This window comes from Aquarana catesbeiana, linkage group LG11, assembly GCF_042186555.1.
Source record: "Aquarana catesbeiana isolate 2022-GZ linkage group LG11, ASM4218655v1, whole genome shotgun sequence".
NCBI lineage: Eukaryota > Metazoa > Chordata > Amphibia > Anura > Ranidae > Aquarana > Aquarana catesbeiana.
Window position 1 is genome coordinate 9,349,852 of NC_133334.1, and position 72,089 is coordinate 9,421,940.

The following is a 72,089-nucleotide window of genomic DNA, read 5'->3' on the forward strand; positions in this document are numbered from 1 at the left end:
CCATTCCTCGTGTTGTTGAAACCCCTGCTAGAAAAACCTTTTGTTAAGGAACATTTTTCTTTAACATGAATTGATAGCACTTGCACACACTAGTATTTACACTAGGCAATTAACACTTTAAAATCTGATTTTTATTATTTTTAGTGGGAATATAATATAGGGATACGCAGAGTGTTACAGTTACAACCACCTAAGTGGAATGTAAATGCAAGTGTTAAATAAGAAAATGTAGAGGGGGCGTGGCCTGACCTGGCATGAAGATGGCTGCCTAATCCAGTAGCTCCTGCTATCCGACGACTTATAATCCGCCTCACGGTGATCCAAACAACCCTTGCTCGACCAAAACATGGGGACAGCCTCCCGGAACGCTTCCACATCCCGATCACGCTCTCCCAGAGAACAATCGGGATCCTCAGGCCCCAACACTATCCCTGAAATGTTCCGGTCTGGACGGGGCAATATGGCGGCTCCCCACCACAGTACCTCAGAGGCCACAATCTCCTCACAGACGGATCACATACCCCGCAGCCAACCGTATAGCCAGACGACAGATAACACATCTGACGAACGGTCCCTACCTCAACTGAACATACAGGACCTACGGATGATTGCCGCAGACATTAAAGATACTCTCTCGGCAGCAATCTCGGAACTACGCATAGACATACGAGCCCTGTCAGACAGAGTACAGGCGGCGGAACAAATGGCGGATCGCCAGGACCTGCAGCTCCGCAAGACAACCAGGCATGTTGATACACATACACTGCAAATGAGAGAAATGCAGAGGCACCTTGAGGACCTCGACAACCGCGGCAGACGCCACAATTTGCGGGTCAGAGGAGTGCCCGAATCGATTGAAGGAGAACAGATCACCCACTCTACCATCAGCCTGTTCAACGGCCTTCTACGCAGGCCACTACAGACACCTATTGAACTAGAGAGGATCCATAGAGCACTGAGGCCTAAGGGGAAAGACACCGACCCCCCACGGGACATCATCTGCTGTCTGACGGACTTCAAACTTAAAGAAGAGATACTTAAACAAGCCAGAGGCGTTCCGCAGATTATACATGAAGGAAAAAATGTCCAAATCTATCAAGATCTATCAAGCATCACCCTCCAACACCGCCGTGATTTGAATCCGCTTCTGGACACTCTACGAGCAAACAGCATCATATACAAATGGAAGTTCCCTTTCTGCCTGGCTGCCACCTCACACGGCCGAACAGCATACCTTTAAAGTGCCTGAAGATCTCTCCTCCTTCTGCGATACTCTACACATCCCGAGAGTGGAGGTGCCCAACTGGTATGCAGATTTTCGGCGTTCCGCACTCCACAGAGATCCCCCGCCTGCAGAACCTATGGAGGCCTCCGATCCAGTCCAACGGAGAAGAAGATCCCCCTCTGCCACCCCGCCGCACGGCACACACCGCTCTGACCGACGCAACCAAAGCCCCCACTCTCCCGCCTACAGGAGAGCCAGGAGGGGACGTTGATACCCTTGTCGGTCGGTCGTAGACACCTGGGCCCCTGTACATGCTCCTCTGATTAGTGGCTCACGGCATTTACTGACACAGACACAGCTCTTCTCAACACCAGTTTTATTGCGGTTATACTTAGATTAGACGGTTTACACTTTCCCTTTTTATATTTTATTATCACCGCCTATCAGCTGTATTGCCTTCACAAGGGATCTATTTCCGGTAAATATACGTGGACTTCCAACCTCCTTGTTCCTGAAATGTTGCCTCACAGCCTCCCTATTCTAACCACAGAAGTCTGAGACGAACCATGCATACTACAATTACCAGAATGCATAGCGCTGGATACCCGGAAACCATGCACGACCTCCCTAGCAACACACCAGCTTCCGACAACACACACTCACGTCATCACCGATGCGACAGACACAGAAGATGGATGACTGCTCGTCCTCTCCATGGAACAAGAACTACTACTCACCAGATGACGTCGGAACCTTACCCTGGCTCGACCCGAGACAAGCATATGATCACCTCTCAACCCCGGACTCCTGTCATCTCGAACGGACGAGCCGCACTCTACATCCTCACGGCTCGACAACATCCTGCGGATTGATAGTGGCGGTATGCGCATGCATACTACACGCCCTCTGATACAGGACCCAGACGACTTCCCTCTTCTCAGGCACACAGTCACACCACATCGCGCCTGGATCTCTACCACCAACACTCACTCCAGCTGGGTAGTGGACTCCCTCCTCATACCACCATCTGCTTACGCAACCAGCTTCACCCGACATCCAAGTCTCCATACACCTCGGGGTCGCTTAGGGATCTTGCTTTCCCGAACCATGCAGGTACTTTACTCTACGACCCATTGCCCCCCCTATATGACGCCACCAACAACCCTGCACAATATTATTACACTGATCCTTACACCTCCGATACGACATCCTCTTGGTGTCTTATATTTTTCTGCAATGTTACTGTTTTAGAAACTCGTTGCTTTGTATTTTGCTTTTGAATAAGTTAATACCTCAGTATTTGTTACACGGTTTAGAAAGTTTTAATATCCAGCCTTCATCACTACTAGATATGTGAAGACGAATACAATGAGCCGGATCTGATAGACCCCTTCCTCAATGTGCACCCTAGCAGGTTCTCTTTTCTAGTTACACCCTCTGACTCACCACTCGCATTCTCCTGGAATTGTAGTAGACGGCCCTGTATTACATGACTTTCTTTATAGGATGCCGAATTTGAACACAGAATTGCAGTCTCCTATGATTCTAGTCGTAGTTATCGTTTTGGTTGCAGTTATATAATTATATCGATGTTACTCCCATTTTAACGGTCATGGCCCTTATAATTACTGGGCGGGTTACAATGCATATATATAGACACCTGTCTGTTGTAAACCCCTGCCCTGTTCACACCACACCAGCCTATGAGATCTACAATCTCTACACCGAGCAACTAACCTATTTCACACACCACTAAGCTTAGCTGTCTAAAGTCCTAGGATAGCAGGCTACAACCGACTTCGTACCTACCTACTCCGATACCTTGCTCGTGCCAGGCCTTTACCAACCCCCACACAGTCGCAGTGAGGTTCAACAATCCGGACTCATCGGATTGGGAATCCTCGGTGCTCTGTACCAGACCAAATATAGTCAAATAAAGAGACGGTGAATTGTCTTGACAATTTTACCGCCCTACCGGTCTTTCCCCTGTGTTGTGCTCCACACGACTCAAGCTTCTGCTGATACTTTGAATACCGCGCCTCCCCAACACTCTGCCCGTACGACTACTCCCCCCCCCCCTCTCTACCCCGACGGAGGTCATGGACCCCATTGATCCCACCATAGTGAGGTCCCCTCCTTACACTCCACTCACATTGCGCTCTATGAATATACGAGGCCTAAATACACCTGAAAAAAGGTCTCTCCTTCTCACCCACTTACAAAAATCCAACACCCAAATCGCGCTCATACAAGAAACACACTTTAGATCTGATGCCATCCCTAAGCTGCAGAACAAACACTTTCCCACTGTTTACCACGCGACCAATGATGAAGCCAAATCCAAAGGAGTCTGCATTCTTATTTCCAGAAATTGCCCTTTTCTAGTTACTGATGTACACCGAGACCCTGCGGGGAGATTCCTCTTCCTCAAGGGCTCTATACATAACAAGACTTTCACCATTGCCAACCTGTACGCTCCAAACTCAAGACAAGTACCGTTCTTCCGCAATGCACTACAGCTCCTCACGACTTTTAGCACCGGTTGCCTTATAATAGGAGGCGACTTTAATGTCCCGCTCAATCCCTCCTTGGACACATCCAACGGTACATCTTCCTCTACCTATCGGGCTTTACGCGCAATAAAAACTCAATTCAGGGAATTGCTACTACACGATGCCTGGCGCACACTGCATCCCACATGTAAAGACTTCACCTTTTTCTCCCCACCGCACTCCAAATATTCCAGAATAGATTACTTCTTTATCTCCCAAAACGAACTCTCAATACTTCATAAGTCCTCAATCGACCCGATGATACTTGCAGATCATAACCCGATTTCCATGACCCTACATATTCCGCATAAAACGAACTGTGTCCACATATGGCGCTTGGACAACTCCCTACTCACAGACACCGAAATCTCACAAAAGGTTTCCGAACACCTTCGTAACTATTTCACGGACAACTGTCAGGGCGACTTTGCTCCAGACATAGTGTGGGCCGCACACAAATGTGTTATTAGAGGCACGTTCTTATCACAGGCCTCACGTAGAAACAAACTCCGAAAAGCAAAAATCGAGGAACTGACCACACGCATTTCTGTCTTAGAACGGAAACACAAGGCTTCTTTAGCCCTAGATACGTTGACTGAACTGACTCAACTACGCACCGAACTCTTAGAAGAATTACATAAAAACGTTAAACGGAAATACATGCTCTCAAAAAAATATTTTATGAATTTGGCAACAAATCCGGGAAGATGTTGGCTAGAGCAATACAGGCAAAAAAGGCGGCCCACACTATACACTCCGTTGTAGACCCCTCGGGTAAAACCCTGGTAAAGTCTGCAGACATAGCGGAGCAATTCGTGAAATACTTCACAGATCTTTACAATATACGTGCACCACAATCCTCTCCCACCCTGACCGACAGGAAAGAGGCAATACACAACTTCCTTTCTAAATACGCACCCGCACCCATTCGGATCGAAGACTCCATGTCGTTAGACGTTCCCTTAACGACAGAAGAGATCACCTTAGCACTTAAACAGATGAAATCAGGCAAAAGCCCCGGACCGGATGGGTTGACGGTCGGTTACTATAAATCCTTTCCCGACCTGCTCTTACCCCACCTTGTTCAAGCTTTTAATAATCTATGCCCTGCCACCACAGCTTCCAAAGATATATTGGAAGCTCATATCACCCTTATCCCCAAACAAGGGAAAGATGACAAATTGGTTTCTAATTACCGTCCTATCTCTCTACTTAATGTAGATGTTAAACTGTACGCCAAAGCAATAGCCAATCGCCTCCTACCCTTGATCCCATCTTTAATCTCCACAGACCAAGTTGGTTTTGTCCCCGGTAGGGAAGCCAAAGACAATACGACCAAAGCCCTAAACATACACCATTGGTTAACCTCCACTAACTCCAAAGGCTTCTTCCTATCCTTGGACGCGGAGAAGGCGTTTGACAGGTTGGCATGGGACTTCATGGAAACCACCCTACAAACTATAGGCCTCCCGCCGAGACTTGTCAACATGATTCTACTTCTCTACTCTTCCCCCACAGCCAAAGTCCGAGTGAACGGTGGACTGTCGAACGCCTTCTCCGTGTCCAATGGTACCAGACAGGGTTGCCCCTTATCCCCCTTGATATTCATACTGACAATGGAACCCATGCTACGCAGACTTAGGGAAAACTCAGACATCAAAGGCATTCACATTAACCACACACAATACAAAGTAGCCGCCTACGCGGATGATGTCCTACTATTCCTCACAGAACCGATCATTACCATCCCGAACCTACTACAAGACTTTGCTCTTTTTAAGTTCCTATCGAACTTACAAATAAATTTCTCCAAATCCAGGGCACTTAATGTCTCACTCCCCCAAGAAACAGTCGCACAATGCAAACATAATTTTCCTTTCGGATGGGAAACCCAAGCCATAAAGTACCTTGGCATCAACATACCCACCAAACTCTCCGAACTATTCAAACTAAACTTTTTACCAATCCTACGAACCATCGAAGATGATCTTCAAAAATGGCAGACTGGACCATTTTCATGGTTTGGAAGAATAGCTATTTTGAAAATGAATGTTCTACCTAGGCTACTTTATCTTCTCCAAACCATCCCTATAATGCTCCCACACTCCTTCTTTGCCAAATACAAAATAATTTGCAGGAAGTTCATCTGGCTATCCAAACAGCCTAGATTGAACTGGCACAGACTGGCAACTCACAAACTACAAGGAGGTCTGCAGGTTCCAGACCTACAAACTTATTATCGGGTCTGCCAGTTAGTCAGAATTGTGGACTGGCACATACATGGCAAGGAAAAAGAATGGGTAAATATAGAAAATGCCTTTACCGAAACCCCGTTACATCTCCTCCCCTGGATCAACCCAAAAATAATTCAGAACACAGCCACTTTGAATCCTCTGATTAATGCCACCCTAGTAAACTTTGCAAAATCGTGCAAAATCCTTAAGATCCAACCCATATCGGGACCACTAACACCTATTGAAGACAACCCGGAGTTTGCGCCGGGTATCTCCCTACTCCTTCCGGCCAGAGATCTCTACAGACCAAGGCTCCTAGCCCGGCAACTTTTCCATCAAGGAACTGTACTTACGCACGCAGCTCTGACAAGCAAATTTCCAGATTATCATATCCCCTTCTATAAGTATCTGCAGATCCGCCATTATTTACAGAATTTACCACACAAAGACAACATACACAGGGAAATCACACCCCTTGAACTTTTATGCTCCCGCGCTGAACCTCAAAGACACCTAATTTCAACCATCCACGCACTTTTCTCCTCACATCTTCACATTGATACAGATACATTGATAAAACAATGGGAAACCGATCTGCACACTACCCTGACCGCCGACGATTGGAAAAATGCACTCTCCCACATACACAAAGGTTCCTGCAACGTAGCAACACAGGAGTGCAGATTCAAAATCTACTCACGATGGTACAAGACTCCCGACAAACTTAACAAATTCTTACCCACTGTATCCCCTAATTGCTGGAGATGTAACGCTGCCAAAGGTTCCCTTATACACGTCTGGTGGGAATGCCCTCTCATTCAACCATACTGGACTGCTGTCCACAGTTTAATTACTCAGATCACCACCTACACACCAGACTATAATCCGGCACAATACTTACTCCACCACACGTCGATTTCCCAACGTATATACAAGAAGTCTCTTACCCTCCATCTCATTAACGCAGCTAACCTATGCATCCCAGTGCACTGGAGAAGCACGTCCCCTCCCTCGATCGCTGAGTGGATCCAGAGAGTAGACAGGATAGCTGACATAGAAAACCTCATACATCAAACCTCCGATTCTCCATCCAAATATAAAGATACCTGGACATGCTGGACCCATTTTAAACAAACGCACATGACACACACGCAGACCACTCTCCAATCCCATACCGCTGGAGCCGACACTGACCGGTTTGCTCATCCCCATGCGATCCACTAAATACACATGTTATCCTATCCCTCCGTCTTCCTGTTCCCCCATCCCCTCCTTCCTGTCGTATATAAAGCCCTGCCAATTGACTCCCGCCTTACATGAGGCACATTACCGACATACCCTACTTATGTGCAAATTGATATACCCACTCTGGGCACAGTTAGCACCCTATTGGGGTGCCCAGGGTTCTGGGTAATTCTACTACCGTCGGTCACGACCATACACATTACGAATACCCTTTATCACACTTCAACCCCACTCAGGATCCGCTCACTGTATTTGATCAGACAATTCCGTGTAAAACAGAGGAAATGTTCTTGTTGTTTTCCTTCTACCTTGAAACATGGAATGAACTCATTAACACATTAATATTATAGGACTCTGTAATTCTGGCTGAACTCATCTTTTACTCGATTCTGTTTAGTTTATTCTTCATATGCATCTTTATATTAACTGTAAACTACTCCTCGCTGTCGTGGTTTACCACTGTATTGTGATTTGTAATGTGTGAAAACCCAATAAAATATTAATAACAAAAAAATAAGAAAATGTAGTTGTGGCGCTGTTCTAGGGTACAATAATTGCATGCCCCTGTGTGACACTCTGTGTACAATAATTGCATGTCCCCTGTGTGACACTCTGTGTATCCCTATATTATACTCCCACTAAAAATAATAAAAATCTGAGTTTAAAGTGTCAAATGCTTAATGTAAATACTAGTGTGTGCAAGTGCTATCAATGCACGTATGCAAGAGTAAATGAGTGTGTTGTAATACAAAAAAACTAAAGTGACAGATGCTCTTCAAAACCGTGCCCTAGTGAGACTCATATATATCAAAACATTATTTTCATGCAAAAAAAAAAAAATAAAAAAAGTTGTAAAATATATAAGAATGAAAAAAGTGACAGGTGCTCTTCAAATCTGTGCTCCTTTATAGATCCCCTTATAGGTATTGCAATCACCCGAACCACTCACCCCACACAGTATCTGCCACTGTGCAGCAATCATCAGATCTTTATCTGCTGTGTCAGCTAGGGATGAGCCGAACACCCCCCGGTTCGGTTCGCACCAGAACCCGCGAACGGACCGAAAGTTCGCACGAACGTTAGAACCCCATTGACGTCTATGGGACTCGAACGTTCGAAATCAAAAGTGCTCATTTTAAAGGCTAATTTGCATGGTATTGTCCTAAAAAGGGTTTGGGGACCCGGGTCCTACCCCAGGGGACATGTATCAATGCAAAAAAAACTTTTAAAAACGGCCGTTTTTTCGGGAGCAGTGATTTTAATGATGCTTAAAGTAAAAAAAAAAAAGTGAAATATTCCTTTAAATATCGTACCTGGGGGGTGTCTATAGTATGCCTGTAAAGTGACGCGTGTTTCCCATGTTTAGAACAGTCCCTGCACCAAATGTCATTTTTAAAGGAAAAAATCTCATTTAAAACTGCTTGCGGGTTTAATGTCATGCCGGGTCATGGCAATATGGATGAAAATCAGTGAGACAAACGGCATGGGTACCCCCCAGTCCATTACCGGGCCCTTTGGGTCTTGTATGGATATTAAGGGGAACCCCGCACCCAAATTAAAATAAGGAAAGGTGTGGGGCCACCAGGCCCTATATACTCTGAACAGCAGTATACAGGCGGTGCAAACAAGACAGGGACTGTAGGTTTGTTGTTAAGTAGAATCTGTTTGTAATTTTGAACATTTTTAACGTGTTTAGCTCCAGCCAAAAAATCTTTTCTAAGCTTTTTGGAAAACATAGGGAAGGGTTATCACCCCTGTGACATTTGTTTTGCTGTCTTTCCTCCTCTTCAGAAGATTTCACCTCACTTTTTTTGTCCCAATGAAAAATGTTTTTTGAAAATTTGGGTTTTTTTGTGGAACAAGGATTGGAAAGCATCAGTGGAAAGGAGAAATTGTTTTCCCATATTAACTCTTACAGGAGAGAATTTCCCTTCCTAGGGGTAGATTTCATCTCACTTCCTGTTGTCTCCTTCCGTTTGCAAGTAGGAGTCGTTTGTAAGTTAGATGTTTGAAAGTAGGGTCCTGCCCTATATACTCAGCAGAAATTTGGGCCTTAGGTGTTGCTGTGGCCACAACACTGTAAGCCCTCACAGGGCCCTGCTGTGAAATATTAGATCAAGAATTGTAATTACATGCCCCTGTTAAACAGGAGCTGAAAAATTAGGCCTTAGGCACTGGTGCTGGTGCCACAACACTGCAACCCCTCACAGACACTCTAGTTGGAACGCAGGAACGAGCCCTGCTGCAAAGTATTGCATCAAAAATTGTAATTACACGCCCCTGTTAGACAGGGGCAGAAAAATTGGGCCTTAGGCACTGGTGCTGGTGCCACAACACTGCAACCCCTCACAGACACTCTAGTTGGAACGCAGGAACGAGCCCTGCTGCAAAGTATTGCATCAAAAATTGTAATTACACGCCCCTGTTAGACAGGGGCAGAAAAATTGGGCCTTAGGCACTGGTGCTGGTGCCACAACACTGCAACCCCTCACAGACACTCTAGTTGGAATGCAGGAACGAGCCCTGCTGCAAAGTATTACATCAAAAATTGTAATTACACGCCCCTGTTAAACAGGGGCTGAAAAATTGTGCCTTAGGCACTGGTGGTGGCGCCCAGAACCAAAAATGTTCTTACAAGCTATCAGCGTGATGATTGAGGAGGAAGAGGATAATTACTCAGGGATAGTCACTCAGCATCAGCATAGGCAGTCTTTGAAGGGATCTGAGATTTCAAAAAAAATTATTCGGTTACATCAGCATCAGGTGCTTGGTAGCTGGTGGTGATCCAAGACTCATTCATTTTTATGAAGGTCAGCCGATCGACCGAGTCGGTGGACAGACGCACCCTGTGATCGGTTACCACGCCTCCAGCAGCACTGAATGTGCGTTCCGAAAGAACGCTGGATGCAGGACAGGCCAGTAGCTCAATTGCATACTGTGCAAGCTCTGGCCAGTGATCCATCCTCAAGACCCAGTAACCCAGAGGATTTTCGGTGGGAAAGGTGTCCAAGTCTGATCTTGCCCCTAGGTATTCCTGCACCATGTAAAACAGACGCTGGCGATGGTTGCTGGAACCGATCATACCTTGGGGCTGCGGACCAAAAAATTGTCTGAACGCATCGGTCAGACGGCCACCTTCTCCACCGCTCCTTCTTTGACTGACCGAAGCCTCAGCAACACGTTGTCCAGAAACAGGAGTTTGTAACCTCCCAGTCTCTGGGAACGCGTTGCACAGACCTTTCTGCAAGGCCTCCCGAAGATGTTTCATCCTCTGCTCCCTCTGCGATGGCAAGATAAGGTCCGCAACCTTACCCTTGTAACGTGGATCAAGGAGGGTTGCCAGCCAGTATTGGTCCTTCTCCTTGATACCACGAATACGAGGATCCTTACGCAGGCTTTGCAGGATCAGGGAGGCCATGCAGCGTAGGTTTGCTGAGGCATTCGGTCCGGAGTCCTCTGGGTCACTAAGAACGACATGGTCCGCAGCCACCTCCTCCCAGCCACGTACAAGTCCATGTGTTTCTTGGGACTGATCCCTTAAAGACTGCTGCTGATGCTGAGTGCCAGGCTCCACCTCCATACTGACACAATCTTCCTCCTCCTCCTCCTCTTCCTCCTTGTCCTCTTCCTGTGTGATCGGCGGGCACGCAGGAACACTGTCTGGATAAAGGGGGCCTTGAGAGCTAAGGAAGTCCTCCTCTTCCTGCCTCTGTTCTGCCTCAAGTGCCCTGTCCATTATTCCACGCAGCGTGTGCTCCAACAGGTGGACAAGGGGGACAGTGTCACTGATGCATGCACTGTCACTGCTCACCATCCTCGTGGCCTCCTCGAATGGTGACAGGACAGTGCATGCATCCCTGATCATGGCCCACTGGCGTGGGGAAAAAAAACCAAGCTCCCCTGACCCTGTCCTGGTGCCATAGTCGCACAGGTACTCGTTGATGGCCCTCTGCTGCGTGTGCAGCCGCTGCAGCATGGCCAACGTTGAGTTCCACCTGGTGGGCATGTCACAGATTAGGCGGTTCTTGGGCAGGTTAAACTCCTTTTGGAGGTCCGTCAGCCGAGCACTGGCATTATATGACCGGCGGAAATGCACACAGACTTTCCTGGCCTGCCTCAGGACATCCTGTAAGCCCGGGTACCTGCCCAAGAACCGCTGCACCACCAAGTTAAGGACGTGAGCCAAACAGGGCACATGGGTCATTTGTCCCTGTCGGGGGGGCAGAGAGGAGGTTGGTGCCATTGTCGCAAACCACCATTCCTGCCTTAAGTTGGCATGGCGTCAACCACCTCTGAACCTGCCCCTGCAGAGCTGACAGAACCTCTGCCCCAGTGTGGCTCCTGTCCCCCAAGCACACCAGCTCAAGCACCGCATGGCATCTTTTGTCCTGCGTACTTGCGTAGCCTCTTGAACGCCTACGGAGCACCGCTGGTTCCGAGGAAGAGGCCATGGAGGAAGAAGAAGAGGAGGGGGTGGAGGAGAGAGGTGTGTCACAATCAGCATTTTGGAGGCGTGGTGGCGGAACAACCTCCAACACTACTGCACCTTGTCCTGCATCCTTCCCAGCTGCCAGCAGAGTCACCCAATGCGCCGTGAAACTTAGGTAACGTCCCTGTCCATGCCTGCTGGACCATGAGTCAGCGGTAATATGCACCTTACTGCTGACCGCCCTGTCCAGCGAGGCATGGACATTGCCTTCCACATGCCGGTAGAGAGCCGGAATCGCCTTCCGTGAGAAAAAGTGGCGTTTGGGTACCTGCCACTGAGGAACCGCACATTCCACAAACTCACGGAAGGGGGCAGAGTCTACCAACTGAAAAGGCAGCAGTTGAAGTGCTAGCAATTTTGCCAAGCTAGCATTCAACCGCTGGGCATGTGGATGGCTGGGAGCAAACTTCTTTCGGCGGTGCAGCAGCTGGGGCAGGGAAATTTGCCTGGTACAATCTGACGTCGGTGTACCAAAAGCAGATTGCCCACAAGTACTTGACTGTGACACACCTAATTCTACACCTTCATTCCTCTCACTGCAGGTCTCAGAGAGGACTGAAGGTCTAGTGGGGTTGGAAATCTCAGCTGATGAGGAGCAAGGAGAGATCCTCTTTGTTCTTTGGTGTGGGTCTTTTAGATACGCTTGCCAACGAACTGCATGGCAGGTCAACATATGTCTGGTCAAGCATGTGGTACCCAAGCGGGAGATGTTTTGGCCACGCGAGATACGCTTGAGACATATGTTGCAAATAGCAGCGGTGCGATCTGATGCACTCGTCTCAAAAAAGGCCCACACCAAAGAACTTTTTGAATAACGCGCAGAGACTGCAGCGCCCTGCACATGTGGAGCTTTGGGGTGTGATGCAGTCAATGTGCTGCCCTTAGGCTGGCCCCTGGAGGGCATCCTGCCTCGTTGGTGATGTGCCGCCGCCTCCTCCTCCTCCTCCTCCTCCTCCTCCTCCTCTCTCCTATCAGGCACCCACGTTGAGTCAGTGACCTCATCATCCCCTCCCTCCTCATCACTGGAGCAAACCTGGCAGTATGCTGCAGCAGGGGGAGCATGATTGCCAGATTGCTGTCCTTCTTGGGCACCCCCTCTGTCCGTGCTCATGTTACTGCCTTCATCGAGCTCAGTATCGTCATCAGAGCCTTCCAAACGCTGGGCATCCTCCTGGAGCATGTACCCAACACTGGTCAAACAGTTCGAGGGAATCCTCATGAGGACATGGTGGAGCTAGGGAAGGAGTCACTGATGACATTGAGCTGAGGGAAGAGGCCGCTGCTTTGCCAGACAAAGCACCCTGGGCATGGGTGAGAGAGGATGAGGAGGATGAGGACGGCTTGGTCATCCACTCGACCAAGTCTTCCGCATGTTGCGGCTCAACACGGCCAGCTGCCGAAAAAAAGGCCAAGCGTGTCCCATGGCCACGTGCTGATGAGGATGCACCGTCTCCACGACCAGCACTAGACACAGAGCCTGCTTGCCCTCTCTTATTGGCTTGTGACTGTCTGCCTCTCCTTCTTGGCCTTCCAGACATACTAATGGCCTGTAGCTGCACTAAGCTGGGATATAACACCTGTAATTTTCTTCAAGTAGCTTTATATACTGTAACCAGACAAGCCTGCCTGTCAGTAGGAAGATAACAGGAACGGATCTAGCTGAACACTGTGAGCAGGACGCACTGTACTAAATGTAAATAGTCTAGCTGCCTGACCGTGGTACTAATAGGATCAAATAGAACACCTGTAATTTTCTTCAGGTAGCTTTATATACTGTAACCAGACAAGCCTGCCTGTCAGTAGGAAGATAACAGGAACGGATCTAGCTGAACACTGTGAGCAGGACGCACTGCACTAAATGTAAATAGTCTAGAAGATAACAGGAACGGATCTAGCTGAACACTGTGAGCAGGACGCACTGCACTAAATGTAAATAGTCTAGAAGATAACAGGAACGGATCTAGCTGAACACTGTGAGCAGGACACACTGCACTAAATGTAAATAGTCTAGAAGATAACAGGAACGGATCTAGCTGAACACTGTGAGCAGGACGCACTGCACTAAATGTAAATAGTCTAGAAGATAACAGGAACGGATCTAGCTGAACACTGTGAGCAGGACGCACTGCACTAAATGTAAATAGCAGGAACGGATCTAGCTGAACACTGTGAGCAGGACGCACTGCACTAAATGTAAATAGTCTAGAAGATAACAGGAACGGATCTAGCTGAACACTGTGAGCAGGACGCACTGCACTAAATGTAAATAGCAGGAACGGCTCTAGCTGAACACTGTGAGCAGGACGCACTGCACTAAATGTAAATTGCAGGAACGGATCTAGCTAAACACTGTGAGCAGGACGCACTGCACTAAATGTAAATAACAGGAACGGATCTAGCTGAACACTGTGAGCAGGACGCACTGCACTAAATGTAAATAGTCTAGAAGATAACAGGAACGGATCTAGCTGAACACTGTGAGCAGGACGCACTGCACTAAATGTAAATAGCAGGAACGGATCTAGCTGAACACTGTGAGCAGGACGCACTGCACTAAATGTAAATAGCAGGAACGGATCTAGCTGAACACTGTGAGCAGGACGCACTGCACTAAATGTAAATAGCAGGAACGGATCTAGCTGAACACTGTGAGCAGGACGCACTGCACTAAATGTAAATAACAGGAACGGATCTAGCTGAACACTGTGAGCAGGACGCACTGCACTAAATGTAAATAGCAGGAACGGATCTAGCTGAACACTGTGAGCAGGACGCACTGCACTAAATGTAAATAGCAGGAACGGATCTAGCTGAACACTGTGAGCAGGACGCACTGCACTAAATGTAAATTGCAGGAACGAATCTAGCTGAACACTGTGAGCAGGACGCACTGCACTAAATGTAAATAGTCTAGAAGATAACAGGAACGGATCTAGCTGAACACTGTGAGCAGGACGCACTGCACTAAATGTAAATAGCAGGAACGGATCTAGCTGAACACTGTGAGCAGGACGCACTGCATTAAATGTAAATAGTCTAGATAGAAGATAACAGGAACGGATCTAGCTAAACTGAATACAGTGTATATATATATATGCAACACCTGGGATGCATATATATACACAATACACTGTAAGTGCAGCTAACTGACTGACTGTCCTGCCTAATCTATCTAACTCAAATCAAATGACACTGTCTCTCTCTCTCTCTATCTCTCAGCACACCGGAACACACACTACACAGGGCCGCCGTGCAGGCGGCCTTATATAGTGTGGGGTGTGTACTAAATCCCCTGAGCCATAATTGGCCAAAGCCACCCTGGCTTTGGCCAATTACAGCTCTCTCTACTGACGGCGCTGTGATTGGCCAAGCATACGGGTCATAGTGCATGCTTGGCCAATCATCAGCCAGCAATGCACTGCGATGCCGCAGTGAATTATGGGCCGTGACGCGCCACACGAATTTAGCGCGAACGGCCCATATCGTTCGCAATTCGGCGAACGGGCGAACAGCCGATGTTCGAGTCGAACATGGGTTCGACTCGAACACGAAGCTCATCCCTAGTGTCAGCTATATCTTTCTGTGCTTGTGGTATTAGGTGTATCTTTCTTCTTTAGATCCCCCTCTGCATCTCCCACATATAGGAAAGAGACATCTCCATAGTGTGATTCCGTTTTAAATCACATTTATTTTTACATAAAAGTGAAAATGTACTCACATTGATTCAAATGCATAAAAGCCTTTTAACACAGGAAGCCGGGACGATTCACGATCAATGACCCGAAACCGGAAATGATGCAAAGATGCTAGATGCTCCGCCCTATGCGTTTCATCATCAAGACGTCATCTTGCTACACCATCTGGTTTAAATAGCATGTGGTGATCCCTGATTATTAGTCATGTGGCCGCGGCCATTTTTGGTTAGTCCATCGATAAATTAATACAGGCGCCATCTATTATGTTATTATCCTTCCTGTTATATTAACTTTTTTTTGCATGAAAATAATGTTTTGATATATATGAGTATCACTAAGGCACGGTTTTGAAGAGCACCTGTCACTTTAGTGTTTTTTTTTTTTATTACAACACACTCATTCACTCTTGCATACGTGTATTGATAGCACTTGCACACACTAGTATTTGCACTAGGCATTTGACACTTTAAACTCTGATATTTATTATTTTTAATGGGCGTATAATATAGAGATACACAAAATGTCACACAGGGGCATACATTATTGTACCCTAGAACAGCGCCACACCTACCTTTTTTTTCTTATTTAACACTTACATCCCACATAGGTGGTTGTACTGGTAGGGGCAGCATTTCTTTTCCCAACCCATTCATTGCTATAAGCGCAGGGCTTATTAAATTTGTTCTTCTCCTCGGTTTTCACAAAGGAATCAGGGGGCTTCAGTAACCAAAACTGCAGTGTTTATCCTCATGACACATCACAGGAAGCACCCTCATGGCTAACAGAGGACAGAATTAGAGAAGTCACCAGAACCAGATGGCTTGCATCCGAGGGTCCTTAGGGAACTCAGTCAAGTAATTGCCAGACCATTGTTCCTAATTTTTACTGACAGTCTACTAATGGGAATGGTACCACCTGATTGAAGAAAAGTCAATGTAGCACCAATATTTAAAAAAGGGCCAAAATAAATCCCTGGGAAATACAGACCAGTTAGCCTAACATCAATAGTATGCAAGCTCCTGGAGGGGATGATAAGGGACCATATATATGTAGATTATAAGATTTTAGTAAAGAAAATGGTATCATTAGCAGTAATCAGCATGGATTCATGAAGAATCGTTCTTGCCAAAACAATCTATTAATGTTCTATGAGGAGTAAGGATGAGATGAACACCCCCTGGTTCAGTTCACACCAGAACTTGCAAACAGGCAAAACATTCGGATGAACATACGAAACACCGTTAAAGTCTATGGGACACGAAAAATAAAAAGTGCTAATTTTAATGGCTTATATGCAAGTTATTGCCATTAAAAGTGGGGACCCGGGTCCTGCCCCAGGGAATATGTATCAAAGCAAAAAAAAATTAAAAAACTGCAGTTTTTTTGGGAGCAGTGATTTTAATAATGCTTAAAGGGAAACAATAACAATGAAATATTACTTTAAATATTGTGCCTGGGGGGGTGTCTATAGTATCCCTGTAAAGTGTCACATTTTTCCTGTGTTTAGAACAGTGCTGCAGCAAAATGACATTTCTAAAGGAAAAAAGTCATTTAAAACTGCTCACTGCTGTAATGAATTGTTGGGTCTCTGCAATATAGATAAAACTGAAAAAAATGGCATGGGTCCCCCCCTAGCCCATTACCAGGCCCTTTGGGTCTGGTATGAATATTGAGGGGAACCCCAAACCAAAATTTTTTAAAAAATTGCGTGGAGGTCCCCCTAAAATCCATACCAGGCCCTTAATATTAAGGGAAACCCTGCGACAGTTTAAAAAAAAATGGCATAGGGGTCCCCCTATAATCCATACCAGACCTAGGGTCTGGTATGGATTTTAAGGGGAACCCTGCGCCAAAATAAAAAAAGGCATAGAGGTCCCCCAAAATCCATACCAGACCCTTATCCGAGCATGCAACCTGGCAGGAAAAGAGGGGGGGTGAGAGAGCGCCCCACCTTCCTGAACCATACCAGGCCACATGCCCTCAACATGGGGGAGTGCTTTGGAGTAGCTCCCCAAAGCACCTTGTCACCATGTTGATGGGGACAAGGGCCTCATCCCCACAACCACTTCCCTGTGGTTGTGGGAGTCTGCGGGTGGGGGGGCTTATCGGAATCTGTAAGCCCCCTTTAACAAGGGACCCTCAGATCCCAGTCCCCCTATGTGACTTGGTAATGGGTACATTGTCAAAGTGTCAAAAATAGTAAAAATTACAAGAGACACCCTGGGACAAGTCCTTTATTAAAAATAAAAAAATAAAATGTCCCGCAATGTAAATCCATCTCACACCGCCTGACGAACCGAAAAAAGAAAAAAAAAATAGTGTCCTCTATCCTCCATAAGAAGTGTCCTTTGCCCCTTTCACTTCTTCCCTCCCCCACAGTAATGTACTCTGCCCCTCACATACAGTAGTGTCCTCAGTCCCCCCCACACAGTAGTGTCCTCTGCCCCCCTATTGAAGTGTCCTCTTCCTCCTTTACAACACCACCCCCAAGGCAGTGTCCTCTGGCCCCCATAGCAGTTTCCTCTGCCCTCCCCCCCAGCCACAGTAGTGTCCATTCCCCCTCACATCACCCCCCTGACACAAACACACAGCAGTGTGTGGGTAGCACTCTCCTACCTTATAAAGGATGTACAGCAGGGGGGGGAGAGTGGGAGGCAGCACAGTACTGGACAGAGGGAGAGAGCGAGCTGCTGGAATTACCACTGCCTATTATCAAGCTGGTGGCCAGTTGCTAGGACCATCCGGTGTCCTAGCAACCAATCACCTGCTATATGTAACCTCCGGCAGCTCCTGCCATTTTCTTTTGTAAATGTGAATGCTAAAAAAATCACTGCTCCTGGCTGTATTGATTAAAGAAATAAAATTACATTGGTATATGATCCCCAAGGCAGTGCTTTCTCCGTGTTTTTTTTTTTTTTTTGACACCCCTTGCAAATTAGCCCAAAATAATTTGACAGATTTGGCTTCCATTGATTTCAGTGTAGTTCAGGGTTTGTATCTCAACTTCTTCAGTTTGATGAGCCCTCTGCTGAACTGAAGTCAGGGCTGTTCGGCTGATAGTTCTTGCCTTTGCTTTGATTTAAATCGCTGCTTCCCACCAAAAAAGGTTTTGCTTTGGTCCATGTCCTCTCAGGGCAATGCCCAGCCCGCCATATAATTTGTTTAACCATCCATTGCCTATTAACCGAACATTGGCCATTACTGTTTTCTAACATTTGTTTCCCATTGAGTTCAGAGGGGTTCAGAACTGTCACCCGAACTTTAGTAATGTTCCCCAAACTGAATGGGGGTACCTTAATTTCATTACTAGTAGTGAGAAGGGGTTTCATTAATTCGAATGTCCCCCAGGGCAATGCCCAGACCCCCCATGCCAATTGTTTGACCATCCATTGCCTATTAGCCGAAAATTGGGCATTTACTGTTTTTATTAACATTTTGTTTCCCATTGAGTTCGGATAACACTGGTTTAGGAACAACTAATTTTAATGTCTGCTGATAAGTTAAAAAAAAGACTCACCTACAAATGTTTGTCTTTTATTTTCTTCTCTTTCTTCTATTCAAAGATAAAGTCTGATATTAACAGAAAATAAAATAGTTATATGTAACCGTATTGCAGCTGCACAGCACTCTATATAAGAGGATGCAGTTTTATTCCATAGACATGATCTGTCACCTTGTGTATTCCCAGACAATGTTATACCGGGTTATAGTGACCTCCCTTCATTTCCTTGCCATTGTACTGTGTAGATTTATACTGACGTTTCATACACAGATTGGAGAATTGTGTGTGCTCCTTCTGTATGTGACACCTTGTACCACTGACACTGAAAACCCAAGACCGGCATCAACCTACATAACAGAGGCAGCCGCCGTATATGAAGACTATGAGTATTATCAGGATGGAGACGTTATAATCGGAGGGGTCTTCACTGTCAATAGTCTTTTAAGAGGAGTATACTATGACTCTCCAACTATACCCAGAATTTTTTTTATAATGTGGTGTTTGAAGTGAGTATCCTGCCTCATATGTAAAAGAGAACCTATCTCAAAAAAAGTGTGACAATGCAGGAGAAGAATTAGGAAACAGGGACAGATCTTTCCACCCCATAAATCCCTGAGCAAGGACCTCCATGGCAGGATCAGCAGGCTTTATTTTAATTAAAGCTGCAGATCTACAAAGACTGAAAATGACTTTTGACATTAACATGTTAAAGCTTCTATGAGATTTTAGTGATTGGGATCACGTCTATTTTTAATATAATTTTTAACATCAGGTTAATATCAGGTTACGTCTGATTGCTTTCCTGTGTGTGAAGTCTCTATGAAGTCTAACACTGCATTGCTCTAGTTTCAGCTCTTTCATTGTATCCTCAGCATTGATCCCGGCTTTGTCTGCTTTGTCTCTGATCTCACAGCGTGCGGGATTCCCAGTTACGGCAAACACCGCACCGGCAGCAGACAAGTGTCACCGCAAACATACGCAGACTCCTTTCCTAAGTAGGGGTTTTGGGTTGCAGAAGGTCGGAATTTCATTAGATCTTAAGTCTTTCTGTCAAACAGTGCACCCAATGCCGAGGATACAATGTAAGAACTGAAACTAGAGCAATGCACTGTTATGCCCTGTACACACAGTCGGATTTTCCGATGGAAAAAGTGCGATCGGATTGTGTTGTCGGAAATTCCGATCGTGTGTGGGCTCCATCTGACTTTTTTCGTCGGGATTTCTGACACACAAAGTTTGAGAGCAGGATATAAAATTTTCCGACAACAAAATCCGATCGTTTAAATTCCGATCGTGTGTACACAACTCCGATGCACAAAGTGCCACGCATGCTCAGAATAAATTAAGAGACGAAAGCTATCGGCTACTGCCCCGTTTATAGTCCCGACGTAAGTGTTTTACGTCACCGCGTTCAGAGCGATCAGATTTTCCGACAACTTTGTGCGACCGTGTGTATGCAAGACAAGTTTGAGCCAACATCCGTCGGAAAAAATCCAATGGATTTTGTTGCCGGAATGTCCGATCAATGTTCGATCATGTGTACAGGGCATTAGACTTCACATACAGGAAAGCAATCAGACCTAACCTGATATTAGAATAGACGTGATCCCAATCACTAAAATCTCATAGAAGCTTTAACATGTTAATGTCAAAAGTCATTTTCAATCTCTATAAATCTGTAGCTTTCATTAACCACTTAAGGACCGCCCCATGTACATTTACTGCGGCAGGGCAGACCAAAGCGCAAAATAACGTACCTGTACATGATTCCTGTATATAAAGTGACTGGTGCTGCGCTGCTACAAATAGAATAAATACATAAACATTAAAATCTTGCTGCAACAAACAGTGATGATTAGGGATGAGCCGAACACCCCCCTGTTCACTTTGCACCAGAACATGCGAACAGGCAAAAAATTTGTTCGAACACGTGAACACCGTTAAAGTCTATGGGACACGAACATGAATAATCAAAAGTGCTAATTTTAAAGGCTTATATGCAAGTTATTGTCATAAAAAGTGTTTGGGGACCTGGGTCCTGCCCCAGGGGACATGGATCAATGCAAAAAAAAGTTTTAAAAACGGCCATTTTTTCAGGAGCAGTGATTTTAATAATGCTCAAAGTGAAACAATAAAAGTGTAATATTCCTTTAAATTTCGTACCTGGGGGGTGTCTATAGTATGCCTGTAAAGGGGCACATGTTTCCCTTGTTTAGAACAGTCTGACAGCAAAAAACTACTCGCGGCTATTAATGAATTGCCGGTCCGACAATCCAAATAAAAGTTCATTGATAAAAAACGGCATGGGAATTCCCCAAAGGGAACCTCGAACCAAAATTTAAAAAAAAAATGACGTGGGGGTCCCCCTAAATTCCATACCAGGCCCTTCAGGTCTGGTATGGATATTAAGGGGAACCCCTGCCAAAAATTTTTTTAAAAATGGCGTGGAGTCCCCCTCAAAATCTATACCAGACCCTTCAGGACTGAAGGGCATGTGGCCTGGTACGGTTCAGGAGGGGGGGCACTCTCTCGTCCCCCCTCTTTTCCTGTGGCCTGCCAGGTTGCGTGCTCAGATAAGGGTCTGGTATGGATTTTTGGGGAGACCCCACGCCATTTTTTTTATTAAAGTTTGGCCGGGGTTCCCCTTAATATCCATACCAGACCTGAAGGGCCTGGTATGGAATTTAGGGGGACCCCCACGTCATTTTTTTAAATTTTATTTTGGTTCAGGGTTCCCCTGTGGGGAATTCCCATGCCGTTTTTATCAATGAACTTTTATGTGTATTGTTGGACCAGCAATTCATTAATAGCTGCAGCCTGCGAGTAGTTTTAAATGACTTTTTTTTTCCTTTGAAATGTCATTTTGCTGTCAGACTGTTCTAAACACAGGAAACATGCGCCCCTTTACAGGCATACTATAGACACCCCCCAGGTACGAAATTTAAAGGAATATTACACTTTTATTGTTTCACTTTAAGCATTATTAAAATCAGTGCTCCCGAAAAAACGGCCGTTTTAAAAAAAAAATTTGCATTGATCCATGTCCCCTGGGGCTCCAAACACTTTTTAAAGGGTGTTCCGCGGCTTTCGAATTTGCCGCGAACACTCCAAATTGTTCGGCGAACTGGCGAACAGCCGATGTTCGAGTCGAACATGAGTTCGACTCGAACTCGAAGCTCATCCTTAGTGATGATCAGTGAAATAAAAAAAAATTAAAATCTTCAGTAATAGTAGTGATATCTTATAAAGGTGAAAAGGCTTTTGCACAAAATACAAATAATGAGGTGACATATAGGTGGGTGTCTTTTCTTTCTTGTGCAGTGACACCTAGGTGCAAGATGGCCTCTTACTTTACAGCTGTAAAGTAACAGCGTGTAGAAAACAATAGATGTCCTGGACGATCTTGTTACAAGCTTTTATGGATAGATACCAATGGTTTCCTCTAGGTGGCCTTTAATTGAAAATTCCTGCAGAGATAGAGTGTAAAGATGTACTTCTTAAATTGAGTGTGTGTTTTGGGTACCCCTCCCGGGTTCACCCATGAAGATATGTGGAAGAAAAAGGGGGTTCCAAATAGTGTGATAAGGTAAAAACAAAATGTACTTTATTCAGCTTCGAGCTGGGGTACTCACATGACCAAAGCAAGTTAAAAGCATGTAAACTACGAGCCGCGAGCTTGTGCACAAAAAACGTCACTTCCGGTAAGCCTGTCTGTCCCAAAGCGTAGCGTCACGCCCACGTGACTTCATCAGGGTAACAACGTGATCCCTGTTGTGATTGTACAAAATATTTTACAGCGCACACATACAAGAATGACATTTCCTGCAGGGCTAGTTAAAAACACCTGAACATATTTAAAAAATACGGGGGTTTGGTCACACTATATGGTCATATAGTGCTAAGCCCACTTACTGCGACAAAGTACCCCAAATTAGTGGGTCCTACACTAGTAATAGAATGGAAGATCCTTTGCCTCAACCATGGGAGCTGAACTCCTCTATGTGGGAGAACTGAAGGGGATACATCCTAAACACTGGTGGCCACTAATAAGAGGTAATGAGGAGGGGGAGGGGTGCTCCAGCCCAAAAAACCTGGTCAGGGCCTATTACAATATACAAGAACATATTTGGGGGGCACACCATACAATGCGTTTAAATTCAAGATGGTGCTGCTATAAGACCTACAAACAGTACAAAATATTTTACAGCGCACACATACAAGAATGACATTTCCTGCAGGGCTAGGCTTTGTCGCAGTAAGTGAGCTTAGCACTATATGACCATATAGTGTGACCAAACCCCCGTATTTTTTGAATATGTTCAGGTGTTTTTAACTAGCCCTGCAGGAAATGTAATTCTTGTATGTGTGCGCTGTAAAATATTTTGTACTGTTTGTAGGTCTTATAGAAGCACCATCTTGAATTTAAACGCATTGTATGGTGTGCCCCCCAAATATGTTCTTGTATATTGTAATAGGCCCTGACCAGGTTTTTTGGGCTGGAGCACCCCTCCCCCTCCTCATTACCTCTTATTAGTGGCCACCAGTGTTTAGGATGTATCCCCTTCAGTTCTCCCACATAGAGGAGTTCAGCTCCCATGGTTGAGGCAAAGGATCTTCCATTCTATTACTAGTGTAGGACCCACTAATTCGGGGTACTTTGTCGCAGTAAGTGGGCTTAGCACTATATGACCATATAGTGTGACCAAACCCCTATTGTGATTGGACACAGCGGGAGCCAATCAGCGGGTCCGGTGGCCACAATGCCCGCTGTCCACCCGCGATCATTCGTAGGAGAGGCAGAACAGTGGTCTGCCTATGTAAACAAGGCAGACCATCGTTCTCTCAGACAGGAAGAGAGAGATCTTGCGTCTCTGCTGATCAGGAACACAGATTTCTTTCTTCCTCCAGTCAGTCCATCCCCCACACAGTTATAAAGCACCCCCTAGGAGCACACTTAACCCGTTGATCACCTCTGATGTTAACCCCTTCCCTGCCAGTGTCATTTATACAGTAACAATGCAGTCTTTATTTTAGCACTGATCACTATATTAGTGTCAATGGTCCACAAAAAGTGTAAATTAGTGTTAGAGCTGCATGATTACTCATTAAAAAATCGTGATCTCGATTCAACCCCGCTCACGATCTCTATGGAGAAATTCCCAATTCTTTCATGTAACAAGTGTAGAGAGTTCTCTGCTCACTCAGCTGTCAAAAGATAAAACCCGGGCAGCCTGCCAAGTATTTCACAACATTGTCCACGTTAGTAGATTAACTATAAACATTGTAGCTTTTCGTTGTTGGATCAAAGGGATGAACTTCTGTGTGTAGATGAGCTCATTTTAGCCAGAATCGTGCAGCTCTACTTCTAGTGTCAGATTTGTCCGCCGCAATGTCGCAGTTCCACTAAAAATGGCTAGTCACCACCATTACTAGTAAAAACAAAAAAAATCTAAAGTCCATAAATCTATCTCAAAGTTTGTAGACGCTATAACTTTTGCACAAACCAATCAATATTTTTGCAATCTTTTTTGCCAAAAATATGTAGCAGAATACGTATTGGCCTAAATTGATGAAGAAATTTGATTTTTTTTTTATTTATTGAAAATGTTTTATAGCAGAAAGTAAAAAATATATATATTTTTTTCAAAATTGTCTTTTTTTTTGATTATAGCTCAAAAAATAAAAACTGCAGAGGTGACCAAACACCACCAAAAGAAAGCTCTATTTGTGGGGAAAAAAGGACATCAATTTTATTTGGGTACAGCACGACCACGCAATAGCCAGTTAAAGCAAAGCAGTGCCGTATCACAAAAAATGGCCTGGACAGGAAGGGGGGTAAACCTTCCTGAGCTGAAGTGGTTAAAATAAAGCCTGGAGGTCCTTGCTCAGGGTGTTATGGGGTGGTAAGCTTTGTCCCCGTCCCTAATTCTTCTCCTGCATTGTCTTCCCTGTTACAGATTTCAGTAAAGAAGTGGCTTTGATAAGCTATGAATTGTCTTTACCATTACATGAATGAATGTGACTATGACTAGCTATACCGTGACCTGAATAAATGAGAACCTTCACAGACCTATTACCCATAGGATTTAAACTCGTGGTGCAAGCGTATATGGTAAATATCTCCTAAACTGTGCAGGTTTAGGAGATTTTTACAGTACCTACGGGTAAGCCTTCTTATAGGCTTACCTGTAGGTACAAGTGGTTTAACAGGGTTTACAACCACTTTAACCACAATAACAAATTATACAAAGATAAAGGTGGGCAGCTCAAAACTAAATGGCAGCCTACTACTCTATCTGTGTAGGTAATGATGTTGGGTATACAGGAGTGGGTGCATGGAAACAAGGAGAAAAAATCACAGTGCAAATACACCATAGTGTAGTAAGTAATAAAAGCATATACATTTATGAAACAATAAAACTGCACTCACAAAGATGACAAAGTACAGGTGGGTATTGTGAGCAATGGTGGAACATCAAAGTCTCACAAGGAAAGTCTCTCCAACTTTGGCCACAGGCATGGGACAGCCTGGATGGTGGGCACCGATCCCATTGTGGAATCCCCTGGGCACGGGACCTGAAAGAGCCACCACGGACACAAGGAACTCCCTCATCTGACGTCACATTCTGGGCATGCGCAATAGAAATGCGTTTTGAGGCATGCTCACCTCTTCCTCAGCCTACTACTTTCACTTTTAATGTGCAAAGCAAGGATGAAATGTACTAGAAGTCAAGAAGCACAGGTTGGAGTTTTACTACAAGGATTAATATACTGTAGAGGATACCGCAGAGTAAAATTGGGCAGTAGAAGAACAGTTTGAGTTAGGGATAGTAGGCCTAACTGGCATATGTCTAACTTTTATTTTGTCTATTGGAACAGGGGGTGCAATGAATGTGAGTGATATAGTGTGAGATGGTAAAAGTGTACACTACTTTTACACAGTTGTTCTTTCAAATGATGTAGCGGTGTGCTGCAAACAAAAGACATCTTCAAGAAAAGATGGTAAGCAACATGTGAATGCTTTGCTTTGACTACCCAAACTTAAATATAGGCCCCATCAATATAAAACTAAACTAAACTGTACTCTAAAATGAAGGTCCTTTCTCAACATAAAATAAAAACCAATATACCCCCAAAATAACTGAAAACCCCAAATCATACTTTTTTTTGTTTTGCAGTCCTCAGCCACACTTTTATAAGGATCTGTTGACTTTTTTTTTTGCCATTGAAGAAATTAACAATAACCCTACAATGTTACCAAATATTACTCTTGGATATCACGTATATGACTCCTGTCGGGAGAGCAGAAAGGCGATAAAAAACACATTGCAGATTTTATCTGGACCAGGAAAGATGGTCCCAAATTACTCTTGCAGAGAACGTAAAAAAATACTGGGCTTTATTGGAGACCAGAGCTCTGCAACCACCACATCTATAGCACAGATATTGGCTTTATATCATTATGTACAGGTCAGTAAAGCATTTTTTCTTTTAGAATTTAGGTTGACTCCATTAAAACAGTTTATTGTGAGAAGGTCTAAATTTCATTTTCAAATGTTCAGATCTGATCATATAGCAATGGCCTTACCAGCCAGGACCATTGTAAATGGTCTTCAATATCATCTACATATAATATTTTAACAATTCTACACTGGCAATTTGATAACGATTAACACTTATAGCTATATGACCGGAGTAATTATTACCTGTTCCAGATGCCATGGCACCATAGGGTTTGGATTATGTAATTAGAACACAAACACGTCCCATCATGTTCTGGGACAATCAGCATCTGCATTGACACCCTCCATGGTGTTTGATTCTGGGTGATTAAGTGACCCATGTGGAAATAAATGATGGGGCTTCATTCTGTCATTCATTATAACAGAGGAAGCTACTTGGATAAATGTCAAAACATCTTTAGTGTTATAGAACAAGTCCAGCTCAATGTGATCAATTAATACTATGTAAGTGTAGCAAGGTACCAGGCCTCCTTCAGTCTAATGAGAACCTCCAGGGCCAGGGATAGCTGGCATCCTTCTGTATATGGTGGGTTGCATGGCATAGTGGGTGTAATGCAAGGTAGATTGATTGGGCATCAGACACTTCTTGAATTCAAAAGAGATTTTATTTCTCTTAACAGAACTTTGGGAGAGAATAATTGGCAGACTCTGAGACTTTAACAGGAGAACAGCCATTCAGGGAAAGGTATCCAGCAAGACACCACATCTGCATGTATAGGAATGCTGTCTCCCATGGCAACAGTCTTTAACAGTTCCTAACACAAAGTGTAACAGTTTCTTCACTTCCACTACAATCACTTCTTGTAGTTCTTCAGCCCACTGAACTCCCAGTCTCTCGCTAGACCAGGTGATTCACTGTCACTAAATCCCTTGAGCTCCTCCAATCTTCAGGGTACATAGCAAAGGAAGTTTGGGACTTTAAATGAAGCAGTGGGAAGGGTAAGGGTAAAAAAGTATTTAATTCGTAACATAGTAGTCAATGAAAAAGGTTTCATATAATATGCACACATATAGATAGCACAAAAAATAGGCATGGTAGATACAGAGTACAATCAAGAAACACATATCATAATGGGTACATGATAGTGGGGTAGTTGCATATAAAGCAATAGTATAGCCTACAAGTGCCAAAGGTGGCATGCCGGATAACTATGTCTGTGATCACATGATATGCAGGTATATCAGAAGATAACTGATATGAATGTGGCATCGGATGTAACTCATAGCTCGACGCGTTTTGTGAATACCTTCACTCGTCAGGAGCAGATGCGACAATTGCCTGTAGAATATATATATATATATAGATATGGTAAACCACACTCAATGTAGAGGAGAATAAAATAAGTAGGCTTTTACTCAAAGTGATTGGCCAAGCACACTTACCAAGTCGGGCAGCTGATAAAGCGTGCAATAAACGTCACAAGGTGAGCCAGAGAATACAGACCTCTCCACGGGGGCTGAGGTGGCATGTATACAGGATTGCAGCATAGGATGGTGTGGGAGAATACATGAGTGTAAGGATGATATCCATGCATACACAATGGTGGTAGGTGGCTCATCAAACAGGAGTATCTGGGAATGAATATTAAATATAGTATGTAATACGAACAGCAGTAGATTATTTTGAAGTAATTAATAGACAATAAGCCCAGTATGGATACATGAAGTGATGGTGTGGGGAAAGGTTAACTGGATGACAAATGTGCATGTTGCTAAAAAAGGATATTAATAGTGTTGGTGAAAAAAAGGCTGTAAGTGATAAAAGAGAGATGTGGGAAGTAGCAGGAGACATAACAACCAAAATGAAGAGATATAATTAAATAAAAGAATGATACCAATAAACCAAGGGGCCCTTACCCAATTGCTGCATCCATGTCATACCAGCGGATCAAAAAATGGTACGCGGAAAAACCCCAAAAGGATACCAGCCGTGTAGACAGCCTGCTCCAAGTGGGGAATATAGAGTACACGTCACCAGCGCCACGTGCGTGCACATCAGGGGGGACGGCATCCGCACCTGAGCTCATTAATTGCTCAGCGATTGGCGCCAGACCTCCCTGACAGGGAGCATGTAGATGGATACTCAGTACATCAGTGCGGTGGCATCGTGACTGATGTCACATGCACAACGCAAGGAGAGTGGCGCCGATGTGCTGAGGGGCGTCCCCCCCAAACTTCCCGAACACTCAAAGGTGTAAGGGGAGGAAGGGGGGACCCACAGAGCGCATCGCAGCCCCCATGGAGAGGGGAAACTCCCCAGCACCACCATGAAGCCCAATAAACCACAGAGGCATATCACACTGGCGAACGATAAGTGTGCAATAAACAAAGTTGTTGGTAATCATGTGAGAACACAAGACCAGTGCCCGGAATGCCATCTAATAATGATATTTGTAAAAATAGTGAATGCATATATGATTAAACACAGTATTTAGATTATCCTAGATGTACAGATCCCGGTGCGGTATACAGACATCTTAAGAGCAATCCTCACACGTGGATGGCAGGGGAACACTGTCAATCCAATTTCCGACTGCTTCCATCCCTGTATATAATTTATAATGTGGGGGATTTGGGACTTTAAATGAGGCATGGTTAAGTGCCTCCATCCCTATTTCAGATACATAGCAAAGGAAATTTGGGACTTTAAATGAAGCAGTGGGAATGTGGAGGTAAGGGTTAAAAACTATTTAATTCGTAACATACTAGTCATTGAAAAAGGTTTCATATAATATGCACACATATAGATAGCACAAAAAATAGGCATGGTAGATACAGAGTACAATCAAGAAACACATATCATAATGGGTACATGATAGTGGGGTAGTTGCATATAAAGCAATGGTATAGCCTACAAGTGCCAAAGGTGGCATGCCCGATAACTATGTCTGTGATCACATGATATGCAGGTATATTAGGAGATAACTGATATGAATGTGGCATCGGATGTAACTCATAGCTTGACGCGTTTCGTGAATACCTTCACTCGTCAGGAGAAGATGCGACAATTGCCTGTAGAATATATATATATAGATAGATAGATAGATAGATAGATAGATAGATAGATAGATAGATAGATAGATAGATAGATAGATAGATAGATAGATAGATAGATAGATAGATAGATAGATAGATATGGTAAACCACACTCAATGATGTAGAGGAGAATAAAAGGTGAGCCGTCCAATCTTCAGGGTGGTATCTTCCTCAAGCATCACCCCCGCCTCGCTGCTGGGTCCCTAGCTTGGCACTCAAGATATTTCTCAAGCTTCACCCCACTGGCCTGCTCGCACCTCTAGCTTGACACACAAAGCTTGCTTCAGCTACTCACTGTGGTCCCTGGTAACAAGGTGGTTGGTCCCTTAGTGGCAACTGCTTTCCCTTCTACCTCCGACCATGACAGGTTCTCCGGCCAGCACAACCGTCACTTCTGATTGGACTGCAAGCCACAATCCCAACCCTGCACTGTTCTCTTGCTTCTGGATAGGCCCTCAGACAGCCTAGCAGCTAGATGTGCCCGGGATAGGCCCAAACTCTGATCTAGCAGCCCGGGAAATACAACACACGTCCACCCAGACAGCCGTAAACAGGAATGAATTCTAGACAGCCGCACTCATAAATTAGCCTTGTTTATTAAAGCGGGGGTCCACCTAAACCGCCCCAAAAAAAAATATTAAAAGCCAGCAGCTACAAATACTGCAGCTGCTAACTTTTAATACATGGCCACTTACCTGTCCCAGGGTCCAGCGATGTCAGCAGGGGACGCCGAGAACCCGCTCGGTTCTCGGCAGCTGCCGCCGCCATCCTAGGTGAGGGAATCAGGAAGTGAAGCATTGCGGCTTCACTTCCTGGTTCCCTACTGCGCATGCGCGAGTCGCGCTGCGCTTCCTAACTGGTCCCCGCTGTCTCTGGGACCCATGTGTGTCCCAGCAGACAGCGCGGTGGGGACGGGAAGAGGCATAGACTCCCATGGGAGTCTATGCCGGAAGTGGGTGCAAATACCTGTCTTAGACAGGTATCTGCACCCCCCTCCCCCTGAAAGGTGCCAAATGTGACACCGGAGGGGGGGAGGGTTCCGAAAAGCGGAAGTTCCATTTTTGTGTGGAACTCCGCTTTAAGAAGATGCACATCAATTACAGGATAACAGCAGACAGGAACAGAGCTGACGTTTCGCACTAACGTTAGTGCTTACTCATAGCTGACAAACACATCACAGGAAATCGAATATATGCTGTTGCTGGGAGTTAAACACACGTGGCTAAATGATTAGATTGGAACTCAAGCTCTTTAGTGAGCACAGGTGTAAAAGAGAAAAAAAAAATCATTAATTAGCTATCATGGGCAGCAACACTGAGTGAAAATTAACAATCCAATTTCACATGATCGATTGTGATTGTAAAGTGGAGGACATGGATGTGTGAAAAAAAATATACATAAAAGAAAACACCAATGAGGTGTTGTAAAAATGTGTAAATATATGAAACATGTATGGATAAAATAGATATATGTGTGTATATATATATATATATATATATATATATATATATATATATATATATATATATATATATATATATATATATATATATAAATAGTGAGAGAATAGTGAAAAAGGATAATGAAACAAGAAATGTGAAATAAATAAGACTTGTATTGGTGCTGAAAAAGAATGTGAAAAATAAAAAAATATAAAATGAAAAGCATAAATAATATACATATCGAATGTATGATAAAGAGCGCATGTGTATAAAAATGAGTATAAATGTGTAATATAAAAGAAAAAAACTATTAATATCTAATAAATGTATATATATATATATATATATATATATATATATATATATATATATATATATATATATATATATATATATATATATATATATATATTTAAGTGCTGTGAGTAAATATTAAATTATTAAACACTTATTGAAAATTATTGAGTATGATAAGGTAAAATAAGAAAGTGATAAAATGTAAAAATAACAAAAAGTGGCGTAATATTACAATAAAAAGACCAATGAATGAATCGCACGGTGTGGACGTGAAGATGCAATATAGGAAGTGATGGGATAAATTAATATGTGTGTATAAGTGAATCCAACATGTGGATATAACCATTACTGATTGTTCACAGAAAATAAAAACTAGCAATATAACCGTCCATGTACGTACAAAGCAAACTTTATACCAACACATTTATAATAAATGTAAAATTTAGCTATAAGTCATATAAACATATTAATGAGAGACTACATAAGACATTACGCTTTAAAAATATATAAACGCATATATCAAGGTTAAAACTTAACATAGATAAACACCTAAGAAAAGAAACTCCCGGGCAGTAGTACAGGGTTAAAAACCACTCTACCCAGACAGCCGCCCAGGTGGCACAGAACACCGGACTCCACCCAAATATATAGGTTCTCCCAGCAGGCCAAGGGATTCAAGAAAACCCCTGCCCAATGGCTGGGATACCCCATACACCCATAATCTGACCTTGCATTGCCCTTCTCATATCTAATACCACCAAGTACCTGGCTACCTAGCGGCAAAAGAGAGAAGTGCAGCAATTACAGACTTAAAGTGAAATGAATTGCTCCTTAACAATTAGCCATGGCAGACAAGGCAGCTATACCTGGCAGGTAAATTTAGGAGCAACCCTGCCTAAACACCAGGGTGCTACATAAGTGGTCCATAAAGGGAACTTGGAGATGAGTTATTAAATTTTAGGGTCATCACAGAGCACAAGGGGGCATTCTTTATGTTTTGAGAAAAAGAGATTTCATCTCCAAATATGGAAAGACTTATTCATAGTAAGAGCTGTGAAAATGTGGAATAGACTCCACCAAGAGCCGGTTCTGGCCAACTCAGTAGATTGCTTTAAAAAAAAAAAAAAAGCAGTGATTATTTCCTAAATGTACATAATTTAACTGAATACTAATTTATAGTTGATCCAGGGAGTATCTAATTGCCTCTTGGGGGATCAGGAAGGATTTTTTACCCTGCTGGAGCAAATTGTATCATGCTTTATTTAGTTTTTTTACCTTCCTCAACTGTGGGTACAGAATAGTGTATATATGGAGGTTTTCTATTTGTGTGTGTGTGTGTTTTTTTTTTTTTTTCGGTTGGTTAACCTGGACTTGTGTCTTTTTTCAACCAGATTAACTATGTAACTGTGTACTACTTACAAAAAATAATGAATTTTATTTTTACCTTTTTTATTTATTGTTAAACAAAAAAAATACAAAATATATATATTAGCTTACTTTTGGGTTATTTATTTTTTATGGTTTTATCACATCATCTGTAATCATGATCAGTAGAAAAAGTGAAATTGGAAAACAGACTTTAAGGTCTGCCACTATAATCCCAATGGGGAAAAAAGGGGGTACTCAAAAGTATAAATAAAGTATCAACATTTATTCAATATCTTCATAAAACATGTCACAAAGACAAGTGCATAGATATGTCACTGTACATATACATTCTCCGATCTTTAACAGATATTGCTAAACAAGGAAACATGTACGAGTGGCCTCAAAAGTATTGAGTGTATTCCTTTACAATAGTCTTCTATCTGAAGGCCAACCGACGGGATCACAATGCCAGAACCAATAGATCACTACGTGTTTTGCCCAAAGCATCCTCAGGGGATCCTATTGGTACATGACCAAAATATGGGAAGCACGAGGCATCCAAGCCACTGTGTAGGAGAAGAGGGGAAGGGAGAGAGAAAATCTTACTTGGCCGGCTCCAAGGGGAGTATAGAGAGGCACTAAACAGCCAAATGAAGGGCCTCTTTCATGAATAGCAGCTTTTAAATGCACTTTTGAGTAGTGATATGAGATAGGTTACAGATGGTGAGCCAAAAGGCTTCCATCCCTTTAGCAAGCCGGATAGGGTATGTGGTATAGTAAGTCCAATTTAGGTATTTCAAATGATCAAAGTAGTGTAGATGCCCTACCTGACAGTGCCTGTGGTTCCCTGGGTGCCGGTCCTTGTTGCCAAACAATACTCCCCACCACGGGGTAAATTAGACTTATTATACCACATACATAGATTAGGGCACCAGACGCATGGATAGGGGGGCGGCGCCCCTGCACCCCTAATGGATGGGCCGCCACTGGCCCAGATCCTCTTCTTCTCTGGTCCCAGCTTCTGGCCCTCCCTCCTGCTGAGTGCCCTGTAAGTGGGCACAATTATTTATGTCAAATGCCGTATATATATATCATGTAATAGTATTTTAAAAATAATAATGAGCCAAGCTGTTTTTTTTTCTTTGTAAATGTACTTTTTGAATTAGGACATCCTACAGCAAGAATAAAAAAAAAACCCAAAACATATGTGTAGAGATTACCCCCCAATGCATAACAGATCTTTTGAGTCTGATTAGAATCTTAACACCTTAACACATCATAATGTACCTAGTGCTCTAATCCTGACGCGTATCATCACGTCATGTGACTTCATCAGGGGACGTGTCAATACGCGTCGGAAGTGGAGCACTGGGTACATTCACATCTGACTGAAGGAGACGAGCTCGCGCTCATGGTTGGCTGTATTTCGTGTCATTACAAATGTGAGTTTGTTTTTTTGCTTTGTTATCACAATAAATTGTTTTAAATATGGGATTATGCTATGGGCATTTCTCTTTCCATATTTTAAAACCATCCATTGAGTCTCTATCAGAAACGTGTTGGAGCAAGAGGAGACCCAGGATCATACACAGGGGCTTAGGAACTCGGCGTTCGTGGATTGTTGTCTATGCTCCTTATTTTAAAAGTGAGTGCATCACTTTAGGATCTGCTTTTATCCCATCCCCCTTCATTTATCTTACGGAATTATGTTATTAATTTCTTTCTCCATATGCTGGAAACCTGCTACTGAGATCATCCAAGCAATAAAACACAGCCAGGAGGGAATCATCATACTTTGCATCTGTGATTAACCCATGCTGTAAACCTTACAGCAGTAAGGTGAGTTGCTTGCAGACACACAGGTGTCATCACTGAAGATTGGCGTTTTTTCAGCATTTTGTGCTATATTGGTGGTGGGATTCATTAATTATAGTCACGCAGACTTTTTGTTGAGCCTTCACCCATCACTGTTTTATTTATATATGGACTTTTATTTCACTGGATCACGTTTATTTGTTTTACTTGACATTTTATCCACTTGATTATGCTAATTGATTTGTCACGTTTATATCAGGATTATATCACGTTTATTTATATGATTTTTGTTTGATATCATTTTCACAACACTTTCTCTTTACATATAAGCAGTACCACCCTCATTCCTTTTGCCTCTCCCACACACTCTCTTTCACACAGCACAAACACCACCATTTATTCAGTTTGGGTACAGTGTTGCATGACCGCGCAATGGTCATTCAAAGCGCGATAGCGCTGAAAGCTGAAGATTGTCCTGGGCAGGAAGGGGGTAAAAGTGCAAAATACAATTTTAAAAAGGGCGTGAGGTCCCTCAGGCATTCCTTGGTTTTGAAGTGAAGTCCATGCAAAAAAAAAAATGCATGAGGTCCCTCTAAAAATCCACTCCAGACCCTTAACCTGAGCATTCAGCCTGACTGGCCAAGAATGGTGGGGACAAGAGTCACATGCCCTCAACATGTGTATTGAGCTTTGCCAGGGAAGACCCTCTCAGCAAAGCACTTTGTCTTTCTATTGATAAGGACAAGGGCCCCATCCCCACATTCACTGTCCAGGTTAAAGTAATTTCCCAAATTTAACCATGTGGCCATATAAAGGTAATGATATCACCCGCTCCATTACCCGCCCATTTGACTACATGGCCGTGGACTGTACAATAATGGGTTATGTCAGTGGTTGTAAGGAAACAGTGGGTGCAAACAGCTGCTGGTTCCTTAGCAACCACTGAACGTCCATCCACGCTGAACACCCTAAATGTTTGGCTTTTGCGTGAACATTTAAATAGCGCTCAGACCAAACACTAAGCTCATCCCTAATTAGAACTCATCACTGATTACAAAAACGCTTCTGATGAAAACCAGAATGTAATTTTTGGCCAGCCAGGTCCACCATGTTTTTATATATCATGCAGCTTTGTAGCATTGTCAATTCATGTTTTATAGATCAGTTATGGTGCAACCAGTCCATCACTGAAAGACAGGAGGGTTTTCCCAACCTTGTTCCGGATGCTTCAAAATGATTTTGTAATTTATTCTAACTTGGCTCAAATGCTGAAGTACTTTGGGTGGACCTGGATAGGAATGATTAGATCTGATGATGACAGCGGGAGCGAAGAGTTTATGGTTTTGAGGGAAGTCATGAATCTCTATAAAATTTGCATTTCTTTTACATTACAAGTTACTGGCCGGACATCCATGCATAGAAATTTAGATGAACAAACACATTCTATTAAAAAAGGATCTGTCAATGTCATTGTAATCTGTGGGGCGTTGTTTGATTTTGACACTGACTTTGTACATTTTATAAGAGGTTATGTAGAAGACGAAACAATCATCCTTAGTCCTGTCTGGGTGGCAAACATTGTCCTCATTGGTAAACACCCAGAAATATTTAATTGTAGTTTGTCCTTTGGGGCCAAGTCCACAAGTATTGCAGAATTTCAGAATTTTGTTGATGAATTCCAACCTCATAAAAAGCCAGACGACAAATTACTTGAAGATCTGTCGATGATTGAATTTGGTTGTTCTTCTGCAGATAAACACAAAACTCTTCTCTTTGAAAATATTTATAAAAGGTCACTTCATGAGTGCAATGGCACAGAACATATTACTGATATCCAACACTTCTTCCATGGCGGTAATGCCCACCAAGTGTATCTCGCGGTTTACTCTATGGCCACCGCCCTACATGATATGCTTGGATTCATAAAGACATCTGGAAGCCATTTATCTGACTTTAATCACCAGGTGAGTGCAGCCTACATAGAATAAAGTATATCTGAATCACTTTTTCCCTTTTATTTTATCTTTGTAATCCAGCAAATAACCCACACTACTTGTCCCTGGGTGGCTTCACTAAGTTCTCCACTGTATCTATGGAGCAATTCATGCTTGCCAGCCAGCCTGGACTTGAAACATGTCTGCCCATTTTTTGGGAGTAATGGGATTAGCAGTTTACATAAGAAAGATAACATTGTTTCGCTCCCAGCTCAGTTCATGGGAAATGACAACAACATCACATTTCTGGCAAGATCAACAGGTTTTTTTTTTTGTTATTGCTGAAAATGAAAACAAATGCAGCCACCACATCCACGGACTGGTAAACTGCAATACATTTCATTTATTGATATATTATAATGTCTTTAACCATGCATGCTACGTAATGTGCAATTTGGTAAATTTATTTAATTGTTTTCGGTTCATTTATTTGTTTTCTATTTCGATTCAAACTTTCCAAATTCCATTTGATTGAATTCAATTTGTCCTAATGCGAAAAATTCTAATAGGAATTCAAATTTATTCTATTCGAAATGTATAAAATATGGAAATAAGTGCAGCGCTTCACCAAATAGTATATAGACTTATATAGTGTACAATAAGCAGCTAACACACCTCTAGACACAGGAAAAGGCAACAAATAATACAAATATAGTGTAGCGCTATGTGCACATATAAATAATGTGTCAACTTTAACTTAACACACAAACATTATTGTAACGATAAGTGATACAGATACCATAAAAAGTGAATGCGGTAAATAAATAACGTGAATCAAAAAAATATGACAAATAGAGCTCAAAAACAGGTTAATGTTTTAAAAAACATAATGTGCGATGAATCAAATAATATAGTTCATAAGAAATGGACAACGATAATGATGATGAAATAGTGGGATAGAAAACCACCACCAAACAGTTTATAAATATAAAAAGTGCAAAAAAAGTGTAAAAAAAACTCCTGGGATTTCTACGTAAACGGAATAGTTCACTTCTGGTAAATGGATATGAAGAAAATCGCAAGTGGATGGAAGATCAAAATAAGTGGCAGGACCATCACCGGAGCAACAAAAGAGGCTTACCAGAGTCTGATGACCTGAAAAGACATACGTCTTACAAGTCTCAGAAAGCGTGATGACCAACAGGTCTGGCGAGAAGAATCGTCATATAATCCTCAGCTTCCAAAAGGAGGGGGGAGGAAGGGTCTCACCAAGATATTGATCGTCCCCAAGATGGTCCAAACAGGCCCAGTAGATGTTTTTAAAAATCATGCGAGAAGAGAAACTCACATGGCATAATATTGTTTAAAAACAACAATTTATTAAAATAGTAAAAATAAAACACTCACATGATAGAAGGTCAGACACAGCTTATATACAATCAGTTGCGGTAATCATAAGGGGTCCACCCGACATGTTTCGGCATACAAAGCCCCAGATGAAGGCTTTGTATGCCGAAACATGTCGGGTGGACCCCTTATGATTACCGCAACTGATTGTATATAAGCTGTGTCTGACCTTCTATCATGTGAGTGTTTTATTTTTACTATTTTAATAAATTGTTGTTTTTAAACAATATTATGCCATGTGAGTTTCTCTTCTCGCATGATTTTTAAAAACATCTACTGGGCCTGTTTGGACCATCTTGGGGACGATCAATATCTTGGTGAGACCCTTCCTCCCCCCCTCCTTTAGGAAGCTGAGGATTATATGACGATTCTTCTCGCCAGACCTGTTGGTCATCACGCTTTCTGAGACTTGTAAGACGTATGTCTTTTCAGGTCATCAGACTCTGGTAAGCCTCTTTTGTTGCTCCGGTGATGGTCCTGCCACTTATTTTGATCTTCCATCCACTTGCGATTTTCTTCATATCCATTTACCAGAAGTGAACTATTCCGGTTATGTAGAAATCCCAGGAGTTTTTTTTACACTTTTTTTGCACTTTTTATATTTATAAACTGTTTGGTGGTGGTTTTCTATCCCACTATTTCATCATCATTATCGTTGTCCATTTCTTATGAACTATATTATTTGATTTATCGCACATTATGTTTTTTAAAACATTAACCTGTTTTTGAGCTCTATTTGTCATATTTTTTTGATTCACGTTATTTATTTACCGCATTCACTTTTTATGGTATCTGTATCACTTATCGTTACAATAATGTTTGTGTGTTAAGTAGGGATGAGCTTCGAGTTCGAGTTAAACTCATGTTCGACTCGAACATTGGCTGTTCGCAAGTTCACCGAACAGCGAACAATTTGGGGTGTTCGCGGCAAATTCGAATGCCGCGGAACACCCTTTAAAAGTCTATGGGAGAAATCAAAAGTGCTAATTTTAAAGGCTAATATGCAAGTTATTGTCATAAAAAGTGTTTGGGGACCTGGGTCCTGCCCCAGGGGACATGGATCAATGCAAAAAAAAGTTTTAAAAACGGCCGTTTTTTCAGGAGCAGTGATTTTAATAATGCTTAAAGTCAATCAATAAAAGTGTAATATCCCTTTAAATTTCGTACCTGGGGGGTGTCTATAGTGTGCCTGTAAAGGGGCGCATGTTTCCTGTGTTTAGAACAGTCTGACAGCAAAATGACATTTTGAAGGAAAAAACTCATTTAAAACTACTCGCGGCTATTGCATTGCCGACAATACACATAGAAGTTCATTGATAAAAACGGCATGGGAATTCCCCAAAGGGGAACCCCGAACCAAGATTAAAAAAAAAAAATGACGTGGGAGTCCCCCTAAATTCCATACCAGGCCCTTCAGGTCTGGTATGGATATTAAGGGGAACCCCGGCCAAAATTTAAAAAAAAAAATGACGTGGGGTTCCCCCTAAATTCCATACCAGACCCTTCAGATCTGGTATGGGTTTTAAGGGGAACCCCGCGCCAAAAAAAAAAAAAAAAACGGCGTGGGGTCCCCCCAAAAATCCATACCAGACCCTTATCCGAGCACGCAACCTGGCAGGCCGCAGGAAAAGAGGGGGGGACGAGAGTGCGGCCCCCCTCCCTCCTGAACCGTACCAGGCCACATGCCCTCAACATTGGGAGGGTGCTTTGGGGTAGCCCCCCAAAACACCTTGTCCCCATGTTGATGAGGACAAGGGCCTCATCCCCACAACCCTGGCCGGTGGTTGTGGGGGTCTGCGGGCGGAGGGCTTATCGGAATCTGGAAGCCCCCTTTAACAAGGTGACCCCCAGATCCCGGCCCCCCCCCTGTGTGAAATGGTAAGGGGGTACATAAGTACCACTACCATTTCACGAAGAAAGTGTCAAAAATGTTAAAAATGACAAGAGACAGTTTTTGACAATTCCTTTATTTAAATGCTTCTTACTTTCTTCTATCTTCCTTCATCTTCTGGTTCTTCTGGTTCTTCTGGCTCTTCTGGTTCTTCCTCCGGCGTTCTCGTCCAGCATCTCCTCCGCGGCGTCTTCTATCTTCTTCTCCTCGGGCCGCTCTGCACCCATGGCATGGGGGGGAGGCTCCCGCTCTTCTCTTCTTCTTTTCTTCTCTTCTTCTCTTCTTCTTTTCTTCTTTTCTTCTCCGGGCCGCTCCGCAATCCATGCTGGCATGGAGGGAGGCTCCCGCTGTGTGACGGCGCTCCTCGTCTGACAGTTCTTAAATAACGGGGGGGCGGGGCCACCCGGTGACCCCGCCCCCCTCTGACGCACGGTGACTTGACGGGACTTCCCTGTGACGTCACGGGGAATGCCACAGGGAAGTCCCGTCAAGTCACCGTGCGTCAGAGGGGGGCGGGGTCACCGGGTGGCCCCGCCCCCCCCGTTATTTAAGAACTGTCAGACGAGGAGCGCCGTCACACAGCGGGAGCCTCCCTCCATGCCAGCATGGATTGCGGAGCGGCCCGGAGAAGAAAAGAAGAAAAGAAGAAGAGAAGAAGAGAAGAAAAGAAGAAGAGAAGAGCGGGAGCCTCCCCCCCATGCCATGGGTGCGGAGCGGCCCGAGGAGAAGAAGACAGAAGACGCCGCGGAGGAGATGCTGGACGAGAACGCCGGAGGAAGAACCAGAAGAGCCAGAAGAACCAGAAGAACCAGAAGATGAAGGAAGATAGAAGAAAGAAGAAGCATTTAAATAAAGGAATTGTCAAAAACTGTCTCTTGTCATTTTTAACATTTTTGACACTTTCTTCGTGAAATGGTAGGGGTACTTATGTACCCCCTTACCATTTCACACAGGGGGGGGGCCGGGATCTGGGGGTCACCTTGTTAAAGGGGGCTTCCAGATTCCGATAAGCCCCCCCGCCCGCAGACCCCCACAACCACTGGCCAGGGTTGTGGGGATGAGGCCCTTGTCCTCATCAACATGGGGACAAGGTGTTTTGGGGGGCTACCCCAAAGCACCCTCCCAATGTTGAGGGCATGTGGCCTGGTACGGTTCAGGAGGGAGGGGGGGCCGCACTCTCGTCCCCCCCTCTTTTCCTGCGGCCTGCCAGGTTGCGTGCTCGGATAAGGGTCTGGTATGGATTTTTGGGGGGACCCCACGCCGTTTTTTTTTTTTTTTTTTGGCGCGGGGTTCCCCTTAAAATCCATACCAGACCTGAAGGGTCTGGTATGGAATTTAGGGGGAACCCCACGTCATTTTTTTTTAAATTTTGGCCGGGGTTCCCCTTAATATCCATACCAGACCTGAAGGGCCTGGTATGGAATTTAGGAGGACTCCCACGTCATTTTTTTTTTTTAATTTTGGTTCGGGGTTCCCCTTTGGGGAATTCCCATGCCGTTTTTATCAATGAACTTCTATGTGTATTGTCGGCAATGCAATAGCCGCGAGTAGTTTTAAATGAGTTTTTTCCTTCAAAATGTCATTTTGCTGTCAGACTGTTCTAAACACAGGAAACATGCGCCCCTTTACAGGCACACTATAGACACCCCCCAGGTACGAAATTTAAAGGGATATTACACTTTTATTATTTGACTTTAAGCATTATTAAAATCACTGCTCCTGAAAAAACGGCCGTTTTTAAAACTTTTTTTTGCATTGATCCATGTCCCCTGGGGCAGGACCCAGGTCCCCAAACACTTTTTATGACAATAACTTTCATATAAGCCTTTAAAATTAGCACTTTTGATTATTCATGTTCGTGTCCCATAGACTTTAACGGCGTTCGCATGTTCGAACGAACTTTTTTCCTGTTCGCATGTTCTGGTGCGAACCGAACAGGGGGGTGTTCGGCTCATCCCTAGTGTTAAGTTAAAGTTGACACATTATTTATATGTGCACATAGCGCTACACTATATTTGTATTATTCGAAATGTATAGTTTGGAAGAAGATTATATTTTTTCTATTTTATTCTATTCTATTCTCTTGGTTTTTTTTTCTAATTTATTCTATTCTTTTCTTTAACCACTTCAATACCGGGCACTTACCCCCCTTCCTGCCCAGGCCAATTTTCATCTTTCTGCGCTGTCGCTGTTTAAATGACAATTGCGGGGTGATGCTACACTGTACCCAAACAGAATTTTTATTATTTTTTTTCCCACAAATAGAGCTTTCTTTTGATGGTATTTGATCACCTCTGCTATTTTTATTTTTGTGCTAAACAAATAAAAAAAGACCAAAAATTTTGAAAAAAATAAAAGTTTTGCTTTTGTTTCTGTTATAAAATTCTGTAAATAAGTAAGACCCCTTCCACACTGGAGCGGTTTTCAGGCGGTATTGCGCTAAAAATACCGCCTGAAAACTGCCCCTAAACAGCCTCCGCTGTTTGTTCAGTGTGATAGCCCGAGGGCTTTCACACTGAAGCGGTGCGCAGGCAGGGCGGTGAAAAAAGTCCTGCAAACCGCTTTTTTGGAGCGGTGAAGGAGCGGTGTATTCACCGCTCCTGCCCATTGAAATCAATGGGACAGCGCGGCTATACCGCGGTAATACCGCGGCTATAGCCGCGCTGTACGAGGGATTTTAACCCTTTTTCGGCCGCCAGCGGGGGTTAAAACCGCACCGCTAGCGGCCGAATACCGCTGCAAGAACGACGGTACAGCAGCGCTAAAAATAGCGCTGTTGTACCTCCGACGCCCCCACCTCCCCAGTGTGAAAGGGGCCTAAGTTTTCTCCTTCACTGATGGGCACTGATAAGGTGGCACCAATGAGGGGGCACCAATGAGCGGGCACTGACGGGCACTGACGATGGGCACTGGTGGGTGGCACTGATGGGTGGCACTGATGGGCATTGATAGGCAGCACTGATGGGCACTCATGGGTACTGATAGGTGACACTGATGGACAATGAAAGGCTGCAAAGATGGGTACTTATGGGTAACACTGATAGGCAGCACTGATAGGTAGCACTGCTGGGCACTGATGGGCATTGATACGTGGCACTGATACGCAGCATTGATATGCGGTGCTGATAGGCATCCCTGGTGGCACTAGAAGTGGTAGGCATTGTGAGTGGGCACTGATTGGCAGCTGCCTGGGCATTGGTTGGCAGCTGCCTTGGCACAGATTTGTATTTGTGTCCGACAGAGGCTCTTTACCGAGATCGGTGTGGTGGTGTGTCAGACTGACACACCGCACCACCGATCGCCACTATGCTCACCCCCATGGGCGCGCAACGGCTGTTATCCTGCAGGACGTTATAAGATGCCCAGTCAGGATATTGAAACCACTTTGCCGCCGTCATTTTGCTATATGGAGGTCGGCAAGTGGTTAATATTCTATTCTTATCTAGTCTATTTAAATTCAAATTTATTCTATTCAAAATTTGAATTTTGGCAGGTGGTTATATTCTTTCTATTTTTATTCAATTCTGTTCTAGTTTATTGTATTTTCTATTCTCTTTTTCTAGTCTAGTATTTTCTATTTTATTCTTTTCTATTCTAAACTATTCTATTCAAAATTCGTATTTCAAAAGATGGTTATATTCTTTCTATTATTCTATTCTATTCTATTGAAGTCTATTCTATTTTCTTATTCTATTCTTTTCTATTCCATTCTAGTCTGTTCTTTTCCATTCTATTCTAATCTATTCAAATTTATTCAATTCAAAATTACAATTTTGAAAGTCAGTGCCATTTACATAAGAGATATTGTTTTGCTTCTAGCTCATTTCATGGGAAATGACAACGACATCACATTTCTGGCAAGATCAAAAGGTTTTTTTTGTTATTGTTGAAAATAAAAACTAATGCAGCCACCACATCCAAGGACTGGTAAACTGCAATACATTTCATTTATTGATATATTGTAATGTCCTTAACCATGCATGTTAACTAGGCCCGGAAGAATTTGCCCCCTTAATGACCAGGCCATTTTTTCGCAATACGGCACTGCATTGTTTTAACTGACAATTGCGCGGTCGTGCGACGTTGTACCCAAACAAAACTTATGTCCTTTTTTTCCTTCAAATAGAGCTTTCTTTTGGTGGTATTTGATCACCTCTGTGGTTTTTATTTTTTGAGCTATAAACAAATAAAGACCGACAATTTAAATAAACAAAACAAATGCATTCATCAGTTTAGGCCAATAATTCTTCTACATATTTTTGGTAAAAAAAAATCGCAATAGGCGTATATTGATTGGTTTGCGCAAGTTTTAGCGTCTACAAACTATGGGATAGATTTAGGGACTTTTATTTATTTTTTATTGGTTTACTGGTAATGGTGGCGGTCGGAGAGTTTTAGTGGGACTGCGACAAATCTGACCCCAAATTACACTTTTTGGAGACCATTATTATAGTATCAGTGCCATAAAAATTTACTTATCAATGTAAAAATGACACTAGCAGGGAAGGAGTTAACACTAGGGGGCAATCAAGGGGTTAAATGTGTTCCCTGGGTGTGTTCTAACTGTAGGGGGGATCGACTGGCAGGGACATGACAGAGATCACTGTTCCCGATGATTGGGAACAGTAGATCTCTGACATGTCCCCTGACCCCAGCGGACATCAAGTCCGCCCGACCGGTGGGCACACTCCCGCAGCATGCAGCGAGCACGAGCATGTGCCGCCCGCAACTGCACCTGCGCAATCTGCCGCACAGCTACGGCGATTCGCGCAGGAGAGCCAACCTGCCACCGTATAGTGACGGCGGCTGGTCAGCAAGTGGTTAAGTAATGTGCAAGTGTAACTAGATGTGTGCAGAACATCTAGTCTTTTCTATTCAAATTTATTCAATTAAAAATTCAAATTTCGGAAGTCCGTTATATTCTTTCTATTTTGTTCTTTTTCTATCCTATTCTTTTTACATTCTATTCCTGTATTTTTTAGTATATTGTATTATTTTGTTATATTTTCTTTTCTATTATGTTCTTTTTTACTGTATTCTATTCTTTTCTATGTTATTCCTTTATTTTCTATTTTATTCTATTCTTGTTTTCAAATTCAGTTTCAAATTCATTTTTAGATTGGATTCAATCTGAATTTGAATTTTGGTTGAATTTCATTTAATTATTTTGGATTAATTTAAATTCGTTACTATTGTAATTCGGAAATTCAGATACATCTGAATTTTCAAATAACGAAAACTTTTTCATAATTTTGATTTGGAACTAAATGAATTGCGCATGCCTAAGTATAACACTTCCAGGTATTGATCACAATATCCCCCCTGACAATGTCATACCAGACCAACTTTAGCACGCTACCTGAGTGTCCAGGGAAGGGAGGGGCAGTGAGCTTGCAGCCTCCGCTCCCTCTTGAGCCATACCGAATTGCATGCTATCAATATTGCATGGGTACCTTACTAAGCTCCCCTGGAAGTGCACCCAGTCCCCATGTTATTGGGAGAAAAGGCAAGAAAGATGTGAGGGTCTGCGGAGGAGACTTATCAAAATCTGGAAGCCCCTTTAAGATGGGGGGAATTTAACATTTTTGGACCGCTATGTGAGTGAGGAGTGCATAGTACCCCTTGTTTATCCTTCACAAAAAAAAGTACAATGGTAAATAAACACAGAGAAAATGTGAAAAATCCCGAATTAAAAAATTAAAAACAAAAAGCATCATCCCTCAATGTAAATTCAACGCCATTTATAACATCCAGCTATGTAGACCCAACATTGATCACAAATGATACCCTGATGACCCACCAATAATCCTTCCGCTTCTCTTGTTGCATATGACAGCTCCTAGGCCAGCCGCTGAATGTCAATCAATTGGAAGGGTATCCCGAGTGATGTCATTGACCAAATAGGGTCATGACCATGATTGGACACTTGGCCAGTTGGTTGACATTCAGCAGCTGGCCAGGGAGCTGTCATTTGTGATTGGAGTATCAACAGCAGAGGATCATTTATTGTCTGTCAGGTCATCAGGGATGATGTACCTACATTGTTGGGCAATGTGTTTAATGTTGGATTTACATCAGGGGCAATTGTATTTTATTGTGATTCATTTATTAATTAACCACTTGCCAGCAGCCCACAGTACATTTACGGCGGGAGGCTGATACATGTACATGAACCAGCCCTTTTCTTGGTTAGGGGCATGCAGCATGCTACTTCCCTGGACACAGCAGGTTGTGGATCCCAGTCCCGGAATCACTATGCGATCAGCTGATCACAATGCCAACAAAGCTATTGTGCATAACTTTCATTCTTAACAGCTGTGTTTCCTGCAAAGTGATGCTGTGATTGGCCCACAGCTATCATATGGTACCTGGGCCAATCACAGCACCATGTACCATGTGATTAGCTGTAGCCAATCACAGATCCCTAGTAATCACAGCTGTCATGAATGTAACCCATTCATGACAGTTGAAAATATTACTGTTACTATGATCACCATTGTAACAGTAATGAAAGTGTAAAAAAAAAAAATGCTTCATCACCTCCCCAGAGTAGTACAGTGTTACTATGGTGACACTGAACTACTCTGATGAGAGTATGTAAAAAAAAAAGGAAAAAAACAAGAAATAATGTTAAATAAAAGGTTTTAAAATAACTGAATACAAAATTATTTACTTTTTTTTAACATACTGTCACCAGTCAGTATACCTAATCACAGCTACACAGTGGTGTAGCTACAGGGGTTGCAGGGGTCACAATGTCGACCGTGACTCTGCTCTGGGGGGGCCGTGCAACTGGCAGAGAGAGGCTGTCAGACAAAACTCCCCATCATGTATCGGCATTGGGAGCTCCGTCAGACAGTGAAGACACTGCAAAGTGGAAGCAAAGGAGGAAGAAGTGTCTTCCCGTGTGCTGTGTTCTCTGCCTTCCCCTACAGCACAGTACCCGGCTGTATGATTGAAGGTACTGTACTGCTGATTTTTTGAAAAGCTGTATATATACACTATATCGCCAAAAGTATTGGGACACCTGCTTTTACACGCACATAAACTTTAATGGCATCCCAGTCTTTGTCCATAGGCTTCAATATTGAGTTGACCCACCCTTTGGAGCTAAAGCAGCTTCAGCTCTTCTGGGAAGGCTGTCCACAAGGTTTAGGAGTGTGTCTATGGGAATATTTGACCATTCTTCCAAAAGTGCATTTGTGAGGTCAGGCACGGATGTTGGACGAGAAGGCCTGGATCGCAGTCTCTAGTTTAATTCATCCCAAAGGTGTTCTATCAGGTTGAGGTCAGGACTCTGTGCAGGCCAGTCAAGTTCCTCCACTCCAAACTCGCTCATCCATGTCTTTATGGATCTTGCTTTGTGCACTGGTCCAAATCATTTGGTGGAGGGGGATTATGGTGTGGGGTTGTTTTTCAGGTGTTGGTCTTGGCCCCTTAGTTCCAGGGAAGTGAACTCTCAAGGTGTCAGCATACCAAGACATTTTGGACAATTTCATGTTCCCAACTTTGTGGTTACAGTTTCGGGATGGTCCCTACCTGTTCCAACATGACTGCGCACCAGTGCACAAAGCAAGGTCCATAAAGACATGGATGAGCAAGTTTGGGGTGGAGGAATGTGACTGGCCTGCACAGAGTACTGACCTCAACCCGATAGCATACATTTGGGATGAATTGGAGTGGAGACTGCGAGCCAGATCAGTGCCTGACCTCACAAATGCGCTTCTGAAGAATGATCAAACATTCCCATAGACACACTTCTAAACCTTGTGGACAAACTTCCCAGAAGAGTTAAAGCTGCTGTTATAGCTGCTAAAGGTCATCCAACTCAATATTGAACCCTATTGGCCCCAGACATGGCTTACCGCTATGCCATCAATGTTTGGGAATTTTTTTTTGTAATGTTTACATACCTTAGACACCCTGAAGCACTTCACTTCCGTATTACCTTGCTGCAGCGAGGTAAGTCATATCCTCCCACCCGTTTGGTATTGATGACACATATATCCCAGTAGCCATCGGTCAGTTGGCATCTTCTGCACCTTGTCGAGTGCACCTCGCTTTCTTCACACTGTGCAGGTGAAGTGATCAGGAAGTGAATGCTGGGTAGCCAGCTGCACTGCATCCCGGGAGAAAGTCCGACCGGGCTTCAGATGCACACACTGATGATGAATGCCTACAGAATTGAGAGGAGACAGCGAGTCATATTGCATTTACAAGGAACACAAACAATTGCATATGCAGCTTATGCCAATTTGAATGGCAGAAGCTGCGACTATCATCGGTTGCTTAAAATAGTATACATTGTCCAGTGGAAAAATATCATGGGGAACTCTACCAAATCTATTGCTGTTCACAAAAAATTGCAATGTTAGGTTGGGTGGATTTTAGAGTAGCTTGGCAACCTTCATACATACTGTAAGGGGGCACTAGAGGTATGAACAGCATAGTTAGTGACCTCATGGAAGAAGTCCAGCCCTCCAGAAACACGAGGTCCATGGCTCAACAAGAGTCCATTAAACTGCATTATAGTTTCAATCAAATTTTGTCCTCCTGCAGAAGTTGCACCGATATATACAAGCTTCATACTACTTTTCCGAAAACACTTCACATCAATACTTTAATGAAGATGGTGAATTTGTTACACAATACGTTATCCAAAACCATTTATTAGTCAACAAAACTATTCTCGCTAATGATGTTGGATTATTTGAGCAATCTATTTCCAGAGAGCAGAGCATTTTTATCAATGCAAGTTTAATAAAATGGAAGAATGACCCAAAAGAGGTAAGATTGAGAAGGACCTGTATTGTGTAAGATGCCTGTGGTCTCCTTGAAGATGTTTTCCCTATCATAGGCCTATCCCGGCTTTGTCAGGTCTCTGTAAAGATGCCCATATTGGTAGAGGAGCATCATTTTACTTCATAATGTCAGAGTTACCTCCTCGATGAATGTTGGGAAATATATAGAAAGAAGTAGTAGATGTGGAGGAAGAAAAGATCCACAGAATAGACAAAGAAGAAGCAGGGGGATCCCTGCACTGCAGGCCCTCAGGTACTGTTTTCTTTCTAGCAAGGAGAACAGTGATCACCACAGTAGTGACATCACCAAATCTCACTACGAATCATCTAGTGAGACCATCAGTCAGAGGCAGAAAGAAAAAACAGGAAACACAAGGCTCCTTTTGCGGGTGTTATGAAGGTGCAATTAAAGTTTCTAGATGCTTTTTAACCACTTCAGCCCCAGAAGGATTTACCCCCTTCCTGACGGGGCCATTTTTGCGATACGGCACTGCGTCATTTTAATTGACAATTGCGCGGTCATGCAATGCTGTACCCAAATAAAATTGATGTCCTTTTTTCCCCACGAATAGAGCTTTCTTTTGGAGGTATTTGATCACCTCTGCGGTTTTTATTTTTTGCTCTTTAAAGAAAAAAGAGCGACAATTTTGAAAAAAAGAATATTTTTTACTTTTTGCTATAATAAATATCCCCCAATTTTTTTTTAAATACAAATTTTTTCCTCAGTTTAGGCTGATATGTAATCTTATACGTATTTTTGATAAAAAAAAAATCACAATAAGCGTATATTGATTGGTTTTCTCAAAAGTTATAGCATCTACAAAATAGGGAATAGATTTGTGGCATTTTTATAATTTTTTTTTTTTTTACTAGTAATGGCGGCGATCTGCAATTTTTATAGGGACTGCAACATTGTGGCGTACACATCGGACACTTTTGACACTTTTTTGGGACCACAGAGCTATAAATAGCCACTGATTACTGTAGGGAAGGGGGGCGATCAAGGGGTTGTGTTCCCTCAGTGTGTTCTAACTGTGGGGGGGTGGGACTGCCTGGGGGAGGAGACTGATCGGTGTTCCTATATACTAGTAACACACAATCTGTCTTCTCTCCCCTGTCAGAACGTGGATTTGTGTGTTTACACACACAGATCCTCATTCTGGTTCTGTCAGGAGCGATCATGTTTGCCTGGCGGACAACGCAGCCGCTGGGCATGCACATCAGCTCCTCAGTACCTCGGTGGGCACGCCCCCTATTCCCTTTTAAAGTGCCTGCCGTACAGCTACGGCGATTCACGCAGGGGAGTCAATCTGCCACTATCAAATGACGGCGGGCGGTCGGCAAGTGGTTAAAGATACAAAATCTTCACTTTCTGAGTTCAGGTCCACTTTAACCACCTTAATGCTGGACACTTTTACCCCTTCCCACCCAGACCAATTTTCAGCTTTCCGTGCTCTCACACTTTGAATGACAATTACTCAGTCATGTTACATTGTACCCAAATGAAACTGATATAATTTTTTTTTCACTCAAACAGACACTTCTTTTGGTGGTATTTATTCACCACTATATTTTTTATTTGATTTAAGCAAAAAAACAAAACAAAAAAAAACATTTCTTGAGGCACGAAAATGTCAGGATAGTATAAATACCCCTCAAATTACCCCGTTTGGAAAGAAGGCAGTCTAAGGTATTTAGTAGGAGGCATGTCAAGTTTTTTGAAGCTTCAATTTTTTTCCACAATTGTTTGGAAAATGAAGACATTTTTCCACAAAATTATCATGTTGCCAAGTTATTTCTCAAACATGGCATTCCAAAAATTCCAAAAAATGAAAATCCAAAAATTACAGAAAATTTAAAAAATCAAAAACTCTAAAATTCAAAATAGTAACTAACTAATAATAATAACTATTACTAACTATTAAATTATAGGTATTGCAATTTTATTTAAAATTTGGCTGTTAGTGAACGTAACAAATACAAATTTATTCAAAGTTACGAATTATCCGAAATAAGGAATGCCGCATCTAAACAAATGGAACACAACAAATTAATAATATAAAATAAGGATAAGATTTTTTTTTATTATTATCATTATTATTTTTTATTATTAATTCATTATGTTCCATTCGTTTAGATGCGGCATTAGTTATTTCGGATAATTCGTAACTTTGGATACATTTTTATTTGTTACGTTCCCTAACAGCCAAATTTTAAAGGAAATTCCAATACCTATAATTTAATAGTCAGTTGTTATTAGTTAGTTATTCATTTTTGAATTTTTGAATTTCTAATTTTTGAATTTCGATTATAACAAATGACCTAAACCCCCCCGTCAAAAAAAAAACAAACAAATGAAGTAAAATGGAGAATGAATTACCATAATTATTCGGCAGTGCACATAAATTAAGGAGCAATGTGCTGCAGACGTTAACATTAAAAAGATTAAAGTGTATCTCAACAGGGTGAAAATGTGTTTTTACAGTTATGCTGAACAGAAGTTGATTGGGCCTTTACTACGCAGCCTTAAATATCTAAAATCAATTTTTTTTTATTATTTACAAAAAGCATGGAATGACTAAAGCTTTTTGCAGGTATTTTTGCCCTCTGTGTCCCATTTAAGGGATTTGTATTTCATTGTAATAAAGATTCATTTTTATGTAAAGGATTTATTAAATACAACCAAAAGAAAGCTCTCTCTGCCTAAAAAAAATGATATACAATTAATTTGGGCACAATGTGGCATGGCTATGGTAATTTTTAGTTAAGCTATCCTGAAAAGATGACCTGGTAATAAAGGGGTATATACAGGCTTGTACTAAAGTTGTTAAATAAATGGATTATATTGTTATTTAACCACTTAAGGACCGAGCCTCGTTTTGAGATTTGGTGTTTACAAGTTAAAATATTTTTTTTGCTAGAAAATTACTTCGAACCCCAAACAGTATATATATTTTTTCTAACACCCTAGAGAATAAAGTGGCGGTTCTTGCAAAACTTTCTGTCACACTGTATTTGCGCAGCGGTCTTACAAGCGCACTTTTTTTAGAAAAAATACACTTTTTTTAATTAAAAAATAAGACAACAGTAAAGTTAGCCCATTTTTTTATACTGTGAAAGATAATATCATGCCAAGTAAATTGATATCCAACATGTCATGCTTCAAAATTGTGCCCGCTCGTGGAATGGCGACAAACTTTTACCCTTAAAAATCTCCATAGGCGATGTTTAAATAATTGTACAGGTTGCATGTTTTGAGTTACAGAGGAGGTTTAGGGTGATAAATATTGCTCTTGCTCTAACAATCGCGATGATACCTCACATATGTGGTTTGAACACCGTTTTCATATGCGGGCGCTGCTCACGTATGCGTTCGCTTCTGAGCGTGAGCTCGGCGGGATGGGGCGCGTTAAAAATATATTTTTTTTTCCTTATTTATTTTACTTTTTATTTTTAAACTTAAAAAAAATGGTATCACTTTTATTCCTATTGCAAGGAATGTAAACATTCCTTTTAAAAGAAAAAAGCATGACAGGACCTCTTAAATGTGAGATCTGGGGTCAAAAGGTTATCAGATCTATTTACATTAAAATACAATTTAAAAAAAAAAAAAAATAAAAATGTTGTTTGAAAAAAAAATGTTCTTTAGGAGCTATGGGCGGAAGCGATGTTTGGACGTCGCTTCCGCCCTGCAATGGTATGAAGCCGAACAGGGTTCATCTTCCCCTCAGTCAGCTACATACCACAGACCGAGAAGGATCCAATTGCCACCACCGCTACTGACGGCTCCGGTAAGCGGCGGAGGGCACAGTAAATGGCAGAGGGGACCAAAGCGTGGCGTGAGGGGGGCCTCTCCCGCCACCGATAAAAGTGATTTTGCATCAAATCCACCACAGAGACCACTTTTATCTTAAAGATGACCGCTCACCTAAGAAGAGGATACCGGGGTTATGGTAGCTATCTGCTGCCATAACAATGATATCCCTCTTCAAACAGCCGATGTATAACGATGGCGGGCAGTCGGCAAGTGGTTAAACCACTTCTGGACCACCCACAGTCACTATACGTCACTACTTTGACATTATATACCTTGTTATTCACGGTAGGCGGTCTGCTATAAGATAAAAGTGGTCTCTCCAGCGGATTCACCAGGAGATTACTTTTATGGGCGGCATCCCCGCAGCTTTCCAGAGCCATTGGAAGAGGCAAAGATGATCCGATGCTTTTGCCTGATGGGCAGGAAGTCGAGTGAGGGCATGATGGCCACCACTCAACTCTATATACTTGGAGGACCGGAGCGACATCAAACATCACTTTATCAGGAACCATGAATCAGACTGAGACAGAAGTATAGTTAAATCACACTTTTTTAATAATAATAATAAAAAGGTAAACAGAGTAAGCGTGGTCAAAAAAAGCCAGAGTTCAGTAACTGGATCAGGTAGTCAGCCAAGCAAATGCCAGAGAGCCAGAGATAAACTTAGTAGTACAGCCAGCAGGATCAGTAGCCAGAAGGGACGTCAGCCGAGCAAGTCTTCAACAGGAACGCAGGAGAAAATCTCTGTGATGTTGACAAAGGTGAAGGCAGAGATCAAGTGAGCTGATGTTGACAAAGGCGAAGGCAGAGATCAAGTGAGCTGGATGACTTAAAGTAGGCAGGACTGACGAGCAGAATCAACAACAGCTGGGTAACTGTGGCGAGAGATGGGAGTTGGCAATTAGCCGACAGCTGAGCGGCCAGCTCAGAGAAGGAAGGGCTGAGCCCAGCCCTAACACACTTCCACCCAACGGCTTTGAAGGGACAATTTTTTTAAATTGAAAAAAAAATTCTTTTTTTTTTTATTGCTTTTAAGTGTGAGATCTGAGGTTCTATTACAAGGGATGTTTACATTCCTTGTAATAGGAATAGAAGTGATCAAATTTTGTTTTAAAAAGGAAAGTGTAAAATAAATTAGAAAAAATGCCGCTGTTTCTCCGTGCTCACACGCAGAAGCAAACGCATGCGTAAGTCGTATTCACATATGTAAACGGTGTTCAAACCACATGTGACGGGAGTCACTTTGGGTGTGGTTGTATCCCATGGTTCTGTTGTCTGTCTGCCTTGGGAGAAAAGTATATTAAGGCATGGATGTCTATGTGGGGGGAATTCCTGAGAAGTATGACTATATCTGACCTGTGTGTCTATTGTTATTGGACAGTTTACCCCGCCCTCAATCCAAGGGAGGGGGGAGTGTCCCTGAGTTGTATAACTGTTGTTAAATGTGTTTGAATAAAGAGTCTGATGTTTTTCACCCTACACTATGTTGCAGCTGGTGACTGGGTGGGCTAAAGGGTCTTGGATAGTGCTGGTTTTGGGCAAAGGAAGCATTTACAATGGACATAGTCCTGTTGAGGTCAGGGGTTCGTCACACTACACATCTGAAGTATCGCCACGATCATTACAGCGAGTGCAATAATTCTAGCCCTAGACCTACTCTGTAAGTCAAAACTGGTAACCTGTAGAAATTTTTAAACGTCGCCTATGGAGATTTTTATGTGCCAAAGTTTGTCGCCATTCTGGACGCAATTTTGAAGCTTGACATGTTGGGTATCAATTTACTCGGCATAACATTATCTTTCACAATATAGCAAAAAATTGGGCTAACTTTACTGTTGTCTTTCTTTTTTATTCAAAAATTTGTATTTTTTCCAAAACAATTACGTTTGTAAGACCGCTGCGCAAATACGGTGTGACATAAAGTATTGCAACAATCTCCATTTTGTTCTCTAGCGTGTCTGAAAAAAATATATAATGTTTGGGGGTTCTAGCAAAAAAAAAAGATTTTAACTTGTCAACAACAAGTGTGAAAAATAGGCTTGGTCCTTAAGTGGCTAAAAGTATTTCCTGAAAGTTGTTTAACAAAAAATTCTCTTTGTCTAGATCCCGAGATCGCAGTGTTCTGAGGACTGTTTAGCTGGAAACAGAGAAGTGCCGAGCTCAGATGTACATGAATGTTGTCATGGTTGTGTCCCATGCTCAGAAGGAGAGATGTCCAATAAAACAGGTGGATTTTACTACTTTCTAAGCAATGCAAGGAAACCCATAGCACCCCTCACATTTTTGTAAATATTTTATTCTATCTTTTCATGTGACAACACTGAAGAAATTACACTTTGCTACAATGTAAAGTAGTGAGTGTACAGCTTGTATAACAGTGTAAATTTGCTGTCCCCTCAAAATAACTCAACTCAACACACAGCCATTAATGGCAACAAAAGTGAGTACACCCCTATGTGAAAATGTCCAAATTGGGCCCAATTAGCCATTTTCCCTCCCCATTGTCCTGTGACTCGTTAGTGTTACAAGGTCCCACCAGGTGTGAATGAGGAGCAGGTGTGTTAAAGCTGGATTCCAGTCAGGAATTTTTTTTTTTAAAAATCAGCAGCTACAAACACTGTAGCTGCTGACTTTCAACAGGTACACTTACCTTTCCTGGGTGCCTGCGATGTTGGTCGCCCGAGGCAGACCTGTCCCTCAGCTCTCGGGTCCTGGCACCGCTATCCTAACTAAGGGAAACAGGCAGTGGAGCCTTGCGGCTTCACTGCCAGTTTCCTACTGCACGCGCACTAGCGTTGCGTCGCTCTGTGAATGGCCATGTGGTTTTCTGGGAACACACACAGTTCCCAGAAGGCAACAGGGCTGCTCACCGAGGAGCAGGAGACGATGCGGAATAGGAAGAGGCAGATTAGGAAGACTGCATAGCAACAAGGGTTCAGGTAAGTTTAAAAAAGTTTTATTTTTCAAATGTTTTTTTTAATTTTTTTAAAGATTTTTCATGCTATTTTTTATTTTAGGGTGGCCCTCCACTTTAAATTTGGTGTTATTGCTCTCACTCTCTCATACTGGTCACTGTAAGTTCAAAATGGCACCTCAAGAACTCTCTGCGGATCTGAAAAAAAGACTTGTTGCTCTACATAAAGATGGCCTAGGCTATAAGAAGATTGCCAAGACCCTCAAACTGAGCTGTAGCATGGTGGCCAAGACCTTACAGCGGTTTAACAGGACAGGTTCCTCTCAGAACAGGTCTCACCATGGTCGACCTAAGTAGTTGAGTGCACCTGCTCTGCGTCTTTTTCAGAGGTTGTCTTTGGGAAATAGATGTATGAGTGCTGCCAGCATTGCTGCAGTGGTTGAAGGGGTGGGGGATCAGCCAGTCAGTGCTCAGACCATACGCCGCACACTGCATCAAATTGGTCTGCATGGCTGTCGTCCCAGAAGGAAGCCTCTTCTAAAGATGCTGCACTAGAAAGCCCGCAAACAGTTTGCTGAAGACAAGCAGACTAAGTACATGGATTACTGGAACCATGTCCTATGGTCTGATGAGACCAAGATAAAATTATTTGGTTCAGACAGATGGTGTCAAATGTGTGTGTGGTGGTAACCAGGTGAGGAGTACAAAGACAAGTGTGTCTTGACTACAGTTAAGCATGGTGGTGGGAGTGTCATGGTCTGGGGCTGCATGAGTGCTGCCGGCACTGAGGAGCTACAGTTCATTGAGGGAACCATGAATGCCAAGATGTACTGTGACCTACTGAAGCAGAGCATGATCTCCTCCGTTCAGAGACTGGGCCGCAGGGCAGTATTCCAACATAACGACCCAAAACACACCTCCAAGATGACCACTACCTTCCTAAAGAAGCTGAGGGTAAAGTTGATGGACTGGTCAAGCATGTCTCCAGACCTAAACCCTATTGATCATCTGTGGGACATCCTCAAATGCAAGGTGGAGGAGCGCAAGGTCTCTAATGCCCCATACACACGGTCGGACTTTGTTCAGACATTCCGACAACAAAATCCTAGGATTTTTTTCCGACGGATGTTGGCCCAAACTTGTCTTGCATACACACGGTCACACAAAGTTGTCAGAAAATCCGATCGTTCTGAACGCGGTGATGTAAAACACGTACGTCGGGACTATAAACGGGGCAGTGGCCAATAGCTTTCATCTCTTTATTTATTCTGAGCATGCCTGGCACTTTGTCCGTCGGATTTGTGTACACATGATCGGAATTTCCGACAACGGATTTTGTTGTCGGAAAATTTTATCTCCTGCTCTCCAACTTTGTGTGTCAGAAAATCTGATGGAAAATGTCCGATGGAGCCCACACACGGTCGGAATTTCCGACAACACGCTCCGATCGGACATTTTCCATTGGAAAATCCGACCGTGTGTACGGGGCATAACATCCACCAGCTCCGTGATGTCATCATGGAGGAGTGGAAGAGGACTCCAGTGGCAACCTGTGAAGCTCTGGTGACCTCCATGCCCAAGAGGGTTAGGGCAGTGCTGGAAAATAATGGTGGCCACACAAAATAGTGACACTTTGGGCCCAGTTTGGACATTTTCACTTAGGGGTGTACTCACTTTTGTTGCCAGTGGTTTAGACATTAATGGCTATGTTGCAGTATTTTGAGGGGACAGCAAATTTACACTGTTATACAAGCTGTACACTCACTAATTTACATTGTAGCAAAATGTCATTTCTTCAGTGTTGTCACATAAAAAGATAGAATAAAATATTTACAAAAGTGTGAGAGGTGTACTCACTTTTGTGAGATCCAGTACAGTAAACAAAAACAGTGGCTAGGTACACAGCTAGCCCCATGATTGTCCTAGATATTTAACCTCTTCCCAGTCAGTGTCATTAGTACACTGACCATGCATATTTTTTTATCACTGATCACTGTATTGGTGATACTGGTTCCCGCAAAGTGTCAAAAGTATCAGTTAGTGTCCGATTGCTCACCACAATATCACAGTCCAGATATATGTCGCTGATCATTACTAGTATAAAAAAGAATAAATAAATAAAAATTCCCTAAATATATACCGTAGTTTGTAGATGATACAAAGTTTTCGTAAACCAATCAATATACGCTTATTGGGAATTGTTTTTTTTTTTTACCAAAAACATGTAGCAGAATACGTATTGGCCTAAATTTACGAAGAAATTATATTTTTACATTTTTTTAACTGGATATGTTTTAAAGCAGAAAGTAAAAAATATTGTTTTCTTTTTTTAGTCAAAATTGTCAGTATTTTTTGTTTATAGCGAAAAAAATAAAAATGCAGAGGTGATCAAATACCACCAAAAGAAAGATCTATTTGTGGGAAACAAAGGACATAAATTTCATTTGGATACAGCGTTGCATGACCGCGCAACTGTCAGTTAAAATAAAACAGTGCCGTATTGCAAAAAATGACCTGGTCATGAAGGGTGGTAAATCTTACAGAGGCCAATTGGTTAATATATATTACGTTGGCTTTTTCCATATGAAAACATTATGTGGACTTCTATAGTTTATGTCCAAAATACTTTTTATTCTGTGTAAATTAAAAACTAAAATCAAACATGTTCTAAAATTCCACAATTGTTTTATTTTTCAGGAAGTGACAACTGCATGAGGTGTCTGGACCACGAATGGCCAAATGAGAACAAAACTGAATGTGATCCCAAGCTGATAGAGTTTTTGTCTTATACTGATAATCTATCTTTATTTTTCATGGTTATCTCTTTATTCCTTTGCATTTTAACTTTTTTGACAATGACTGTATTTATTTCATATGGAGATACCCCCATTGTCAGAGCCAATAACAAGAGCCTCAGCTTTGTCCTCCTGGTCTCCATCATGTTGGGTTTCCTCTGTGTGTTCTTGTTCCTGGGTCGTCCCATGGATACAACCTGCTGGCTACGCCAAACATCTTTTGGATTTCTTTTTACCATAGCGGTCTCCTCTGTGTTGGGCAAGACTGTGATGGTTTGGCTTGCTTTCAAAGCCACCAAACCGGGCAGTGTGTGGAAAAAATGGGTTGGAGTAAAGCTGCCCAATTTTGTTGTCTTCATCTGCTCATCATTGCAAGTTTTAATCTGCATTGCATGGTTGTCGATCTCTCCCCCGTTCCAGGAGTTGGACAAAAGATCATATCAAACAAAGATCATCGTTCAGTGTAATGAAGGGTCAGTTATCGGGTTCTACTCTGTCCTGGGTTATATGGGGATCCTGTCTGCTTTCAGTTTTATTACAGCGTTTATAGCAAGGACATTACCGGACAGTTTTAATGAAGCCAAATACATCACCTTCAGCATGCTGGTGTTCTGCAGTGTCTGGATTGCCATGATCCCGGCCTATCTGAGCACCAAAGGGAAATATATGGTGGCTGTGGAGATTTTTGCCATCCTGACCTCAAATGCTGGACTTCTAGTTTGTATCTTTTTTCCAAAATGTTACAAAATTCTTTGTCAGCCCAACTTAAATTCAAGGAAGCATTTGCTTGATAACAGATGCAAATAACTTTTTTAGGCTGGGTTCACACTATTACAAATTGGTTTCAGGCTTCCCTGCATCCAATTCGCATGTCAAGAGATTGTGACCGGCTCTCTAGGGAGCTGCTCGGGTGTGAATTGCTCAGGAGTTCTGTGTGTCTTCTGGTCCTTTTCAGGTCCGAATTCAACCAAAAATCGCATCTGAAGTGGTGAACAGGGACGCATCAAATCCCTGCTGTGAGCCACCCTGTGCGGCAGTTTGAGCCCAGCTTTACAGTGATATTAAAGAGTTGTACCTTCATATTAAACTTAATGTGGGGCTTCCAGAAGAATCGAATGTCTGCTTTACTGATGGTCCTCCATACCCTAATCACATTTTAGCTAAAATCACTTGCCTTGGCAGCTGGGTTTTTTTTTTTGGGGAGGCGGCAGACAACCACTGTCGGTCAGATCACCTGCACCCCCGGGGGGGATCTTGCGGTCAGGCGGTCATCCAGCCCCACACTTACCCCACCTAGGTTGCGGACGGGCTGCGCTCCTATGGGCATTGGGCAGCGGGCGGTAGGTGGCGGCTTCTATCGTGTCCCCTCCTCCTCTGCATCATGGCGGCTTCAGCCGTGCATCTCCTCCTTCCTCCTTCTAGGCGTCCAATAGGATCACCTGTCCTTTCAGCCAATAAAGTGACGGCTCTCAGGTCTCGCTTCCCGATTGGCCGAGAGGAGGATCAGTGTGACAATAGTGAATAATTATTTGCTATCATCACACAACTAGGTGGGCTCGGGCACAGTGCTCTACGCCCCAAGCCCACCCTTTTTTTGGAGCCTATTAGAGGCTCTGGCTCTAATCACGTGCTTCAAAACCCCCCTTCCCATTGGAATCCATGTGTCCGGCACACTGCATGTAGATTAGGGGCCGGGCGCATGGATGGGGGGTGGCACCCGTGCACCCCTAATGTGCAGGCTGCGACTGATCACTTGTCAAAAACAAATTACATTTTTCTAGCAAATAAGTTTGGGGTCTGTCAGTAAAGGTGACCTTTTTTTTTTCATGAAGTTTGACTTTAAGGCTTGAACACAATGAATGATGCGCCAAGTAGAATATTTTGCTTTTGCAATGTTGCACCACAGGCATGCATACCATTTGTAGTGCTTGTTTTAACTTTTTAAGTTAATAAACTTGTTCACAGTTAAAAGATGTAAAACAGATATCTTCACTGATTTTCTTGTTCAGTATTTGTATTGAAGTATTTGCATACAAAGTTGGTAAATATGTAACATGGAGGAAAAATAATTCTTGCCACCATGCACGGATGACCAGTAGGCAAGAATTACAGCTTATAACAGATATTGGTACATTGACTATTAAAATAGAGAAAACATTTTAGAAATAATTTGAATCAAAACATTATTCCCATGTTCTATGCAATGCATCAGCAGAATCATGCGGGTGAAACAAGATGCCTTCCCTGGAAAGGCCCAGGGTTAGCAGTAGAACCATGAAAAACCAGGAGATGGGAGGGAGGCAAGAAATACAAAGAAGAGTAAAGAAGTAGTAGATAGATTCGGTCAAAAAAAGCAATGGTAGTTGGAGCGCTATGGCTGATGAGAGGACACCTCTATTGGGGGGGTATGGCATGTATATCACAATAGAAATAGGTAAAAAATTGCGCTATGCAAATCAAATTAAATTAATGTTCATATGTGTACCAAACAAATGATACATGTTAAAAATAGTCCAGATTAACGTGACAAAAGTGAATAGTTCCATATCCGTTTCCATCACCAAATAGCCCAGTGAATCCACCACCAACTATGGAAAGGCTTACCAGCTGCATGGGAACCCCTTGTCACAGGGGGTCAGTGAACACCTGCAGCCTAAACCCAGCCAGGACCTCTCTCCACACTTTAGGATCACTTCACACTCTGGATGGTATCAAATGGAAATGTATAGAGGGTTGCTAACGAAAAAGAAACCAAAATGGCTCCACATAGTGTAAATTATCCTTTAGGTTTATTAGGGATCTCACTCACAGCAATACACAATAAGCTGACATTTAAAAGCCTTATGTTTAGTGTGTCGGCCAGCACACATCTAAACAAACCCGATTGTTGGGACACGAGAAGAGAGATGGTGACGTCAGCACATCGCTTTGCCCACAATCAGACAGATTAATCCAGATACAGGGTAGGGGAAAAAGGGAAAGTCCATATACTCTAAAAGTCCGTATGTCCTGGGGGCGCATGGGCTCTGCCCCCCATACATACGTCCGGCCCCCTTATCTACATGCAGGACACCGGACGCATGGATTCCAGGGGGGGTTTGAAGCACGTGATTAGAGCCAGAGGCAGGGAACACCATCAGGACTTCTAGGAGCATAAATTACACATCTAATTAAATTCCTACCTATCACACTTTTGAAGGTCATGGAGCACCAGATCAGTGGAATTACCCACAAAATGACCCCATTTTGGAAAGACAACACCCCAACATATGAGGCATGGGCTGCAGATAGTTACTTGGGTACTCTGATGGGCTACAGATAGGTACTTGGATATTCTAATGGGCTGCAGATAGGTACTTGGGTACTCTGATGGGCTGCAGATAGGTTCTCGGGTACTCTGATGGATTTGAGACAGGTACTTGGGTACTCTGATGGGCTGCAGATAGGTAATCCGGCAATGAGGACCCCCCACACCAATTTTTCCACATTTTTTAAAAATCTATATTTTTTTTTTACAATTTTTTTTAATTCAGCTGTGGGTACCCACTGAAAGCTGAATTTAGAAAAAAATTGTAAAAAAAATGTAAATTTAAAAAAAATGGGGAAAAAATGGTGTGGGGGAACCCTTTGAGTCTGGTATGAATTTTAACCACTTCCTGCAGCCCACCAGAGTACCCAAGTACTGTGTGCTCAGTGGGCGAACATTCCGCTAAGTGCCCAGAAAGTTTTGGTTTTAGGCGAGTACCTGAATGGGCAATGTTCAGGCCAAACTTATGCTCGGCCAAAATTGTTCGCCCATCCCAAGTGGTGCCTGAACACTGTAATCCCTCACAGTTACTCTTGCTGGGCACAGGAACGGGCCTTTTGTTAAAAACTAGAAAACATTTTAAATTACGTGCACCAGTCAAACAGGTGCAGAAAAATTGGGCCTTGGGTGTTGGTGGTGCCTCAACACTGTAACCCCTCACAGTTGCTCTTGCTGGGCACAGGAACTGACCCTGCTGTTAAAAATTTAAAAATAAATTTGAAATTACATGCACCTATCGAACAGGTGTAAAAAAATTGGGCCTTGGGTGTTGGTGGTGCCTGAACACTGTAACCCCTCACAGTTACTCTTGCTGGGCACAGGAACTGACCCTGCTGTTAAAAATTTGAAAATAAATTTGAAATTACATGCACCTATCGAACAGCTGCAGAAAAATTGGGCCTTGGGTGTTGGTGGTGCCTTAAAACTGTAATCCCTGACAGTTACTCTTGCTGGGAATAGGATAGGCAGCATAGGCAGTCTTTAATGGATCATAGATCGATCCCTAGCAAATTCAATCAGTTACATCAGCATCAAGGGCTTGATAGCTGCTGTTGATCCAGGACTGATTTATTTTGATAAATGTCAGACGGTCAATGGAGTCTGTGGACAGATGCACTGTTTTATCCATCACAAAACCTCCAGCAGCATTGAATGTTCATTCAGAAAGCACACTGGATGCAGGACAGGCCAGCTCAATTGCATATTAAGCATATTGAGCCACCCAGTGGATGCTCAGTTGGAATGGTCTCCATATCTGCTCTTGCCCCTAGATAATCCTGCACCATATGATGCAGACTGTGCCGATGGTTGCTTAAACCTAACAGCCCTGGGCGCTGAGGACTAAAGTACTGTTTAAAGGCATTGGTCAGCCAGCCACCTTCTCCACCACTCTTCCTCTTACTGAGCAAAGCCTCAGTAAGATGTTGTCCAGGAAATGGTAACCTTCCAGTGTCTGGAAAGGTGTTACACAAATTTTTCATCAAGGCGTCCTGAAGATGTTTCATCCTTTGCTCCTTCTTTGAAGGCACGATGAGCTCTGCAACTTAACCTTGTAACGTGGATCAAGAAGGGTTGCCAGCCAGCAGTGATCCCTCTCCTTGATACCATGAATCCTCAGTTTCTGTTGCAGGCTTTGCAGAATCAAGGAGCCCATGCAGCGTAAGTTTTAGGAGGCATGAGATTCTGAGTCCTCTGGGTCACTAAGGATGACATTGTCAGGAACTACCTCCTCTCAGCCACGTACAACTCCTGGGGTTTCTGGGGACTGAAAACCATTCCTTGAAGACTGCTGTATGTTATCCTCTACATCAATGCTGACACAAACCTCCTCCTCTTCCTCCTGTGTGTTTGGTGGCCCTGCAGGAATGGAATCTGCATAAAGGGAGCCTTGAGAGGAAAGGATATCCTTCTCTTTCTCCCGCTGTTTTGCCTCAAGTGCCCTGTCCATAATTGCACAAAGCGTGTGCTCCAGCAGGAAGACTAGAGGGATAGTGTCATTGATGCTTGGGTGCAAGCACCTGTGGCACCCATTTCTATACCATCATTCCTCTCAGTGGAGGTTTTTGAGAAGACCAGAGGTATAGTAGAGGTAGAGATCCCAGATGAGGAGCAAGGAGAAGTCTGCATTTTTTTATGATGTGGGTCTTTCAGGTGCTGTTGCCAATGGACTGCATGGCAGGTCATCATATGTCTTGTAAAGCATGTGCCCAAGCGGCTGGTGTTCTGGCCATGCTTAATTCAGAGGTTGTCTTTGGGAAATAGACATATAAGTGCTGCCAGCATTGCTGCAGAGGTTGAAGGTGTGGAGGGTCAGCCTGTCAGTGCTCAGACAATAGACCACACACTGCATCAAATTGGTCTGCATGGCTGTCATCCCAGAAGGAAGCCTCTTCTAAAGATGATGCACAAGAAAGCCTGCAAACAATTTGCTGAAGACAAGCAGACTAAGGACATGGATTACTGGAACCATGTCCTGTGGTCTGATGAGACCAAGATAAACTTATTTGGTTCAATGGTGTCAAGCGTGTGTGGCGACAACCAGGTGAGGAGTACAAAAACAAGTGTGTTTTGCCTACAGTCAAGCATGGTGGTGGGAGTGTCATGGTCTGGGGCTGCATGAGTGCTGCCGGCACTGGGGAGCTACAGTTCATTGAGGGAACCATGAATAGCAACATGTACTGTGACATACTGAAGCAGAGCATGATCCCCTCCCTTTGGAGACTGGGCCGCAGGGCAGTATTCCAACATGATAACGACCACAAACACACTCCAAGATGACCCCTGCCTTGCTAAAGAAGCTGAGGGTAAAGGGCATGGACTGGCCAAGCATGTCTCCAGACCTAAACTCTATTGAGTATCTGTGGGGCATACTCAAACGGAAGGTGGAGGAGCGCAAGGTCTCTAACATCCACCAGCTCCATCATGGAGGAGTGGAAGAGGACTCCAGTGGCAACCTGTGAAGCTCTGGGGAACTCCATGCCCAAGAGGGTTAAGGCAGCTCTAAAATAATGGTGGCCACACAAAATATTGACACTTTGGGTCCAATTTGGACATTTTCACTTAGGGTTGTACTCACTTTTGTTGCCAGTGGTTTAGACATTAATGGCTGTGTGTTGAGTTATTTTGAGGGGACAGCAAATTTACACTGTTATACAAGCTGTACACTCACTACTTCACATTGTAACAAAGTGTCATTTCTTCAGTGTTGTCACATGAAAAGATAGAAGAAAATATTTTAAAAAAATGTGAGGGGTGTACTCACTTATGTGAGATACTGTATATATATGCACACATGTGTGTTTGAGCTTTGGGGTGCACATCCTAATGCAATAGGCTGCACACACCTATGTTATTCACACTACACTACACTGACTTCACTAAACTGCGTGAATGCATTATCCACTAACTACCTGCTTAATCTCCACTAATATGCCACACAAGGTTTCCGTGTAAGCAGCCTTATATAGTGTGGGCCCTGGATTTAGCCCCTGAGCCATGATTGGCCAAAGGCACCATGCCTTTGGCCAATCATGGCTCTCACAGTACATTGTTCTGTGATTGGCCAAAGCATACAGGTCAAGTGCATGCTTTGGCCAATCATCAGCAATCAATGCACTGCGAGATCACAGTGCATTGTGGGGCGCTCTGCACTGGGCGAACTTCCCGCCGAGCATTCCATTTGTTCATGTGTTCAGCAAATACACGAACACCTGATGTTTGAGTTGAACTTACGTTTGACTCTAATATAAAGCTCATCACTACTCATAAGTATAAACACGTAACATCCCACAATAGTTTGCTAGCAGATGGACAGAAACAATAGATGAGTTAATTAGCACAAATAACAATGGGAGAGACATACTTAGCAGAATAACACATAACATCTTAATAAACAGACTATAGCAGGAGACCACCAGCACCAGGTGGCTTCCTGATGATATTAACATCTGTTATGAGTCTTACAGTGTGAAGCAGTCAGTGTTGGTAATGGGGCAACTAGGCCCAAAACATGGATCCTGGGCCTAGATTTCCAGAGTCTGTGTGTTTTGGGGAGACATGAATTGATTCAGAAACAATACCATTCCAAGGGTCCCCAGGCATACACCTCCCAAAGAGTAGTGTTCCCTTAAAAGCCAGGGACCATAGTCAGTGGGTAAGAGGCTTGCCCCTAGTCCTCTCCAAAAGCCCCTTTCCTGGTTAGGTCTGTCACATGGCTTAAATCATGAAGTTCATGGGAGGAGCAAAGAATTTGGGCTTGAGCTGAAAAAAGGCACAAGGCAGGGTTGTCCAATGGATCAGACAGGGAGCTGTCCAGCATCTCAGGTGCCTCAGCAAGAATAGACATTGCCAGATCAAGCAGAGGTCACAGGTTCAGGCCTAGGCCCTGACAATACCTCTAACAAAGAGAATAAGCTTTTTGGTTTTCTCAAAAGATAGTAGGTTCTCCTCTGGTTTCTGGAACCAGAAGAGTTTTGAGTGAGATAGATTCTTCAAGTTCTTTTGTGTGCGAGCTATCTGAGAAAAAAGATAACTTGCAGGAAAGCTGTTGTGACAGCAGGCAGGTAAAATCACCTGGTTGTATCCAGGATGGAAAATATGTATGCCCTAGATTCAGGCTTTATGCTGACTTATACCACTAGGGGGGAGTGCTGAGAGTTCTGCAGGGGAAGCGTTAATGAGCACAGCTGAAGTAAGTGGGCTCATTAAGACCTATAGAAAACACCCCAGCATTCTTAGGGAGATGCTCCATCATGGAACCAGTTCTGTGTTTGTGTAGACTGGGGAGTGTGGTATCTGTCCTGTGTGGTGAGTCAACACCTGTGTGGCAAACTTCTGAAATAGGGACTGGGGCAGCATAAGGCTGCACCTGGTTGTTAGATAGGGAATCTATGTGTGTAGTAAGCGGTCAAGCTGACCAGGATTTCTTTTCATGTTTCTTTTTGGTTTGCTGTTATTTTTCAATACATATAGTCTAAATAAACCGCACCTTTGTTTTTTTCACCTATAACGCTGTCTGCTGTGCCCGATTTTGTGTGGTGAACCCATCCAGGGGGGGTCACACACACCCGCTGCAGAGCTAACCCACCTCGCAGTTGGTGGAGAAGCAGGTGCAGTTTTTTTTTAAAGCCAGCATGGAGGAAATACTGAGACAGCTGGCTCTAGCAAATGCAAATCAGCAGCAGACAAATGCGGGTTTGCAAAAGAGCCTTGCAGCTCAACAGCAGACAAATGCAACTTTGCAACAGAACCTCACAGCTCAGCAGCAAGCTCACCAGCAGAGTCTGGAGGCTCAGCAGCAAGCTCACCAGAAGAGTCTGGAAGCTCAGCAACAAGACAAGCAGCAATCTGAGACCCGCTTCATAGAACTGTTGCAGAAGCAAGAGCAGAGACTCCAACAACAAATAGAGACATTAATGCAGCAATGTCCACAGACCAGTGAGGCAAGTGGTTCCACTAATACCGGATCCCTTGGTGTGAGCCATTTACTGACAAAAATGACTGGAGAGGATGATCCGGAGGTGTTTTTGACCACATATGAAAGGACTGCTGAAAGGGAAAAATGGCCTAAGGAGCAGTGGGCTGGACTGGTGGCCCCTCTGTTAATGGGGGAATCACAGAAAGCCTATTATGACCTAGAGCCTGACCAAGCAAAAGACTATGTGGTGCTAAAAACGGAAATATTGGCACGGCTGGGTGTCACCCTGGCCGTCCGGGCTCAGCGTGTATATAACTGGACTTTCTGGCTTGGAAAACCCCCCAGGTCTCAAATGTATGATCTTATTCACCTGAGCAGTAAGTGGGTGCAGCCAGAGACTTTGACCGCACCAAACATTGTGGAATGTGTTGTCATGGATTGTTTCCTGAGAGCTCTTCCTACTGCCATTGAAAAGTGGGTAAACCATGGAGACCCAGAAACTGCAGATAAGCTTGTGGATCTGGTTGAGTGGTACTTGGCTACAGAGAACCTGACCGCCTCTTCCAGGGACTCAGACTTTCCACCCTAAGACCACACCATGCCCAGTGGTGGGTAAGATGACTCCAAGGGGTGAGGGTAGAGAGAGTGAGAGGGTGGGAGTTCTACCTAATGTCTGGCAGGAGCAGCCGGGGGAAGCCAAGGCCGCAAGAGGCAGCAAAAAGGATTATTTGCTGCCGGCAAGAGGGACATATTGCAGCCAATTGCCCAGTTGTGATGAACCTATGCAATGTGACTTTATAAGGGACAGACGTCAGTCGCTGTTTGCGACAGTTGCATGCACTGCCATTTGGGGACCTCAGAAACATTTATGTAAAATGTGTATTAATGGTAGAAATGTGGTTGTGTTGCTGGATTCAGGTAGCCTGGTGACATTGATAAAAGCTGAATTAGTTACTACAGAGGTCTCTGGAAATAACAAGGTGGCTGTTATTTGTGTGCATGGGGACACCCGAGAGTATCCTGTGACTACAGTGGTTTTTGAGACCCACAAAGGTAACCTCTCTCATCAGGTGGGATTGGTGTCTCACTTACCACATGATGCCATTGTGGAAAGGGATTTTCCAAAGTTCTGGGAACTCTGGGATTGTCCTGAGCTCCCCACTGGTGCCCCTATAGACCAGGAAGATGGTGACCAGAATTCCTCTGAGAGTGGTGAGGACTCTCCAGAATTTCCCTTGTCAGTATTGGCGGGAGAAACTGGGGAGGAGCCAACATCCTCAGATGAAAACATGCCATCTGTGGAGTTTTCGGATCTCGAGGTTTACAGGGAAAATTTTGCCACTGAACAGTTAAAAGACCCCACCCTAATAAAGGCTCAGGAAAATGTGGTGAAAATAGATGGTGAGTTAGTGAACCCAGACTTGCACTTACCCGTACTTCACTGTGGAAAAGGATCTGTTGTATCGAGTGGCTCAAAGGGCAGAAGAAACCATTGAGCAACTTGTGGTGCCCAAACCTTACAGGAAGTTGGTGTTAGAATTGGCCCATGGGCACATTCTTGGAGATCATCTGGGGACAGAGAAAACCAGAGAGAGAGTAGAGATTCTATTGGCCTGGGGTCATGAAGAAAACAGAAAATTACTGTTCCTCCTGCCCTGTGTGTCAGAAGTCGGCACCTATGCCACATTTCCGTAAGCCGCTGGTACCTCTTCCTATCATTGAGGTCCCCTTTGAGAGCATCGCAATGGATTTAGTAGGTCCGATAATGAAGTACACTAGGGGGCATCAGTACATTTTAGTTATATTGGACTATGCCACCCGTTATCCGGAAGCGATTCCTCTTCGAAATACCTCGGCCAAAACCATAGCCAAAGAGCTATCTCTAGTTTTTAGCCGCGTGGGTATTTGTAAGGAACTGCTTATGGACCAAGGTACACCCTTTATGTCCCGGGTTATGAAAGAACTATGCAAGTTGTTCAAAGTGACAGAATTACGTACATCTGTGTATCATCCCCAAACAGATGGGTTGGTTGAAAGATTCAACAAAACCCTAAAACAAATGTTAAAGAAGGTGGTGGAGAAAGATGGAAAGAATTGGGACTGTCTAATACCATATTTGATGTTTGCCATTAGAGAGGTACCCCAATCCTCTACAGGTTTCTCACCCTTTAGTTACTCTATGGGAGACACCCAAGAGGGCTGTTGGATATCGCCAAGGAAACTTGGGAAAATGAGAGTTCTCCCCACAGGAGTGTGATTGAGCATGTCTCCCTGATGCAAGATAGAATTGCACAGGTAATGCCAATCATAAAGGAACATTTGGCCCAAGCACAGTTAGCACAGCAGAGAGTGTACAACCATGGGGCAAAGACCCGTACTTTTTCCCCGGGGGATAGGGTATTGGTGCTAGTCCCTACGGTTGAAAGCAAATTCCTGGCCAAATGGCAAGGTCCATACGAAATAATTGAAAAAGTGGGTGAGGTAAGCTACAGGGTCAGACAGCCAGGAAGGTGAAAGCCAGAACAGATGTATCCCATCAATCTGCCGAAAGCCTGGAGAGACATTGTCACCGGTCCAGTCTGATTGCTTAGTTCCTGAGGTTGGAGTCACCTTATCGAAACCCCAACAACAGGAGGTTAAAGAGTTTGTACTTCGCAACAAAGAGATTTTCTCTGAGCTGCCGGAACATACATCTGGCGTAGAGCATGATATTATCACCCCGCCAGGAGAAAGGGTAAAACTAAAACCTTATAGAATACCAGAGGCCCGATGGGAAGCAATACGTGGGGAGGTTCAAAGGATGCTGGAATTGGGTGTGATAGATGAGTCCCAGAATGACTGGTACAGTCCTATTGTACTGAAAAGACAAGACAAGGATTCCCCAGGGGGGTTTTTTAAGCAGCAATACATTATTGTAATAATAAAGTAAATAAAATTCATGAGGTATTTAAATTATGTAACAATTTTATTAAAAAATACAGACTCTGGTTAACATGTAACAAAAATCGACATATAACATCACCCATGGTTAAAGAGCGTATCATCAATAATATCCATATGAATACCCCGATGCATTTCGACCCATTGGTCTTCTTCAGGGGGGTTTTTTATTCTAGGAAAATATGTCACAATTAGAGTTTAAACTTATAACTTTGGTCAATATGTAAAACATTTACACAGCATTTAGCATTGATAAATAATTACATTGTATCTATGGAGGTATATTTACCATTGAGTGGATGATAGGGTGGAGATAAACCACACGAACCAGATTGTTTAAAAACATGAAGGCCCAGAGATCCCAGAGACCACACATATCCCTCCGTGCCCCACAGGCACATCCGCAATCCATTGGACTTACAAGGGGTCACACACTTGGACGGGGGAAAGGACGGGGGCGAGGCACCTGCCATTGTGTATAAATAAAGACTTGGTTAGGAACCTTAGTGGTATTGTTCTAAAAGTATCTAGTGTCGTAGGGCAATGGCTAATTAGCCCTCACTGAGGTGATTACTGGGGTATATATATATATATATTAATGTTAGTCAAACCTATTAATTGGGAGTATGTATTTTAATCGTTACATTCACCCCATACACTCTCAACATTTGGCTTTTTTGTTCACTGGCACTCATACACTTTTTTAGATTTCATCGCAGTTTGGTTTAGTTTTCTTCTTTTAACACTTTGGTTTTTAACCCATCCTTCACAGCGCATTCCCACACGATCACTTCACATTCATTACCACTGTGGCACCACCAGCACATTCACTTTTTCCATCCATGCACAAATTGGATTCAATATTCCTAATATATTCTCATCACCCATTATGCCTCATTAAGACACACTTTCTCATTAATCTGTATCCCATAATTATTATATTATCAATAAAATACATACTCCCAATTAATAGGTTTGACTAACATTAATATATATATATATATATACCCCAGTAATCACCTCAGTGAGGGCTAATTAGCCATTGCCCTACGACACTAGATACTTTTAGAACAATACCACTAAGGTTCCTAACCAAGTCTTTATTTATACACAATGGCAGGTGCCTCGCCCCCGTCCTTTCCCCCGTCCAAGTGTGTGACCCCTTGTAAGTCCAATGGATTGCGGATGTGCCTGTGGGGCACGGAGGGATATGTGTGGTCTCTGGGATCTCTGGGCCTTCATGTTTTTAAACAATCTGGTTCGTGTGGTTTATCTCCACCCTATCATCCACTCAATGGTAAATATACCTCCATAGATACAATGTAATTATTTATCAATGCTAAATGCTGTGTAAATGTTTTACATATTGACCAAAGTTATAAGTTTAAACTCTAATTGTGACATATTTTCCTAGAATAAAAAAACCCCCTGAAGAAGACCAATGGGTCGAAATGCATCGGGGTATTCATATGGATATTATTGATGATACGCTCTTTAACCATGGGTGATGTTATATGTCGATTTTTGTTACATGTTAACCAGAGTCTGTATTTTTTAATAAAATTGTTACATAATTTAAATACCTCATGAATTTTATTTACTTTATTATTACAATAATGTATTGCTGCCTAAAAAACCCCCCTGAGGAATCCTTGTCTTGTCTTTTCTGTATACATTTGGGTTGTGCAGCCTGGGTGCTCTCACATATGTGCTTTTTCCATTGTTTTTCAGTCCTATTGTACTAGTGCCCAAACCTGATGGGAGCTGGCGGTTTTGTAACGATTTTTTACAATTGAATAAAGTTACAAAATTTGACACCTACCCCATGCCTCATATAGATGAGTTGATCGACCGTCTGGAAACAGCCCGATACATGACAACTCTTCATCTCACCAAAGGGTATTGGCAAATTCCCCTGGCCAAGTCTGCCAAGGAGAAAACTGCATTTGTAACCCCAAATGGGGCGTTCCAATATAAGAGAATGCCATTTGGGTTACAGAATGCACCGGCAACATTTCAGCGGAAAATGGACAAGATTCTGAGGCCCCATCAGAAGTATGCTGCAGCTTACCTGGATGATGTGATTATCCATAGCACAGATTGGGTCTCACATCTGCCAAAAGTGCAAGCAGTCTTAGACTCTATCCGGGAAGCTGGGTTTACGGCCAATCCAAAAAAGTGTACCATTGGACAAGAGGAGGCCAAATATCTTGGGTACACTATTGGGAGGGGAGTGATAAAACCCCAAGTCAATAAAGTTGAGGCCATACAGAGCTGGCCACGTCCCAACAGCAAGAATCAGGTACGAGCCTTTCTGGGAATCGCTGGCTATTATCGGTGATTCATTCCCCATGTTGCTTCTCAGGCTGTGCCCCTCACCAACCTGACAAAAGGGAAAGAGTCTGTTATGGTTAAATGGTCCCCAGAGGCTGAAGCAGCATTCC

General features: G+C 43.2%; 1 protein-coding gene across 1 annotated transcript; it reads left to right on the forward strand.

Moving 5' to 3' along the window:
* The first annotated feature begins 4,484 nt into the window (after positions 1–4,484).
* LOC141112900 (vomeronasal type-2 receptor 26-like) lies at positions 4,485–58,789 on the forward strand. The gene is made up of 5 exons (XM_073606004.1): positions 4,485–5,200; positions 35,949–36,387; positions 48,215–48,442; positions 54,377–54,500; positions 57,885–58,789. Exons 1-5 carry the CDS (start codon positions 4,485–4,487, stop codon positions 58,787–58,789), a joined length of 2,412 nt encoding a protein of 803 aa, XP_073462105.1.
* The last annotated feature ends 13,300 nt before the right edge of the window (positions 58,790–72,089 follow it).

What these genes read in the sequence shown, in the direction of transcription:
- LOC141112900 (XM_073606004.1), top strand. Translation starts at nt 4,485, where the DNA reads ATGTTGGCTAGAGCAATACAGGCAAAAAAGGCGGCCCACACTATACAC. An exon ending in GCGGAGAAGGCGTTTGACAG is followed by an intron (nt 5,201 to 35,948) that starts GTTGGCATGGGA and finishes ACATTTTATAAG; the next exon opens with AGGTTATGTAGAAGACGAAA. An exon ending in TATCTGACTTTAATCACCAG is followed by an intron (nt 36,388 to 48,214) that starts GTGAGTGCAGCC and finishes GTCCTCCTGCAG; the next exon opens with AAGTTGCACCGATATATACA.